Source organism: Ranitomeya variabilis, chromosome 1 (genome assembly GCF_051348905.1).
Source record: "Ranitomeya variabilis isolate aRanVar5 chromosome 1, aRanVar5.hap1, whole genome shotgun sequence".
Lineage (NCBI taxonomy): Eukaryota > Metazoa > Chordata > Amphibia > Anura > Dendrobatidae > Ranitomeya > Ranitomeya variabilis.
This window is the reverse complement of record NC_135232.1, coordinates 589734957-589807045: the sequence shown is the minus strand read 5'-3', so window position 1 is coordinate 589807045 and position 72089 is coordinate 589734957. Positions and strand designations below refer to the sequence as shown.

At 46.3% G+C, this 72089-nt stretch overlaps 2 protein-coding genes across 3 annotated transcripts; both read left to right on the top strand.

The window, feature by feature from the left end:
* The first annotated feature begins 40734 nt into the window (after positions 1–40734).
* LOC143769567 (dnaJ homolog subfamily A member 1-like) lies at positions 40735–69018 on the top strand. Of its 2 annotated transcripts, none has more exons than XM_077258249.1 (8): positions 40735–40906; positions 43950–44082; positions 44230–44410; positions 44528–44632; positions 45105–45332; positions 66292–66522; positions 67572–67672; positions 68097–69018. In XM_077258249.1, the coding sequence occupies exons 2-8, from the start codon at positions 43951–43953 to the stop codon at positions 68319–68321; spliced, it is 1203 nt and encodes a 400-aa protein (XP_077114364.1). In that variant the 5' UTR covers positions 40735–40906; position 43950; the 3' UTR covers positions 68322–69018. The 2 variants fall into 2 exon arrangements, with proteins under 2 accessions (XP_077114364.1, XP_077114372.1); XM_077258257.1 differs by lacking the exon at positions 40735–40906 and adding an exon at positions 42719–42804.
* Positions 48151–51830, top strand: LOC143769559 (uncharacterized). The gene is made up of 2 exons (XM_077258237.1): positions 48151–49880; positions 50328–51830. Exons 1-2 carry the CDS (start codon positions 49425–49427, stop codon positions 50964–50966), a joined length of 1095 nt encoding a protein of 364 aa, XP_077114352.1. The 5' UTR covers positions 48151–49424; the 3' UTR covers positions 50967–51830.
* Positions 69019–72089: the final 3071 nt, after the last annotated feature.

The following is a 72089-nucleotide window of genomic DNA, read 5'->3' as shown; positions in this document are numbered from 1 at the left end:
ATCCTTTGCAAGGCCACAGGAGACAAGAAGTCTGACGCACAGCCAACGCCTAGAGAGGATGGTACAAGAGTATCTCCAAGTTAACATCGATACCATGACTGTGGAACTGGACCCTTGCTCATTTTGGGCTTCCAATCTTGAAAAATGGCCTGAGCTCGCCACTCACGCCTTGGAGATCTTGTCGTGCCCCGCAGCCAGCGTTCTCTCTGAACGTGTGTTCAGCACTGCTGGTGGTGTGCTGACAGATAAGCGCACGCGGCTGTCCAGTGACAATGTAGACAGACTAACGTTCATCAAGATGTACAAATCCTGGATCCGCAAGGACTTTTCTACCCCTGTGTCATCTTGGGGAGACTAAAAGCTTGATGATTTTTGAAAATCACCTCACCAACCGTTTTAAAAAACTCTGGCGAAATTGATGCCACTTTAGTGGTGTCTGTGGCCGAATTTTTTGAAAAAATGGAGACTCTTTTATTTAGTCCCCTTGCTGAGTTTTACATGACGTTGCCATCGTCAATTCCAGGTGGGTGGGGTCGTCTGCAGAGTTGTTTACTCATACTATGGCCTGGGATTCAGAGGTCTGCTCCAAAGCTTCAGTGTCTGCTAGTCAGCAGAGTAGCCCAGCCACCCACCGCCTGTTTACCTAAGTACTATTTTTAACGGCTTCTGGCCCAGGAAATCCTTTTGGGCCTAGTAGAATTTGGTGCTACTCAGCAGCGTACCCCACCCATGAAGCAAGCTACACCGCCTGTTTACCTAACTACTATTTTGTAACGTCATCTTGCCCAGGAAATCCTTTTGGGCCTAGTAGAATTTAGTGCTACTCAGCAGCGTACCCCACCCATGAAGCAAGCTACACCGCCTGTTTACCTAACTGCTATTTTGTAACGGCATCTGGCCCAAGAAATCCTTTTGGGCCTAGTAGCAATTTCTGCTACTCAGCAGAGTACCCCACCCATGAAGCAAGCTACACCGCCTTCTTTCTTTCTCAATCTAACCCCTCGGCTCTGGGTTGTCCACTCTCCCTCCAGCTCTCTCCTTCTCACAGGTGGACTACCGCGTGTTTTCACACTTTGGCGAATCTTTTGGGCCCAGGCATAAGAAGTCGTCGAGGTAATGGATAATATGTGCCGCCTTACAAACGTCCATGACGACACATTCGAGGAAGCAACTAAACGCCTCAAATAGTGAGCAGGATATGGAGCACCCCATGGGCAAACAGCGATCTATGTAGTATGCTCCTTCACAGAAGCAGCCCAATGGGAGGACACTATTCGGAGGCACAGGTAGTGACCGGAACGCCCCCTCAATGTCTGTTTTGGCCATTAGGGTGCCCCTTACCAACTTCTTGACCCGCCTGATTGCCTCGTCAAAGGAGGTACAGTACATAGTACTGTACTTGGTTTCGCGTCAATGTTGTCGTTTACTGACCTGCCCCTTGGATATGACAAATGGTGGATTAGTCTGAATGTATTGGGTTCATTTTTTGGCACAACTTCCAACAGGGGGTACCACTACGTCTTCTAAGGAAAGTGTTCGGAATGGACCCGCCGCCATTCTACCTAAAGATATTTCTTTTTTTACTTTTTTGTCAAGACGTCTGGGTGTTGGTAGAGTGAGTTTAGATTTTTACTCCAGCCGTTCTTGATTTTAGAAGGGCATGACATGCCTATATCTGTGTCTCCTCCTCCTTTTACTCCTCCACCTCTTTTCTTTTCGCATGACTATATGTAGTTGTGACTTTTCCATGTGTTTGTTGTGTCTTCTGAGCAGTTTGTCAGCTTTTGGACACCTTTTAAGGTGTTTTCTATGTGTTTTCCATGTGTTTGTATGTGTTTGTGTTTGCCTTCCATTGGTTTCAATGGGGTTCGACGGTGTTCGACGAACTGTTCGTCGAACACGTCCCTGTTTGAGCAACCGAACCGAACCCGAACACTAGGGAGGTGGCTCATCTCTAGTGCAGAGTGCTCCTCTCTTCCTGGACTCTCTGAAACAGGTCGTTTTAGGACCTTGTGTCAACCACGATACCGTGCTACAATTGTTGGCAATAACACAGGGTTTGTCCATGGTCAGCCAGTTCGCCGTCCAATTCCGGACTCTGGCCTCTGAGCTGGAGTGGCCGGATAAAGTCCTTATTCCGGTGTTCTGGAAAGGACTGGCAGACCATGTGAAGGACACCTTGGCCACCAGGGAGATTTCCACCACACTGGAGGAGCTCATTTCAATATCTACCCGCATCGACCTCCATTTTAACGAGCGGAGGTTAGAGAGGACCCAGTGTAGGTAGAGGTTTCGGCTGGCTCCTACCTTCTCCGGCCCTCTAGAATCTCCTGTTCAGGCGTCTGACTCCCATGAGGCCATGGAGGCTTCTCGAGCGGGACCTAAGTCTCGGACCGCTCGAGTACCCGTGGTTTGTAATAATTGCCAACAGCCAGGATATTATGCCAATAAATGTCCACGGCGGTCGGGATATGATCGCGTCTAGTAACCATTGGAGGAGGTTCACTAGACACAGCGGCATTTTCCTCCAAGCTGTCCTTTAAAGGGACAATCACGTTAGGCTCATCCACTCTAACAGTCGAGTTTTGTGTGGACTCTGGAGCAGAGGGGAATTTCATGTCCTCTGCTTTTGCTCTGCGCCATGCAATACCTCTGGTGATGCTCGCCAAACCGGTGACTGTTAGAGTAGTGAATGGGTCGACACTTCTCTCACAAATCACACACCAGACTGTCCCTTTCACATTATCCATGTTCCCTTCCCACCAGGAGGTTATTTCCCTTCTTGTCCTTCCTGAGGGAATGGACGAGATTCTGCTGGGAATACCCTGGCTCTGTTTCCACTCCCCACATATTGAGTGGACCTCTGGGAGGATATTGGGTTGGAGTGAATCATGTAAGGGCAGATGTGTGAGGGACTGCGTTCAGGTTTCCACTACTGAGATACCCGCAGATCTTTCTTCCCTTCCCAACTGCTATTGGTCCTATGTAGACGTCTTCTCCAAAAAGGCTGCGGAGACCTTCTGCCTCACTGCCGCCATTACTGTCCTATTGATCTCATGCTTGGAGCAGAACCTCCTCGGGGACGGGTCTATCCCCTCTCTCTTCCAGAAACTGAGGCTATGTTCCAATACATCCAGGAGAATTTGGCAAGAGGGTTCATTAGGAAGTCAGTGTCACCTGCAGGGGCGGGGTTCTTCTTCGTGCAGAAGAAGAACAGAGAATTACGTCCATGCATAGATTACAGGGGTCTTAATGCCATCACCGTTAAAAATAAGTACCCATTGCCCCTGATTTCTGAGCTCTTTGATAGGCTACGGGGAGCAAGGTTATTTACCAAATTAGATCTGCGGGGTGCTTATAACCTGATTCGCATCCGTGAGGGGGACGAATGGAAAATGGCTTTTAATACCAGGGATGGGCACTATGAGTATCTGGTGATGCCCTTCGGCTCTGTAATGCCCCAGCCGTTTTCCAAGACTTTGTTAACGATATCTTCCGGGATATGCGCTCCACCTCAATCGTAGTCTATCTGGATGATATTCTCATCTTCTCTCCAGATATTGACTCCCACCGGAGAGATGTTGGCAGTGTTTTCTACCTCTTACGGCCAAATTCCCTCTATGCAAAGTTGGAGAAGTGTATGTGTGAGCAGGAGTCTTTACCTTTCCTGGGGTATATCATCTCCGCCCAGGGATCGGCTATGGATCCTGCCAAACTACAGGCTATGATGGACTGGCAAGAACCCCATTCTCTAAAAGCGGTGCAGCACTTTATGGGGTTCATTAATTACCATCGCCAGTTCATTCCCCACTTCTCAACTTTGGTAGCTCCCTTGGTAGCCCTCACCAAGAAGGGAGCAAATCCCAAATTGTGGTCTGAAGAGGTCTCCAAGGCTTTCTCTTCTATTAAGTCTTATTTTGCTAGCGCTCCCATCCTACATCGTCCCGATGTTGATAAGCCGTTTATAATGGAGGTGGATGCCTCATCCGTTGGTGCTGGAGCAGTCCTCTTCCAAAAGGATGCTCAAGGTCGGAAGCATCCTTGCTTCTTCTTCTCCAAAACCTTCACACCAGCAGAGAAGAATTATTCCATCGGGGACAGGGAGTTGCTAGCAATTAAGTTGGCCTTCTCGGAGTGGAGACATCTTTTGGAGGGGGATTGCTTTCCCTTCCAAGTCTTCACGGACCACAAAAATTTGGTATATTTGCAAACAGCCCAGCGGCTAAATTCTCGTCAGGCCAGATGGTCCTTGTTCTTCTCCCGATTCCACTTCACCCTCCATTATCTCGCTGGGGAGAAGAACATTCATGCTGGCGCCCTCTCTCGCTCCGTTCTGTCTTCTGAGGAGGAGGAAGGGGAGCCTTGGCTTATTGTCCCTTCTGAGAGCCTGAGAACCGTAGCTCCGGTTTCGCTAGAGTCAGTGCCTCCGGGCAAGACTTTTGTACCTATTAATTTGCGACCGGAGGTTCTCTCTTGGGCTCATTCGTCCAGGGTGGGTGGACATTTTGGCACAAAGAGGACATCTGAGCTGCTGGCGAGGACGTACTGGTGGCCGCATATAGTCCGTGCCGTCGGAGATTATATTCAGGCGTGTGTCTCCTGCGCAAAAAATAAGTCTCCTCGACAACGGCCAGCTGGGTTACTTTATCCCTTGCCGGTGGCAGACAGGCCCTGGGAGATGGTCGGGATGGACTTTGTGGTGGGCTTGCCCAAGTCTCATGGCTGTACCATCATTTGGGTTATCACCGATCATTTTTCTAAAATGGTGCACTTGGTGCCGCTTCCACGGCTACCTTTTGCACGAGCCTTGGCAGCGTTGTTTATAAAACACATCTTCCGCCTACACGGTATGCCGGGCAAAATTGTCAGTGACCGGGGTCCCCAGTTTGTGCGGCGCCCCAGTGTCCTGGTCGTCGCAGTGATGTCATTATCCTTTCAGGGGAGAAGTGATGTCACGTCTGAAGGCAATGAAAGACAACCACATTCAGGTATCACACACATGCAACATGTTCACACTCCAGACCAGAAGGGGGAGCTCTAAGCCTGTTTAGGGTGAACTTCCCTATTTAACATCCTGGCTGGAGGAAGCAAGGGTTCAGGTCCTGTCAGGCAGACAGAAGAAGTGGAGCTCTGCTGGCCTGAAGTGCTGCAACTCCTGGAAAAAGACACAAAAAGGTGAACATACTGCAGAGAGTGTGCAGGAAAGCAGAGCACAGGAGAGGAATATCAGAGGGAGATCAGCCAGGAACAAGCTGGTCCTTTCTGAGGCGCAGAAGCCGGTAGCCAGAAACACCGAGGGAGTAATTGACTCTACGCATTATTTCAGAGACCAGCAGGACAGTCAATTCCAAGTTGGCTGCCCGACCTTAATACCTAAGAAGACACGGTGGCAAATTGTGGGGGGTCGGGGCATCTCTAGGGTCCCTACAAACAAGCCCCAGGCTATCCCAGTCATACGGGTTGTCCTATCCATACCATCTGGGGGACAGAGAGGAAGAAATAACAACATCTAGAACATCTACAAGAGTTGTGAGGACCTTACCGAGAGGCTCAGCAGGGAGGTACTACAATACACAGGTGCTAGTAGGAAGGCTACTGATTTCCACCTGGATAAGGGACTCTGGAATTGCCTTCAGACCAACCGGACTCTGCCTGCCCTGTCATCTGGCGCTCCGGGCTGAGGATACCATCTGAAGTCTTCAGTAAACAAGGTAAAAGACTGCAACCCTGTCTCCTCGTTCTTTATTGCACCTTGCCCATATATAAACTCTTTTACTGGACACCCCTGAGGGCCACGGACCGGGTCAGCCACTGTGACATCCCCAGAACTGCAGGACCCGGTACCGAGTACCCCATTGCCCTACTTAGGGGGCGCTCCATTTTGGCGTCACGAACAGGATGTACTTAAGCCTGAAAAATCGGGTCATGTGCGCCTAAGAACTGTATGTGAACTGCGACTTGCTTAAAGACTGTGTGTTGCAAATTGCCACCAAAATCTGCCATTGCCGCGCCGTGTGGAGCGCGAGGGGAGGAGTCATAACTTCGTGAGCGGAGCCAGCCAAAAAGAGCGCGAAGCAAGAAGATGGGTGCCGTGCTCCTGCCTGGAAAGCCGGAAGTGGAGACGCCGTGCAGCAGAGCCGCCAGAAGAGATGCTGCAAAGCGCCGAGTCCGGAGAGGAACCCCGACTTCCACCAGGTTAGCAGAGGGAAGGAGCGGCCATGTCCGATCCGGGAGGGGAAGTAGCGGCGGTCGCAGCAGCAGACTTAGAAACGCCCCCAGGCCCCGAAATAGGCGCAGCCGCAGGCCTCATACCGCCGCCGGGTCCCGCAGAGCTTGTCGCCCCCCATCAGCCAGCCGACACCGCCACGGCTACCACGGCCATAATGCCCTTCTCCATGCCATACATACCTGGAGCAGCCTGGCTCCCACGATACTCTGGAGAATCGCATACATTAACTTACTTTAAGGAAGGGATCTGCAGCCTGCTTGAGTTTTATCCCTTGACAGAGCCTCAGAAAGTTCACATGGTAATGGGCCAACTGTTTGGAGCGGCTCTGAGAGAAGTGAAGTCCTGGCCCGCTGCGAATAAGAGAACTGCGCAGCAGGTCTTTGCAAAGCTTAAAACCACCTTTGACACCCGCACCGCTACAGAAATTAAATTGACTTTCTATGGGTGCAAGCAGAGGCCGCAGGATAGCTTATGGGACTATGCCCTTAATCTCCAGGAGGCACTGCGGGCAATCAAGCAGGATGATCCAAACAGCATGCAAGATGAGGATAAACTCTTAAAAGAGCGGTTCATCGAGGGGCTCCTGTGCAGTCACCAAAGGGCCCAACTGCACCTCCTGGCCATGCAGAATCCTGACCTGACCTTTGCGCAATTTAGAGACAAGGCTATCCAAGTGCACAGGAGCGACAGCCCAGCCGTGCAGTACTTCCCAGGCGTCAAGCCCTCACGTACCACCAGGAGGTGGCGCCAGATGCTCAAGTTTCTGCCGAGGCCGATGCTCAGATCCTGGAAGACGATTCCCCTGCAGGACTACGCCTCCAGATGCAGGAGCTGACCAAGAGCGTTGCTGCCTTAGGGTACTGTCACACTATACGATTTACCAACGATCACGACCAGCGATACGACCTGGCCGTGATTGTTGGTAAGTGGTTGTGTGGTCGCTGGGGAGCTGTCACACAGTCAGCTCTCCAGCGACCAACGATGCCGAAGGCCCCGGGTAACCAGGGTAAACATCGGGTTACTAAGCGCAGGGCCGCGCTTAGTAACCCGATGTTTACCGTGGTTACCAGCGTAAAAGTAAAAAAAACCAAACAGTGCATACTTACATTCCGGTGTCTGTCCCCCGGCGTTCTACTTCTCTCCACTGTGTCTGCGCCAGCCGGAAAGCTCGCTTTCCGGCCGGCGCTCACAGTGCAGAGAAGCAGAACGCCGGGGGACAGACACCGGAATGTGAGTATGTACTGTTTGTTTTTTTTTACTTTTACGCTGGTAACCACGGTAAACATCGGGTTACTAAGCGCGGCCCTGCGCTTAGTAACCCGATGTTTACCCTGGTTACAAGCGAACGCATCGCTGGATCGCTGTCACACACAACGATCCAGCGATGACAGCGGGAGATCCAGCGACGAAAGAAAGTTCCAAACGATCTGCTACGACGTACGATTCTCAGCAGGGTCCCTGATCGCTGCTGCGTGTCAGACACTGCGATATCGTATGGATATCGCTGGAACGTCACGGATCGTACCGTCGTAGCGACAAAAGTGCCACTGTGAGACAGTACCCTTAGCTCGGACCGTGCAGGCCCTACAGGAGGCCCCCAAGGAGATCAAGCTGGCTTCCGGACCGGAGGGTGTTCCCTGGCGACGACAGAGGAGGATCCCGCCGACCAGAGACAGAGATGACGATCGCTTTCATCAGGACGGACGACCCATCTGCCGCCGCTGCAACCAGGTGGGCCACATTGCAAGGTACTGTCATTTAAAACGAGCAACCCTTGGGGCAGAGGGCCAACCCCCAGGAGTAGGACGACCAGGCCCGCAAAACTGGAGAGCCAAGTACATTGGAGGACGACCTGTTCTCCCCATTGTGATCGACGGTATTCCCATGAACGCTCTGTTGGACACCGGTTCTCAGGTGACAACTATGCCTTACATCCTTTATAAACGTTATTGGGAGGACACCGACATTACTCGTGGCCCTGATGATGATTTCACCATAATAGCCAGTAACGGTCAGCCATTGCCACAAGTGGGGTACAAAGAGGTCACCATTAAAGTGGTGAGGGTAGAATTGAAGGCCCAAGGAATTGTAATTGTTGATATTGACCGTCGTGAATGTAACCCCATGATGACCATTGGTACTAATGTCATAGAAAATTGTCTTGCAGAGGTTATTGTCTTGTTACAGCAAGTGGCAGAAACAGCTGGTCACAGTGAACAACAAGCCCTGCAGAAAGAAATCAGAGCTCTGATGCAGAGACAGCAGGTAGAACTGACTGGTAGAGAAATTGGCCGTGTCACAGTGAGTGATTCAATCCCCATTGCAATACCTCCCAGGAGTGAAATGTTAATATGGTGTCGGGCAGCAATAGGCCTCAGAGGTAAAGACTATCAAGCCCTGGTAGCGTATTCAGATAGTAGGCCCACCCTCCTGACAGCCAGAGGGGTGGTTGAAGTCCGCAAGGGGAGGGTACCAGTACGTGTCCTTAACTGTGGAGAAGAAGAGGTCCACCTAACCAAATATGCCACACTTGCCAAATTGTTTGCTGTTGAAAATAATGTGATACAGGCAACAGAACCCTTGGTCCCGTCTAACCAGGCGGAGGACAATGGCTCTGCAGGGCAAATGGAAGATTGGTGTCAGAAATTGCACGTGGGCACTGACTCTACCCCATCGCACCAAAAACAAGGAGCTTACAGGGTGGTTCATGAGTATGAGCGGGTATTTAGCAAGCACCCCCTAGATTTTGGGCAGGTAAAAGGGATTCAACATCATATCCGAATGGAAGATCATCCACCCATTAAAGAGAGATACCGTCCTGTACCCCCAGCTCATTATCAGTGTGCCAAAGACATGTTGCGAACTTGCGAGAGATGAAGGAGGCTGGGGTAGTGAGAGACAGTTGTAGCCCCTGGGCAGCTCCATTAGTCCTCGTCAGGAAGAAGGATGGCGTGATGAGGATGTGTGTTGATTATAGGCAGATAAATCGCTTTACACATAAAGATGCATACCCACTGTCCAGAATAGAAGAGTCCTTAGCTGCTTTAAAATCTGCTAACTACTTCTCTACCTTAAATCTCACCAGTGGGTACTGGCAGGTTCCCGTAGCAGAGGCGGACAAGGAAAAGACGGCCTTCACCACACCGATGGGTCTCTGTGAATTCAACTACATGCCATTCGGACTGTGCAACGCCCCAGGAACGTTCCAGAGGATGATGGAGTGCTGTCTTGGACACAAGAACTTTGAAACTGTATTGCTATATCTGGACGATGTCATTGTTTTCTCCAAGACTTATGAGGACCACCTGAAGTACCTGGCCGAGGTGTTCGAAGCCCTGTCCAACTTTGGCCTAAAGGTAAAACCGTCCAAATGCCATCTGTTGAAGCCCAAAGTGCAGTACCTGGGCCATGTAGTGAGTGCCGAAGGGGTGGCCCCAGACCCTGACAAGGTCACTGTGATCAGAGACTGGCCGAAGCCCAGCAACCTCCATGAAGTCCGGCAGTTCCTCGGGTTAGTAGGCTACTACAGGAGGTTTATCAAGGACTTCACCAAGAAAGCCGCGCCATTGCAAGACCTGTTGGTGGACCAATCCAAGAAAACCAAGGGTAAGAATACCCCATTTGACTGGAACGACGGACTGGAGGGATCCTTCACTTGTTTGAAGTTGGCGTTGATGGGAGAAGAGGTACTGGCCTACCCTGAATATGACCAACCGTTTGTGCTGTATACGGATGCCAGCAACGTGGGACTGGGAGCCGTGTTGTCCCAGGTCCAGAAAGGCAAAGAGAGGGTAATTGCTTACGCCAGCAGGAAACTTCGTCCCACTGAAAGGAACCCTGACAACTACAGTTCCTTTAAGCTGGAGTTCCTCGCCATCATTTGGGCAGTGACGGAGAGGTTCAAGCACTACCTGGCCTCAGCAAAATTCACCATCTTCACGGACAACAATCCACTGACACAGTTGGACACAGCAAAACTTGGTGCCTTAGAGCAGCGGTGGATGGCCCGGTTATCCAATTACGATTTCACCATCAAGTACCGGGCCGGGCACAAGAATGTGAATGCCGATGCATTGTCCAGGATGCCCAACTTGCCAGAAACGGGAGAAGACTCAGAAGCACTCGAAGAAATAGAGTTGCCAGCTTTCCATCGCCCCAAGGCCACTCAGTATTCCCATCATGTGGGGAACAGGCGCAAGAACAAGCAGGACGCCACGCTGAATCCCCTGCCCCACCACAGATGGGCAGAGACCCAGGACAGTGACCCCGCGGTCCGTCGGGTGAAAGAGCTCCTGACGCAGGCAGATTCACACCCTGGCCCGGATGACCCACAAGAGATGCAACAACTGTGAAAGGGGAGAGGCAAACTGTTTATTTACGATGGTAAGCTGTGCCGAAGAAGCATCGACCCACGCACTCATGAGTTGGTATGGCAGATAGTAGTCTGTTATGATCCTAGTGGCTTAGGATCACAAATCTAACCAGCTAAGTCAGAGATAATAGGACGAGCTCTGGGGATGTGGTAACTGGACTGACTGCAAAACCTGATCCTAACAGCACACACTAAAGGTAGCCGTGGAACGTTTCCTGAAATCCTAGACGTCTCTTCACGGCCTGAGAAACTGACTACCCCTAAAGAGAAAGTAAAGACCTCACTTGCCTCAGAGAAATAACCCCAGAGATATAGAAGCCCCCCACAAATAATAACGGTGAGTTAAGAGGAAAAGACAAACGCAGAGATGAAACAGGTTAAGCAAATGAGGCCTGCTAACGCTAGATAGCAGAAAATAGCAAGGGATCTGTGCGGTCAGTAAAAAACCCTATGCAAAAATATCCACGCAGAGAATGCGAGAACCCCCACACCAACTAACGATGTAGGGGGAGCAACTCAGCACCCCAGAGCACCAGCAAGCAGGGAAATCACATATTAGCAAGCTGGACAAAACCCATCATATACTAGGAAACATCTTGAACACAGATGAGCAAAAATAAGCAAACAAAACTTAGCTTCTCTTGGAGAGACTGATAACAGATGTAGACAGGAGCAATCAGAATAGCACTGAATACAACGACAACAGGCAAGGAATGAAGGACCAGGTGGATTAAATAGGAAACCTAACTAGCAGATGACGAGACAGCTGATCCCAGCCAGAACCTGCAAAATAACAAAAAGAGCCACCAGGGGGAGCCCAAAGAGAGAACTCACACAGTACCACTCACGACCACAGGAGGGAGCCCGGAAACAGAGTTCACAACAGTACCCCCCCCTTGAGGAGGGGTCACCGAACCCTCACCAGAACCCCCAGGGCGATCAGGGTGAGCCAAATGGAAGGCACGAACCAAATCGGCCGCATGAACATCAGAGGCGACAACCCAGGAATTATCCTCCTGACCATAGCCCTTCCACTTAACCAAATACTGAAGCCTCCGTCTTGAAATACGAGAATCCAAGATCTTCTCCACCACGTATTCCAATTCTCCCTCAACCAGCACCGGAGCAGGAGGCTCAACAGAAGGAACCACAGGCACCACATACCTCCGCAACAAAGACCTATGGAACACATTATGGATGGTAAGCGATGCCGGGAGGTCCAAACGAAATGACACAGGGTTGAGGATTTCCAAAATTTTATAAGGACCGATAAAACGAGGTTTAAACTTAGGAGAAGAAACCCTCATAGGAACATAACGAGAAAACAACCACACCAAATCCCCCACACGAAGTCGGGGACCCACACAGCGACGACGGTTAGCAAAGCGCTGAGCCTTCTCTTGTGACAACGTCAAATTGTCCACCACATTGTTCCAAATCCGCTGCAACCTATCCACCACAGAATCCACCCCAGGACAGTCAGAAGACTCAACCTGACCCGAGGAAAAACGAGGATGAAAACCAGAATTACAAAAAAAAGGCGAAACCAAAGTAGCCGAACTAGCCCGATTATTAAGGGCAAACTCGGCCAATGGCAAAAAAGTCACCCAATCATCCTGGTCAGCAGAAACAAAACATCTCAAATAAGTTTCCAAGGTCTGGTTAGTTCGCTCGGTTTGGCCATTCGTCTGAGGATGGAAGGCCGACGAAAAAGACAAATCAATGCCCATCTTAGCACAAAAGGACCGCCAAAATCTGGACACAAACTGGGATCCTCTGTCAGACACAATGTTTTCAGGGATGCCGTGCAGACGAACCACATTCTCAAAAAATAACGGAACCAAATCGGAGGAAGAAGGCAACTTAGGCAAGGGCACCAAATGGACCATTTTAGAAAAACGATCACAAACCACCCAGATGACAGACATTCTCTGAGAGACCGGAAGATCCGAAATAAAATCCATGGAAATATGCGTCCAAGGCCTCTTAGGAACCGGCAAAGGCAAAAGCAAACCACTGGCACGAGAACAGCAAGGCTTAGCCCGAGCACAAATCCCACAGGACTGCACAAAGGAACGCACATCCCGCGACAAGGAAGGCCACCAGAAGGATCTAGCCACCAAATCTCTGGTACCAAAAATCCCAGGATGACCCGCCAACACTGAAGAATGGACCTCGGAAATAACTCTGCTGGTCCATCTATCTGGGACAAACAGTCTCTCTGATGGACAACGGTCAGGTCTATCCGCCTGAAATTCCTGTAACACAAGTCGCAAATCTGGGGAAATGGCAGACAAAATTACCCCCTCTTTGAGGATACCAACCGGCTCAGAAACTCCAGGGGAGTCAGGCACAAAACTCCTAGAAAGAGCATCAGCCTTCACGTTCTTTGAACCAGGAAGGTACGAGACCACGAAATCGAAACGTGAGAAAAACAACGACCAACGAGCCTGTCTAGGATTCAACCGCTTGGCCGACTCAAGATAAATCAATCAGTCAAGACCACCACACGATGCTTAGCTCCCTCTAGTCAGTGTCGCCACTCCTCAAATGCCCACTTCATTGCCAACAACTCCCGATTACCAACATCATAATTTCGCTCAGCCGGCGGAAATTTTCTTGAAAAGAAGGCACATGGCTTCATCACAGAGCAATCAGAGCTTCTCTGTGACAACACAGCCCCTGCTCCAATTTCAGAAGCATCAACCTCGACCTGGAAGGGAAGAGAGACATCTGGCTGACATAAAACTGGAGCCGAAGAAAACTGGCGCTTCAGCTCCTGAAAGGCCTCAACGGCCGCAGGAGACCAGTTAGTCACATCAGAACCCTTCTTGGTCAAATCCGTCAAAGGTTTAACCACACCAGAAAAATTAGCAATGAAGCGACGGTAAAAATTAGCAAAACCCAAGAACTTCTGAAGACTCTTAACCGATGTAGGTTGAGTCCAATCATGAATAGCCTGGACCTTGACTGGGTCCATCTCAATAGAAGAAGGAGAAAAAATAAAGCCCAAAAAGGAAACTTTCTGGACTCCGAAGAGACATTTGGAACCCTTCACAAATAAGGCATTGGCACGCAGGACCTGAAATACCATCCTGACCTGCTTCACATGGGATTCCCAATCATCTGAAAAGACCAAAATATCATCCAGATACACAATCATAAATTTATCCAGATATTCTCGGAAGATATCGTGCATGAAGGACTGAAACACAGAAGGGGCATTAGAAAGTCCAAACTGCATCACCAAGTACTCAAAATGGCCTTCGGGCGTATTAAATGCTGTTTTCCATTCATCGCCCTGTCTTATACGCACAAGATTATACGCACCGTGAAGATCTATCTTGGTGAACCAACTAGACCCCCTAATCTGAGCAAACAGATCAGACAACAATGGTAAGGGATACTGGAATTTGACCGTGATTTTATTTAGAAGGCGATAATCTATACAGGGTCTCAATGAACCATCCTTCTTGGCCACAAAAAAGAATCCCGCACCAAGAGGGGACGAGGAGGGGCGAATATGTCCCTTCTCCAAAGACTCTTTTACATAGCTCCGCATAGCGGCATGCTCTGGTACAGACAAATTAAACAGTCGTCCCTTAGGGAACTTACTACCAGGAATCAAATTTATAGCACAATCACAATCCCTATGAGGAGGTAGGGGGTCTGGATTTGGGCTCATCAAATACATCCTGGTAGTCCGACAAAAACTCAGGGACTTCAGAAGGAGTAGAGGAAGCAATTGATACCAAGGGAGCATCGCCATGAATTCCCTGGCAACCCCAACTCAACACAGACATTGCTTTCCAGTCCAGGACTGGATTATGAGCCTGCAACCATGGCAGACCCAACACGACAACGTCATGCAAATTATATAACACAAGAAAGCGAATCACCTCCTGATGTGCAGGAGTCATACACATGGTCACTTGAGTCCAGTATTGAGGTTTATTCTTGGCCAATGGTCTAGCATCAATTCCCTTCAATGGAATAGGGAACTGTAATGGCTCAAGGATAAAACCACAGCGCTTGGCAAATGACAAATCCATCAGATTCAGGGCGGCACCTGAATCTACAAAAGCCATAACTGAGTAGGATGACAGAGAGCAAATCAAAGTAACAGACAAAATGAATTTAGGCTGTACAGTACCAATGGTGGCAGATCTAGTGAAGTTTTTTGTGTGCTTAGAGCATGCTGAGATAACATGAGCAGAATCACCACAGTAAAAGCACAACCCATTCTGATGTCTATGATTTTGCCGTTCAATTCTGGTCAGAATCCTATCACATTGCATAGACTCAGGTTTCTGTTCAGAAAACACCGCCAGATGGTGCGCAGGTTTGCGCTCCCGCAAACGCCGATCAATCTGAATGGCCAAAGCCATTGACTCATTCAGACTCGCAGGCGTGGGGAACCCCACCATAAGATTCTTAATGGCTTCAGAAAGACCTTCTCTGAAATTTGCAGCCAGAGCACACTCATTCCATTGAGTAAGCACCGACCATTTCCGAAATTTTTGACAATACACCTCAGCTTCATCCTGACCCTGAGAGAGAGCCAGCAAGGCCTTTTCTGCCTGGTTCTCAAGATTAGGTTCCTCATAAAGCAATCCAAGAGCCAGAAAAAACGCATCCACATTCAGCAATGCAGGATCTCCTGGCGCCAGGGAGAAAGCCCAATCTTGCGGGTCGCCACGTAACAGGGAGATAACAATTCTAACTTGCTGAGCGGAATCACCAGAGGAACGAGGTCTCAAAGAAAGAAATAATTTACAATTATTCTTAAAATTCAGAAACCTAGATCTATCTCCAGAAAAAACTCAGGAATAGGTACTTTTGGCTCAGACATAGGACTGTGAACAACAAAATCCTGAATGCTTTGCACCCTTGCAGCAAGATGATCCACACTAGAAGTCAGACTCTGAATATCCATGTCTGCAGCTGAACTCAAAGCCACCCAGAGATTAAGGGGAGGAGAGAAGCAGGACACACTGCAGAGCAGCTAAGTAAAGAAAAACGAATGGCCATCATTACTTTAAAGGGAACCTGTCACTCCCAAAAAGGAAGATGAGCTAAGCCCACCGGCATCAGGGGCTTATCTACAGCATTCAGGAATGCTGTAGATAAGCCCCCCGATGTATCCTGAAAGTTAAAAAAAAGAGGTTAGATTATACTCACTTGGGGGCAGTCCGGTCCGATGGGTATCACAGTCCGGTCCAGGGCCTCCCATCTTCATAGGATGACGTCCTCTTCTTGTCTTCACACTGTGGCTCCGGCATACTTTGTCTGCCCTGTTGAGGGCAGAGCAAAGTACTGCAGTGCGCAGGGCCTCTCTGACCTTTCCCGGCGCCTGCGCACTGCAGTACTTTGCTCTGCCCTCAACAGGGCAGACAAAGTACGCCTGCACCGGAGCTGCGGCGTGAAGACAAGAAGAAGACGTCATCGTAAGAAGATAGGAGGCCCCAGACTGGACCGCGACGCCCATTGGACCAGAATCGCAGCGGGACCGCCCCTGTGTGAGTATAATCTAACCTCTTTTTCTCATCTTTCAGGATACATCGGGGGCTTATCTACAGCATTCCAGAATGCTGTAGATAAGCCCCTGATGCCAGTGGGCTTAGCTCATCTTTCATTTTGGGGGTGACAGGTTCCCTTTAAGAAATGAAGGTCAGTCAGTCCAAAAAATTGGGAAAACTTTGAAAGTGTCCCCAAGTGCAGTGGCAAAAACCATCAAGCACTACAAAGAAACTGGCTCACATGAGGACCGCCCCAGGAAAGGAAGACCAAGAGTCATTTCAGCTTCTGAGGATAAATTTATCCGAGTCACCAGCCTCAGAAATTGCAGGTTAACAGCAGCTCAGATTAGACCAGGTCAATGCCACATAGAGTTCTAGCAGCAGACATATCTCTACAACAACTGTTAAGAGGAGACTTTGTGCAGCAGGCCTTCATGGTAAAATAGCTGCTAGGAAACCACTGCTAAGGACAGGCAACAAGCAGAAGAGACTTGTTTGGGCTAAAGAACACAAGGAATGGACATTAGACCAGTGGAAATCTGTGCTTTGGTCTGATGAGTCCAAATTTGAGATCTTTGGTTCCAACCACAGTGTCTTTGTGCGACGCAGAAAAGGTGAACGGATGGACTCTACATGCCTGGTTCCCACCGTGAAGCATGGAGGAGGAGGAGGAGTTGTGATGGTGTGGGGGTGCTTTGATGGTGATACTGTTGGGGATTTATTCAAAATTAAAGGCATACTGAACCAGCATGGCTACCACAGCATCATGCTATTCCATCCAGTTTGCGTTTAGTTGGACCATCATTTATTTTTCAACAGGACAATGACCCCAAACACACCTTCAGGCTGTGCAAGGGCTATTTGACCAAGAAGGAGAGTGATGGGGTGCTACGCCAGATGACCTGGCCTCCACAGTCACCAGACCTGAACCCAATTGAGATGGTTTAGGGTGAGCTGGACCGCAGAGTGAAGGCAAAAGGGCCAACAAGTGCGAAGCATCTCTGGGAACTCCTTCAAGATTGTTGGAAGGCCATTCCCGGTGACTACCTCTTGAAGCTCATCAAGAGAATGCCAAAAGTGTGCAAAGCAGTCATCAAAGCAAAAGGTTGCTTTTTTTTAGAACCTAGAATATAAGACATAATTTCAGTTGTTTCACACTTTTTTGTTAAGTATATAATTCCACATGTGTTAATTCATAGTTTTGATGCCTTCAGTTTGAATGCACAATTTTCATAGTCATGAAAATACAGAAAAATCTTTAAATGAGAAGGTGTGTCCAAACGTTTGGTCTGTACTGTATGTGAAGGGAGACCAGGGCGTGCAAGATCCGTTATTCTCACCCACAACTATGGCTCTGGCGCTCCCTCATGCAACCACGTCAACAGGTTCAGCATCCTTCAAACATTTGTCCCATGCTTCACCCAAACCAGACCACTTGGTTGCCAAAATATCATAGGGAGCCTGTTCCCAACCTGGAATGTCAATAGACCCACTCACAGCCACCTTTTTCTTAAGGAGAGGCATGTTTTTCGCAATATCACGCTATCACACAGAGGCCTGTTAATAAAAAAACTTCTGAGCCTTCTGCGTATCCTGACGTCTAGGCCAAGTTATGTATTGTCAAGTTTTTAACACTAAGGTTCAGATACGGCTTTAAAGAAGGCTACTACTTGCGATATAACGCAATTTTATTTTAATGTGCAAAATTAAAGGAATAGTATGATTGAATAGTATGATTGCGTACACTTTTGTATATTTAAACATACAAAGGTTAAGTACATATAAAGATTAAATGCATATTATGAATAAGTACATATACCCACATCATCCATCACGAAGAAAGAGGCTTTTAAACATAATTCGTCTGGCACATCAGAGAAGCAACATCAAGACAGAGAACACCCTGTGAAATTCACAACACCGCATGAGCGTCCCCACTTAGGGCCCCTTCACACTGTGCAATCAAAGTCTGAACGAGCGTTCGATTTGTGACGTTTATCCGTCCTCGTTCCGAGGTTGCAAAGTGTGACATGGCGTTACGATCTGCGACGCAGCCCAGCATCGTACGATGTGAAAGAAAGAGCAGAACTTTCTTTCGTCGTAAATGTCTCGCTGTGGCGGTCGAAATCGTAGTATGTGACGGCGGTCATACGAGCTCGTAATGCGACTACGTGGGTTGGGCTTCCGCATACCTGTCTCCTGATTGGGCGTGACGTTTTAGCACGCCCATGCTGGTAATACGTCACGCTCGGAGTCGTAGGACTATGGCGGTGTGAAGGGTAGCGTACGATTGCGACGCGTGACGTTCACATCGCAACTACGTCAGAAAAAGCGTTAACATCGTAGAGTGTGACCGCTGGCTACGAGCTCGTACTGCGATGTCGAATATGACGCAAATGCGTCGTAATCGTAGCAGAATCGACCAGTGTGAAGGGGCCCTTATGCAGGTATCACAACACGGAACACGTGTACAGGTACCCAAGTGTTTGCTCCTGTCTTGTCATGTTTCTCTGGCCTTATATAATGATTTACATTGTGTAACTCTAGTTTCACCTTGCCTGTCCAGTGGTCAGCTTTCAAGATAAGGTGAAACCAAGATACCAGGCGAACATCAAATGATGAGAAAAACCCACATGGATTAGATAAAACCACCACAGACATAGGTTAAATAAACCTTTATGTACTACAATAACAAACATAGAGAAACTTAGAACTGTTTGTGAGGTAAAGGCATTCAGACAATGTGTAAACAGTTTTCAAGATTGTCTCACTATGAGCATTGTCTGTCTGTAAATGTATGACCAGTGATGCTGCTTTGTAATGGTGTGAATGCATTCTGTATATTTCAATATGGATTCAAAATAGCCATTTTTATACTCACACTACATACAGACTGAGGGCGGATTCAGGAGCTAAAGCAAGGTACATGGCCCCAGTGTCTTCACTATCAGAAGTAATCCGGGGAACAGGGTGAGGTAGGGCACCCCTAGCGTTAGGGACAATGAAGGAGCCCCTGGTCCCTGGACACCTGACAGAGTTGTGAAATTAGTTATGGCTCAGGAAGGCAGGCCATGAAGGACTATATTCCGGAAAGTTTAGCAAAGAGTCATATTGGGCCATCATCATCCCTCATTACTGCAGGGTTTTTCTTTCTAAAGAAGAAAGACGGGGGTTACGCTCCTGCCTAGATTTCTGCAAACTCAATTAGATCACGGTCAGGGATCCGCATCCATTCCCTCTCATCTCAGACCTCTTTAATCAGATTGTAGGAGCAAAATGGTTTTCTAAATTGGATCTCAGGGTGTATAATCTTATTTTCTATTAAAGAAGGGGATGAGTGGAAAAAAGCTTTCAATGAGGGACATTATAGGAACCTTGTGATACCATTTGGGTTGACTAATGCTCGCGCCATCTTTCAGCATTTGTCAATTACATATTTATTCACCTGGTATTTGTTGTAATCTATCTTGATGACATATTAATTTGTTCACCTGACCTTGAGTCACATCAGGTACATATCAGGCTGGTCTTACATATACTCAGATACAATAAATTATTTGTCAAACTAGAGAAATGTATGTTCTCAGCTTCGGAGATCCCTTTTCTAGGATATGTTTTATTGTCCACTGGTTTTCACATGGATTCGGCGAAAGTCCAGGCGGTACTGGATTGGGATTGTCCTTAGGATTTGAAGGTGTTTCAAAGGTTTTTGGATTTTGCCAACTACTATTTCATCAAAGTTCATCAAAAACTTTTTGGTATTGGTCAAACCTCTGTTGGATATGACCAGGAAAGGGACAGACATTAACAAATGGTCCAGTCAGGCCAGGGAGGCATTTCATACCTTGAAGAAGTGTTTTGCATCTGCGCCGATTCTCATACAGCCTGACGTCGCTCAGTCATTTATTGTAGACGTTGATGCATCTGAAGTGGGGGTGGGGCTGTATTGTCACAGGGTGCGTCTCCTGGTAAATGGCTTCCATCTGCGTACTCTCCTAAAAAACTTTCATCTGTGGAGAAAAATTATGACATTTGTAACAGGGAACTCTTGGAAATCAAGTGTGTCTTTGAAGAGTGGCATCATTTTATGGAGGGGGCGGTTCATCCAGTTATGGTAATCGTGGATAATAAGAATCTGGTATATCTCGAGTCTCTGAAGCGTCTAATGCCTAGACAGGCAAGATCGGCAATGTTCTTCACCAGGTTTAACCTTTTTGTTACATGTAGGCCAGGGAACAAAAACATTAAGGCGGATGCCTTATCTCGTTGTTTTCCTGGTGGTGGAGATTATTGATAACCGGTTCCTAAAAAAAAGGGATGGTTATTGCATCTAAATGCTCCAATCTTGAGAAAAAGGTCATTGAGGCTCAGGGTGACGCTAGCCCCTGCTGGCTGTCTGTTATGTAAACTGTGTATCCCTGTGAATCTCCGTCTGAGAGTTCTTAGTGAACATCATTATTCAGTCTTGGCCAGGCTTTCCGGTAATAAAGCCACCACAGATCTTCTTCCTCAGCTTTTTTGGAGGACAGGGGTACAGGTACATCAGGATGTTCAGGAGTATGTCACCATCTGCGGTGCCTGTGTACATTCTCAAACGTCTCATACTCGTCCGTCTGGGTCTCTCCAACTATTGGTGATTCCAAGTATACCTTGGACTCATTTATCGCTCAATTTTATCACTGATCTATCCGTGTCGGCAGGTAATACTGTAATTTTGGTGGTGGTGGTGGACAGATGTCACATTTTATTGCGCTACCCGCTTTACCTAACGCCAAGACCTTGGCACAAATTTTCATCAGATTGTAAAATTACAAGGGTTCCCTACCGATATTGTTTGTGATTGGGAGGTGCAGTTTATTTCCAAATTTTGGAGGGCGTTTTTTACACTCGTTTGTGAATCCAGTTGTCATTCTCTTCAGCATTTCACCTACAGTCTAATGGGCAAACTGAACCAGAATCTTGAGACTTATCTTAGGTGTTTTGTGTCTGAGAATCAGGAGGATTGAGTTACCTACTTACCTCTAGCTGAATTTGCAGTAAATGCAGTGAGTCTACTGGTAAGTCCCTGTTTTTTGGGGCATACGGGTTTCATCCTCAGTTCAGCTCATTTAATAGGAATCATTCTTCTGAAATACCTAAAGAAGAACAGTTTTCATCATCAATTAAGTCTGTGTGGCAAGGGTTTCTCGATCATTTGAAGATGAGGTACAAATATAAGAGTGTGACTGATAGGAAATGTTTGGTGGGTATGGACCTGTGTGTTGGTGACTTGGTGTGTTTGTCCTCAAGGAACATAAAGTTGAAGGTTCCCTTTTGGAAACTGGGTCTCAGGTTCATTGGTCCTTATTCATAATGTGCTTCATTGATCTCTACTCAAAAAAATTGTTGCATACTCTGTACCATCACCACTACCACCGTCTCCAGTCATTGTGGATGGTAATTTGGAATTTCTGATAGCTAAGATAATTAATTCTGGCTTAGTTCATCGGTCGCTTCAGTACCTGGTACACTGGAAGGGATAAGGTCCTGAAGAGAGGATGTGGGTACCAGCATCTGACATCCATGCAGCCAGGTTGATCCGGTCTTTTCACGTTCACACCAAGATACATCAGGATCTGAGGTTCCAGAGGTCCCTCATAAAAGGGCTACTGTCACAGGTTTACTGCAACAGAGAGGAGCCAGCCTCTGATTTCTCCTACTCCTGCACTGTTTAAAAGCACTTCACCTTCATATTAAACAGTGCTGGTTTATTTTAGCAGTGCAGAGGTTAATCTGCTCAGTTGAGAGCTCTTTGAAACTTTCCTGCATTAAGGCTCTCAGCTATTCACTGTTAGCTATTTTCATCTCCTATATAATCTGGGCCCTGGCTAGCACTCATTGCCAGAGTAACTTATGCTACATGGTTAGGAGATTAAGGTTTGTGGTTGTTGTTTGAGAAGGTTTTTGCTGGATTTAACTGAGACTGTTGCTAGGTTTTGGGTGTGTGCTAATTCCTCTTCTCCTACTTTAGTTTTACCCCATCCTTCACTCCTCGGTGTATATCTCTGTTGTTTATGTGAGCATATGTGAGCATATTTGTATGATTGTTATTTTCCTTTATCCCGGTTTGTATTACCTTGTTAGTCTGGTTGGTGTATTATGGTACACTACTTCTAGCCTCTTCCATGGGTGTTGGAACAGTACAGACTGAAGGTGAATTCAGGAGCTAAGGCAAGGTTCAGGGTCCCGGCACCTTCACCATCAGAAGTAATACGGGGAACAGGGCGAGCTAGGGTGCCACTAGCATTAGGGACAGGGAAAGAGCCCTTAGTCATGGGACAACTGACAACAGTGTCGTGACAGGCTACTTGTGCCAAGTGGGTCTGTGGCTGCGCTTTTGCTGGTTTGTGCCATTATTGCTGGGCCTCTGCGACTGCGCAAAACAGGAAGATGATTATAGGGCCTTTTGTTGTTTTTACAATGGTAAGCTGTTTGGAGAATCTCTTTCATTCTGGACAACTTTCCTTATTCATGTTTTTTCTTAACTTGGTGCCTTCAATGTGAGTATATGAGCTTAAATCTTAACTTTTGTTATATCTGGCTTCATCATAATTCTTAGTGGGTGTCCTATTTCATATATGGCCAATCTTGAATACAAATTAGTCAACAATTCTGTGACCCAGATACCATTGTGAGAGTTTACTATAGAGAGATCTCAAGAAAAAAAAAATCTTCTTTTCGTAAGGGACCTTTCTCAAGATAAACACTTTATTTAACAATAAGGAGAGGATGTACCAAAGTACCACTGATCCTAAATGTGCTATGATGCTTCTAGATAGTCTTCTTAAATCATATTTTCTCACTTTCTCATAATGGTGGCTTTATGGTCCTTGACTGATGGCTACGTCTTCTTTCTTTACACCGCTGTACTGTGGGAAAAGATGGAATCAATAAAGTAAAAACAGCTATTAAAGAGGATCTCCATCTTTTTTAAATTCCTTTATTAACCATAAAGTGAAAATATACAATATACATATTTGTGTTCATTAGTATTACAGTCAATATGGAACATGTACATTGTATGTATGACTGAAAATCACAATTTATGCTCAACTTATCCTTTACTCCATTCAAACCATACAAACCTAACATGGAGTCATGAAAATTTGCAGTCATTAAACCAGAACTACCACTATATCCTACTAACTACCTTTCTGCCACTTAACAATAAGCTCGGATCCTCCTTTGCGTAACATCTAGAAAAAATTTGACACTTTGCACTAACGCAATTAACTATAAGTTTATAAAGTGAGGTGAGAGGAGTTCCATCCGCTCCAAATTTTCTCAAATTTACCTGGACATCCTGTTTTGATATAGCATACGTTCATATGGAATGACTGAGTTTACCAACTCAACCCAGGCTCTGAGGGAGGGGCATGAACCCCCCATCCACCGCATTGCCACCACCTTCCTTGCCATAAAGAGTGACTCCCGTAAAAAAATCCCAACATGACCCCAAGTCTCCTCGTCCCACACCCCAAATAAACAAATTAATGGTTCAAGAGGAACAGGAGATAAGACTATGGATGAAAGCAGTGATGTCACCTCTTTCCAATATTGAAGGATAATAGGGCAACTCCACATCATGTGGATAAAATCTGCATCTGGTGAATGACAACGCAGACATTCCGAGGAGTGAAGTCGACCCATCTTAAAAAGCCGTGTGGGAGTCAAATACGATTGATATATTATATATAGTTGTGTCATTCTATTATTGACCGACTGGGATACTGTAAGTGGGGACTCTAAAATTTCCTCCCATTCTTCTTCCTGTACATCAGGGATAAGTCTCTCCCACTTCCCTTTGATGAGTCTTATAGTTGATCCTGTCCCCACTGACAACATATAGGTATATAAAGAAGAAATAAGGCCCTGGGGTCCCTGGGATTTGAGGATTCCTATCAGATGTAAAGACGAAATTGTGCGGCCTGTGTCCACCCCCCTCATATATGACTGGAAAGTTGATCTTAATTGTAAGAAACGAAAAAATTAGGATCTTGGAATATCGTACTTAGACTGCAATTGTTCAAAGGACATAAAGGTCCCCTGGTCATGTAAATCCCCTACCGATGTAACACCATGCATCACCCAAAAATCAGTGGACGGGTGGTTTAGCAGCCCCGGAAAGTAGTTATTTTTCCACAGGGGCATTTCAGCAATAATATCTGTAAATCCAACAACTTTTTTAATTTGTCTCCAGACTAATCGTGCCAATCGAAGCATGGGCAGTGGATGAGGGGTACTCATTTTTTCTGATTCTAAAAAGCTCAATGGACACTCCACCCGAGCAGAATGAAGCAGATGATGTTCAGAGTTAGGGAGATAACCACCAGGCATCCACGTGTCCAATGCTTTAGCCTGTCCGGCCAGGTAATATAGAAAAAAATCCGGCAATGCCGCTCCACCCCCCCGTTTAGGCCTCTGCAAAACAGACAGTCTAAGTTTGGGCCTAGATTTCCCCCATATAAAGGAAGTGATTTGGGAGTTTAAATTTGTAAAGAGGGACTTAGGTACTGGTACTGCACTATGTTGAAGGCAATAACTAAGTTTCGGGAGCAAAATCATTTTTATTAGGTTAATACGGCCTGCAACAGATAGTGGGAGTTTGCTCCAAGATGCAAATTTGGATTTGACTAATTCTAATAATGGATAGACATTAAGTTGTAGATCAGAATTACTGCTTTGGGACATATAGATACCCAAGTATTTGAAATTGGATACGACAGGTAGCAAGGACAGAGTTTCAAGATTTGGCATTGGGGCACAAGAGAGAGGCAATAGAGCAGATTTGTCCCAGTTTATATACAGGCCGGAGTATTTACTAAAGACATCTATAGTAGCCATCACTTTTGGTAGTGTTTCCTCTGCCTTATCCATAAATATCACCATATCGTTGGCATATAAGCCAATGGTGTCCACCCGACCCGCTATATCTATGCCCTTGATATCAGGGGAGGATTTCATACATATTGCCAGTGCCTCTATCGCAAGAGCAAAAAGAGCTGGTGAGAGGGGGCACCCCTGACGAGTTCCCCTAGATAATGAGAGGGACTTAGAGATGGAACTATTTATAATTATACGCGCCTTAGGTTTCATATATAATACATTGATCCACCTTAGAAACTTATCTCCAAAGCCATACTTCTGTAAGCATGCTGACAGAAAGGGCCATTCAAGAGAATCAAAGGCCTTAGTCGCATCCAAGGATGCTAATGCCCAATTGTTATCCGACACCAAAGAACTATATTGAATTATTGATTGAACTCGCCTGATGTTAATAGAGGTATTTTTTCCCGGCATAAAGCCAGTCTGATCTGGGTGAATAAGGTCCAGTATGATGGAATTCAGTCTAATGGCCAGGATTTTAGTGAAGATTTTATAATCTACATTAACTAATGATATGGGTCGATAGGAGCCACATTCCAGAGCGTCCTTCCCCTCTTTTTTGAGTATGACAATATGTGCTTCATAGAAAGTTTCAGGCATACATCCTCCCTCCCATATACCCTGGAATACTTTCAATAGGAGTGGCGCTAGTATATCCCGATATCTCTTATATAACTCAACGGGAAACCCGTCCGGCCCAGGAGCTTTCCCAGAGGACATGTCCATTATTGCATATTCTACATCCTCCAATGTGAATTTAGCATCCATAAAATCTCGCTGAGTGGGATTCAATGTGGGAAATATTACATCTGACAAATAATCCAGACATTGCGAAATGCCGAGGCCACTTTTGGAGTTATACAATGACTCATAGTAGTCATAAAAACAGTGAAGTATTTTTTCTGTCGTGGACATCAATAGACCGTCTGGCGCGTGAATCTGCAGTATTGTATTAGATGTATTATGTTGATGCACCAGATAGGCTAGAAATTTACCACTTTGATTTCCCAACTCCAAATATGACTGATGTGCGAAAAATAGCTTACGCTTAGACTTGGTGTCCATGTGCTGAGTATACAGTCTCTGTGAGGTCAACCACTCAATTCTATTACCATTAGTTTGGCTAGATATATGTGCGGCCTCTGCATCTTTCAGTCTCTGTTCCACCCCATCATCCTCTCTCGAAGTCACTCTTTTTATATATGAAATTGTGGAAGACAAACATCCTCTCAAGTATGCCTTGAGGGTGTCCCAAAATAAATTGACATTCTGGGGCTCTGGGTGAGACGAAATGAAACAATTCAACTGATCCACTGTTCTATCGTTATGATCCATTAGTTTCAGCCAAAAAGGGTTCAGCTTCCAGACCACACCACTCCTTGGTTGCCCAAATTTGAGTTTAAGTATGATCGGGCTATGTTCTGATATCCCCCTATTACCGTGTTCCACACTATCCACCCACGTCGCCAAGCCGCTGGAACTAAATATGTAATCTATGTAAGACAGAGACCGTTTATTAGATGAGTGGCAGGTATACCCCTTCACTCCAGGGTGGCGCATCCGCCACAGATCCAACTATCCACTACCCTCTATAAATGATGCCAGCTGGGTCGGGACCAAAGAGGGGGGCTCCCCAGATCTCTCATCATCTAATCTCAATCTATCAAGGCTATTATCCATAACTAAATTAAAGTCTCCCATACAAATGACTTGTGCGTCTGGATAGTTTAGACCAAAGCTCATTGCCATCCGGAGGATTGACATATTAGCCGGGAGAGGGTTGTAGATACATAAAATTACATATTCACTAGAATTAATTAGCGCATGCACAAAAACAAACCGGCCTTCAGAATCCCTTCGGGCCCCCCTAGCTTCCCATCTGACATCTCTATGTATTAATAACGAAACTCCTCTCGAGTAGCTGGTATGGAAAGCATGTATATACCATTGCACCCACGGTTTCTGCACACACCGAACTGTATCTCTGGTCAGGTGTGTCTCTACCAAGGCTACTATATGGGGGTGATGGCGTCTGATCTGCGAAAAAACCTTAATTTTCTTTCAGGGGGACTTAATACCTTGTACATTCCATGTCATACATACTATTTCAGATCCCATGCTTACTTATCCAAATATGGTATGCGTTATTACTCAGGCAAAGGTCAAAGGTAGTGCATAGAAAACAAGAACATCGTCGGCGGCAGTTTCTACTTAAATAACAAAGAAAACCAATAGGAAAGGAAAAGTTAAACAAGAACCAAACAGTATAGGAGCAACGTCCTGTGCTCCCATTATAAAAAAGTAAGGGGATACCCTCGCTGGATTCAGCGTCCGGTATTGTTGGTAATCTGGACATTTCCTGAGAGAGCTTCACATTTAGTAATCAGAAGAATTTTACTTTACTAGATGCATTTAGGATTCCTTTGCACAAGACGCCCCATGAGATCGTAGCCATTCAGCTACCTCCGCTGGATCCGTGAAGAACACAAGAAGAACCTTTATGAACAACTCGGAGTCGGGCCGGGTAGATCATTGAGTAGATGATGTTTCTGTCTCTGAGTTGCTTCTTAATCTCCATAAATCTGGCCCTTTGCTTCTGAAGTTCCATGGAAAAAACCGGAAAGATCGAGACCACAGCATTATTAAATTTAATGGGCCTTATTTGCCGTGCCAGTCGCAAAATCGTATCTCTGTCCTTGCAATTGAGGATCCTTGCCAGAAAAGGTCTAGGTGGGGACCCGGGTGGGAGAGGCTTTGTGGGTACTCGATGGGCTCTTTTCACAGCAAACGTTGAAGAAAAACAACAAAGAAATAAAAACACACCGGTGCTCCCAGAAGGATAAAACTAGAAAGCTGCAGGTGCCTAGACAGCTACTGTGCTGACTCTGTCAAGTGACCAAAGACAATAATTAATAAATAAGGACACCGCGCTAATTAGATAAAGTAGTACAAAGGAATAAAAAGTGAACGTCTAACTAGACAAGAAATGCACCACAATAGGAGTATAGGCAATATAGGCAATATAGGCAATCAATAACCAATACAAGAAAGAGCAGAGCAAGTGCCTATTAAAGCCGAGATTTCACATCAAAGTGCGTGGCAAGTAAAAGTAAAAGAAGCACACTTACTGAATAATAGTAAAACTGCTTGTGAAGGTGCTAACGTGCTCCCAGTGAAGGCTGTAGCCGTCCAGATGGGTATGGGAAGGGAAACACCAGCGGCCCAAGTAGATAGTATTACGATGTCCAAAGTAGAAGCGTGGGGCGGTACAAACACCTGGTGGTATGGGGAGCGTCCTCCCTGGTGAGTGTATGCCCGCCGCGCACGACAGGAGCGCTGCTGACCGGCACACGTGGACCGGAAAAAAGCCGCTGCACAGAGCGGTGAAAGGAGGGGGCGTGATTTGGGTGACGTCACCAAAAACAAAAAGCAAAGGACGGATGCCGCACAGGACCACAATCGCCTACGCGTTTCGAAGGTCTCCGGACCTTCTTCGTCAGGGCTAGAGGTGCTGGCGGTATCTTGCTCCTTATAAAGCCCCATATACTCACACGATGTGCCGGTATTTGGAACAAAGCAGCACTAATGGGCCACTAGCTAAATGAAAAGGGGGTAATGATTAAGAACTTAGATATGCGATGTGCAAAATAAAAACAGGATTTATCCTGACTAAAGTAACCCTTATTAAATATATAAAAAACAAATAACCTTTATTTAATTGTCCATAGACACACAAAACACTGCATAAAAAGCAATATAAGCCAATAAAAGCACGGGCAAAAAACCCTCTATATGACAGGAGGATAAAACATTAAATAATGTAAAATGTGAAATATCCTTATTTATTAATTAAACGTTGAAGAAAATTCATCTACCAGAGAAGATTTGAGCCATCCCTCAAAAAATACCTCAGGCTGTTGACCCTCTGTACGTTCTGGCAGACCAATAATTCGAATATTATTCCGGCGCAGTCTGTTCTCTAGGTCATCCGCCTTTTGTTTCCAGGCATTTATAGAGCCAGCTACTTTTGTCAACTTGGCTTCCATGGGTGCAATGGTATCTTCTACACGGGATACCCTCGTCTCCACCTCTGTAATACGTCCCTTCATAGTTTGCATATCTTGGCGGAGGCGTCCCACCTCAGTATGTACATCCTCTATTTTTTCGGTGAGGGATGTTCTGGTTAGGGAAATAGCTTGCATTAATTGGTCAGACGCTTGTTTAAGCGTCAATTCTTCCTGTTCGCCTCCCTCAGCACCATCAGAGAGACGATTTTTACGTTGCACCTGAGAGGGGTTATTTCTAAGGGTTCATGTGTTATCAGAGGGATCAACTCTGGCAAATTCTTTTAATTTATCAGATACTCCCGAGCCCTTGGTATGTTGCATGATTAACAAGGTCAGAGTCGCAAGTCTTATAGACACAGCAGGGCTATGGCAGAGTGGTATCTGCAGTGAACTGAGAGGTTATAGATATGATAGTCTCAGGGTTCCACTAGGGTGCTGCGCACCAGGGAGCACTCACTGTGCCTGCAGTGGTATCAGCCAGGAGGGGGGATCCAGGGGCCCTCCAAAGTAATGGCAGAGTGTCTTATTGAAGATATGAGGGGCGCTGGGCTCAATTTTTCAGAGCACACTCCACGCGTCCCCTCAGTGTGTCCAAGATATGTGTTTGCTCACCCACCCATACAGCGCTGCAGAGATGAAAAGATGGTGCCGCGTCTCCACCTGCTGGAGCGCGCGCTCTGAAGATGGCAGCCACTCCACACAGGCACCGCCTCTACACGGGTCTCCCTCGCTCCCGTCGCACCACAGGCTCACAGCACCTACCGCAGGCATCGGCAACCACCCGGAGATCAGGGTAAGGTCCGGTCTCCAACAGGGAGCAGCACCGCTCTTCTTCCCAGCAGAGCGCGCTCGGCTGAAAATGGCCGCCTCCTCGCTATGGGTCTTTTCCGAAGTCCTCGGTCCCCGGAGCCTCCCGGTCACAGCGGTTTCCTCACAGGGTCCAGAAGAGCCGCCGGGAATCAGGGGGGTCCAGCCGTAGCAAATATATCGCTGTGTTTAGGGGTCTTGAGTGCAGGATGATAGGAGGATTCAGGAGCTCTCTCATTATGCGTCCTCTCTCCTTCACTACATAGCCACGCCCCCCAGGATCTCCATCCTTGCACTCTTTAGAAAGGTTCCTTGACAATAAGCTGATCAGATAGTGTCCCCCAGTCGGCACCCACAGTGATCAGCTGTAAACTGTAGGGAGATCTTAATACAGGTATCCAATTTCCTTGCAAGGTAACCAAAGAAAAATTTAAAAACTACACAGTGCCTATTGGTAATGTAGGACATGTCAGGTCCTCCAAACTGAGAAATGCCCTTTATAACCACTATCCACTCTGGCAAAGTGATAAAAATCACCTCTCTAAAATTTGTAATAGGGATTACCAATTTCATTACATAGGATGGACAGCTGCCCCTTCCCTATTAGGAATATTTATAGGAGATGTAGTTAAGCCCTCAAATGCTGCAGAGAAGTGGCAGCTGGGCAACAGATGTCTGTTTTGACTATCAATACCTATGGAAGTTGAAGAAGATGCTAACCTGGGCCCCCGCTGCCTAAGGCTGTGTGCACACGATGCAGATTGAGTGCGGATCCGCAGCGTTTTTTTCCGCGCAGAAACGCTGCAGAACCGCACTGTGATTTACAGTACAATGTAAATCAATGTAAAAAAAAATAGAATTAGTCTTACCGGTAATACGGTTTCTGGGAACCTTCAACGACAGCAGTATCGGAGGTTGTCTCCCCGCCCTAATAGGGGACAGGAAACAAAAAAGAGGTTAAATACCCCTCCCCTTCCTGCAACCACCAGTGTTTTTTCTGGACACAGTAGCATGAATAGTTACCACTTAAGTGCAGGAAACGTCTAATAAATACATCAGATAGGGAGGGAAATTAGTGCTGTCGTGGAAGGTTCCTAGAAACCGAATTACCGGTAAGACTAATTCTATTTTCTCTAGTCACCTTCCACGACAGCAGTATCGGAGTAATACTAACCGCTAATTTCTTTAGGGAGGGACAACTGCTTGGAGAACGCATCTGCCAAACGATAGGTCCCTATTGAAGTTGAGCCTGTAGTGTCTGGTGAATGTATGGACTGATGACCAGGTGGTGGCTCTGCATATCTGCTCCGATGATGCGTTTCCCCTCTCTGCCCAGGAAGTTGAGACTGAACGGGTAGAGTGAGCTTTTAGAGAAGCTGGAGGTGTAAGCTTCTGGGATGAGTATGCAAGACTAATGGCATTTTTTATCCAATTAGCGATTGTACTTTTGGCTGCTTTCTTGCCCTTATTTCGTCCTGACCATTGGACGAACAGGTTTTGGTCCAACCTTCAACTTTCTGTCTGTTGGAGGTAGAATAGGACCACTCTACGGACATCCAGGGTGTGAAAGGCTTCTTCTTGGATTAGAAGGATTTGGACAGAATGAGGGTAATATGATGTCTTGATTTCTGTGGAAGTCCGAAAGTACTTTAGGCATAAAGGAAGGGTCAATGGTTAGGAATGGCTCCTGGACTGATAAGGCCTGTAGTTCCCCTATACGCCTGGCGGTAGCGATAGCTACCAGAAAGACAGTCTTAAGGGTCAGGACTTTCAAGCTGGAGGCTGAAAGGGGTTCAAAGGGGTCACCGGTCAGACCTTTTAAGACAAGATTTAAGTCCCATGGAGGGGTGTGGACGTGAAATCTCGGACAGATTCTAGTAGCCGATGTTATGAATCGCTTGATCCATTGGTGGTTTGCTAGATCTTGGTCGAAGAAAGACCCCAGAGCTGACACCTGAACCTTTAAGGTACTAGGTGAAAGCCCCAGTTCCAAGCCCTTCTGGAGGAATTGAAGAATCTGCGCAATATTTGGGTTGAATGGATCCGGCCTATTCGGCAAACACCATGACAAATTTTTTTTCAAGATCTTGCCATAAATGGCGTTAGTTATTGGCTTCCTACTCTTTTGTAGGGTTTCAATTACTTCCTGTGAGAGACCTCTGGCTTTCAGGATCTCGGCCTCAGTAGCCAGGCTGCTAATTTTAGCTTGCGTAGGTTCGGATGGACTAGGGGACCTTGTTGAAGGTCGCGTCTTTGGGGAAGCAGAATCGGGCCCTCTAGACACATGCTTGTTAGTGCGCTGAACCAGCTTCTCCCTGGCCACCAAGGGGCTACCAGAATCGCTATAACTTGATCTATTCGGATCTTCTGTAATATTCGGGGTAGCAATGGGATTGGCGGGAAGGCATATGCCAGCGCAAACTCCCAAGGGTGGGAGAAAGCGTCCAGTCCCTGTGCCTCGTTTGAGGAGGTCAGGGAGAAGGTGTTTTACTTTGTATTCCGGTTGTTGGCAAACAGGTCCACATCGGGAGTGCCCCACCTCTGGACTAAGGATAGGAATACATCCTGGTTTAGAGACCACTCTCCTGGATGGAAATCACTCCTGCTGAGGTAATCCGCCTGGGAGTTGTCCAATCCCTTTATATGGACTGCGGAGATGGACAGAAGGTGATTCTCTTCCCAGGAAAAAATCCCTCCAGCCGTTATCTTTAGGCTCGAGTGTCCTGTGCCCCCCTGGTGCCGAAGATAGGCCACAGTGGTCATATTGTCGGACATCACCCGTACATGGTGACCTTAAATGAGGGCAGATGCGGCTCTTAGTGCCTCCTCCACTGCTCTTAATTCTCTCAGATTTGAGGAGCCGTCTCTTATATCTGGGGCCCACAGCCCCTGAAAGTGGGAGCCTTCGATCACAGCGCCCCAACCTCTCTGGCTTGCGTCTGTCGTGAGTATTCTGAGAGGAGTTTGATCCCAGTTGACTCCCCGATGTAGGTTTTGGGAGTTCAGCCACCATAAGAGGGAAGATCTCACCCGAGAGGGAAGGGGAATCTTCCTGGTTAGAGCCATCCGGTGTCCTCTTGAATATGTCAGGATGTGAGACTGCAGAATTCTCGTATGGGCTTGGGCCCAGGAGACTGCCTGGATGCATGATGTTAATGAACCCAGGATTGACATAGAGTCTCTTAGAGTCGGGGTTTTTTGGCTTCTGAACCTGGAGATCCTGTGCATAAGATCGATCCGACGGTCCTTGGGTAGAAAGGACATCCTTTTCTCCGAGTCCAGAAGAACTCCTAGGAATTTCTTCTGTGGAGATGGCCGGAGATCTGATTTTTCCAAATTTGGGATCCACCCGAGTGACCTTAGGAAATCGAGGACCTTCGTCACATCCTGATTGAGACGCGAAGCGGATGGGGTGATGATGAGAAAGTCGTCCAAGTATGGAATTACACAGATCCCCTGTTGTCGGATAAAGATTACCGCTTCTGACATGATCTTGGTGAATACTCGGGGAGCCGAAGAGACTCCGAAAGGAAGGACATTGAATTGGTAATGGCTGACTCGCTTGTTTTGGAAAATCGCGAACCTGAGGAACCTCCTGTGGACTGGATGTATTGGCACATGGTAGTATGCATCCCTCAGGTCCAGCGTCGCCATTACCCAGTCCTGACCAATCAGCGGGATTGCTGATCTGATTGATTCCATTTTAAATCTTCGGTATTTTATCACCTGATTTAGAGGTTTCAGGTTATTATGATACGGTGTTTCCCAGAGGGTTTTTTCACCAGAAAAAGGTGGGAATGGTGACCTTCTCCTATTTCCTGATGTGGTACCTGGGAAATTACCTCTGCTTGAAGCAGGTTTAGAATATCCATCATTAGAGATTCTCAAAGTCCTGGAGACTGTAGGGAAGTGATGGTTAGATGGTGAGGGGGAGGACTCTCGAATTCCAATTTTAGGCCCTCCCGAATGGTACGCAGGACCCACTGATTCGTGGTGATCGTCTGCCACTGGAAGAGGAATCGCGAGAGTCGACCCCCGACCGGAGAGCAGTCATTGCTTCTCAGAGGTCTGCTGGGGTTGGGGGACCAGGATATTTCTGGTTTTCCCTCCTTTGGGGTAGCTCCACCGTCCCGATTTGCCTTTGCCCCTGTAATTTTGTTGGGGAGCTTGGCACGGGGGGAACGAAAAAAACGCTTTCTAGGGTTCTTTTGTTCCGGAAGGATTTTCTTCTTATCCGAAGCCTTGTCCAAGATTTCATCCAGGACAGGCCCAAATACATAATGACCCTGGAAGGGTATACCACAAATCTTGGATTTTGAGGTAATATTCCCTCCCCAGGATTTAAGCCACAAGGCCCTTCTAGCCGAATTAGTGAGGACAGCTGATCTAGCGGCTACTCGGACTGATTCTGCGGAAGCGTCCGCGAGGAACTCAGTCATCTCCTGAAGCAAAGGGAGAGAATTAAGAATCTCTTCCCTAGGAGTACCTTGTACCGGGTGATTTTCCAAGGTACGCAGCCAGAGAAACAAGGTTCTGGCTACACATGTTGAGGCCAAGTTGGTTGAAGTGTCCCAAGATTTCCTCAATAAGCTCTCAGTTTTCCGATCCATAGGATCTTTCAGCTGAGAGGAATCTTCAAAGGGTAGAGCCGTTTTTTTTGGTTACCCTTGACACTTGCACATCCACTTTGGGCATTTCTAATAGAGAACAGTCTCCTTCAAGGGGGAAACGATTCTTAAACTCCAATGGGACGTTTAACCCCTTTTCTGGTAGGCCCCACTCATGGAGGATAAGACTTTCAATATTTTCATGAATGGGGAATCCCTTCACTGATTTAGGTCTCAGGCCCCCAAACATGTCATCCTGTACTGAATGGCCCTCAACCTCATCTTCTACTCCCATGGTGCCCCTCACCATGGACACTAACTCTTCCATATCGTCAGAGGAGAAGAGATATTTTTTATTATCAGATTTGGGAGCGGAAGTAGAACCTTCATTCTCCCAACTGTCGTCTGAACCCGAGTTATGTATCTCGCCCGAGTCAGAGTCGGAAACTACCGGGGCCATCTTCCTTTTCTTAGGAGGGGGAGGCTGCGGTGTTGGGGTTTGAGAAAAGGCCACCATGGAGGACTGAACCTCTTGTCTGATGAGGGTTCTGATGCTGTCCATGAGTGAGGTCTGTTCACTACGCAGAACCTCGTCTGTGCATGGTTGGCATAGCTTCTTTTTATGTGTAGAGGGAAGCTTGGATGCACATGCGGCACACTTGCGGCTGGGCATTTTAGCCTTCCTATGGGCAGGGACCTTGTCTCCCTAAAACGAGAGAGAAAGGTGGACTAAGTAACTTAAATAAAAAATGGACAGCAAGGGACATCATCCCACTACTTACAGTAAGGGGGTGTATGTACGCTGGGCTCCGCAGAAGCAGAGAGTAGGGGTTTGTCACCGTCCATATGGTCAGTGGTCCAGTCAGAGGGTCACAGACAGAAGGTCTTACCTGTAGGCTTCCCCAGCCAGGAATAAATACTTATCGAGGCTCCCAGCGAATTTGGTGCTACTCCTCCTTGTTAGCGTCCGTGGGGGGGTCAGAGACGCCCGTCATGGCTGCCGCTCGATGTTCTGGGTGCAGGGGATGCCGGCCGGCGCACGCGGGAGCTTCAGCGTATGGAGCCGAAGAAACCGGAAGTTCGGGTGCACGTCACTTCCGGTGCGCGCGCCACCACCAGCAGCAGTGTGGAGGAAGGAGGAAGCCGGGGAGCTACAGGAGGACCCCGGCGCACCGCACCGCCCTGCTTTGCCTCCCTAAAAAGGCGCGGGTAGGGCGGGTGGAGGTCCCAAGTCACGCGGTGTGAAGGAACAGATGATTGGCCTCGGGGAGACCAAAACATCCAACACCGCGGAGACACCATCACGTGTTTCTCAACGCAGTGATCCAGAACACTGCCCCCATCCCTTATGGGAAATATGCAAATGCATGTAGGATAGCTGCGGAGACACCATCACGTGTTTCTCAACGCAAGCAGTGAATAGCCAGACCTTTCCCCGGGAAGGAACAACCACGGGAAGGGCAGCATCCAATAAAGGAAAACATCCAATACAGGAAAACCACCTATGCCAAGCATGGTATCCATCCACAGACAGCTGTTTCGGGGTGTTTGCCCCTCATCAGTGTGGAGTAGGAATCTGGCTATTAGGAGCAGTGCCTAGTAAAAGGCTGTGAAGGAACAGATGATTGGCCTCGGGGAGACCAAAACATCCAACACCGCGGAGACACCATCACGTGTTTCTCAACGCAGTGATCCAGAACACTGCCCCCATCCCTTATGGGAAATATGCAAATGCATGTAGGATAGCTGCGGAGACACCATCACGTGTTTCTCAACGCAAGCAGTGAATAGCCAGACCTTTCCCCGGGAAGGAACAACCACGGGAAGGGCAGCATCCAATAAAGGAAAACATCCAATACAGGAAAAAAACCTATGCCAAGCATGGTATCCATCCACAGACAGCTGTTTCGGGGTGTTTGCCCCTCATCAGTGTGGAGTAGGAATCTGGCTATTAGGAGCAGTGCCTAGTAAAAGGCTGTGAAGGAACAGATGATTGGCCTCGGGGAGACCAAAACATCCAACACCGCGGAGACACCATCACGTGTTTCTCAACGCAGTGATCCAGAACACTGCCCCCATCCCTTATGGGAAATATGCAAATGTATGTAGGATAGCTGCGGAGACACCATCACGTGTTTCTCAACGCAAGCAGTGATGAGGGGCAAACACCCCGAAACAGCTGTCTGTGGATGGATACCATGCTTGGCATAGGTGGTTTTCCTGTATTGGATGTTTTCCTTTATTGGATGCTGCCCTTCCCGTGGTTGTTCCTTCCCGGGGAAAGGTCTGGCTATTCACTGCTTGCGTTGAGAAACACTTGATGGTGTCTCCGCAGCTATCCTACATCCAAGTCACGCGGTGGACGCGGAGATGGGAGCAGTTCAAAGGAGGAGAGTGGCGCTCACGACCTCAACTGCCCAGCTTCAAAGTAACAGCGCTCCCGATCGCCGGCCACGGCAGCACTATCGGAGAACCTCTTCATGCCCCATAGGGGACAGGAAAAACACTGGTGGTTGCAGGAAGGGGAGGGGTATTTAACCTCTTGTTTCCTGTCCCCTATTAGGGCGGGGAGACAACCTCCGATACTGCTGTCGTGGAAGGTGACTGGAGAAAAAAGCTGTGCACATGGTGCGGAAAAATCATTTCGGAAACGCTGCAGATTTCAAAGAAGTGCATGTCACTTCTTTTGTGCTGATCTGCAGCGTTTTTGCACCCCTACATGATAGAAAATCCGCACAAAAACCGCACTAAGTCCGCATAAAAACCGTGGCAAATCCGCAGCTGCGGATTCTGCCAGGAGATGCGGATTTTGTGCAGTCTATTTGCCAGGTAAATAATCTATCAGAGATATAGCATAGAAGCATCAAGCTACACCTGATATCTGGGAAAATACTTCTTTTTCTTCCACGATTAGGCTATTTATCCTTTTGCATTATATTAACCAAACTTTGACATTTCCAAAATATTGAAAACAGAGAGAAAAAAACTTGCTGCGATGGCCAGGAATCGAACCCAGGTCAACTGCTTGGAAGGCAGCTATGCTCACCACTATACCACCATCGCTTACATAAAGCTTGTATTTTTTACTGGGCACCTCAAGGAATCCCACCCATATGTCCTCCCCCGTGTAACCTGATATGGAGACTACAATGTGGACACGTATCCTGCATATTAACATTCTCCCTCCAGTCTGATAAATGGAAGATGAGGCATCAGGAAAGACGGACCCCCGGAGGACCATTCCTATGTCATCTATGTCTGTATACCATAATCAGAATGCAGCTACATGAGCGAGCAGATCCTTCCTTCTTCTCTTTTTTACATGCCTTGCTTCACTCTGATATTCGGGATATCGTAGCATCGCATCTAAAAATCTCAGATTAATGCCCTCCTGCCATGGCTGCCTCCCCAGACAGTGGTTAGATGTGATTTCCACTCCTACTATCTTGTCACTCTTAAGGAATAGCTAGAACAGCTCCACGTATCTAAGCTTCCTGTGCCTAAAAGTTTGCGCACATGGATTGTAAAAAAGCAGAGAAGCCAGCGCTGCTTATGGTCAGAACGCAAAACATGAAGTGCACATGCACATATTGATTTCTAACAGTATTTAAAAAATGAGACATTTAGCAAACAATTGATCAATTCTTTGAGCCACCCCGCCACGTCACGGCATTCTCATAATGGGGCAGTCCTACTCTACGTTTTTTTATATTCGCTGTGCCATTACAGCCTCCTAAATGTATTAAAAGCAAGACCACATTAAATGCAAGCTGTACCTGAAGCATTTCGGAATCACTCCCATAGCACCAGAAAGAGCAAGCAGAGATAAAGGTTGACCAGGTCTGGACATAGACATTTCAGGTACAACCTCCACACTGCCTAACCAGCATCACAGATGAAGGGTGAGCCAGGCTTGGACACAGGTGCACAATCAAACAAAGCCTACGGCAAGGTAGGGCTGCTGTATGTATGTACAGCAGCCTAGGTCAATCACGACATGGATTGTGCCTAATTATGCAAGGATGGATCATCTGCTCAAATATTGCTGGACTAGTAAAGTTGGGGGACAACACTTAGGGTATGTGCACATGTTGCAGATTCGTGTGCTTTTTTTTTTCGCACAGAGTCTGAAAAATCCGCAGGTAAAGCGCCCTGTATTTTACCTGTGGATTAACAGTGGATTTACCGCATTTTTTTGTGCGGATTTCACATGCGTTTTCACACCTGCGGATTCCAATTATGGAACAGGTGTAAAACGCTGTGGTATTTTCTGCAGCATGTGCACTGCGGATTTTCATAGGTTTACATGGTACTGTACAACGCATGGAAAACTGCTGTGAATGCGCAGCGTCAAATCCGCAATGTGTGCATATACCCTTAACCTCTTAAGACTTGGCAATTTTCTGGGGGGCTTCTGAAAAACATAAGAAAAAACAATCAATAGAGCTGAAATGGTTAAAACCATCCCCACCCCTGTAATTTCATGCCGTTCATTATGTGGTTAAAATGACATAATACATGATTGTCCAGGTCAGTACAGTTACGGCAACGCCAAATACCATATATATTTGTTAATTAATGGTTAAAAAAGTCAGAACTTTGTAATGAAAAATGTTGCTTTGTCTTGCCATTTTCTGAGACATGGAGCATTTTTATTTTTCCATTGATACATTTACATTAAAGGGAACCTGTCACCCCCAAAATCGAAGGTGAGCTAAGCCCACCGGCATCAGGGGCTTATCTACAGCATCCTGTAACGCTGTAGATAAGCCCCCCAATGTATCCTGAAAGATGAGAAAAACAGGTTATATTATACTCACCCAGGGGTGGTCTGGTCCGATGGGCGTCGCGGTGCGGGGCCTCCCATCTTCTTACGATGACGTCCTCTTCTTGTCTTCACGCTGCCGCTCCGGTGCAGGCGTACTGATTTGCCCTGTTGAGGGCAGAGCAAAGTACTGTAGTGCGCAGGCGCCGGGCCTCTCTGACCTTTCCCTCAACAGGGCAAACAAAGTACACCTGCGCCGGAGCTGCGGAAGGAAGAGGACGTCATCCTATGAAGATGGGAGGCCCCGGACCGGACCGTGACGCCCATCAGACTGGAACGCCCCTGGGTGAGTATAATCTAACCCGTTTTTCATTACAAATGCTGTAGATAAGCCCCTGATGCCAGGGGCCTTAGCTTATAGGCTAAAAACGGGGTGACAGATTTCCTTTAATTCCGCTTTGAGATATGTGGAAAAACGTTTGGTGTAAATGCAATGACTAAAAATGACAAAATAAAAATGTAAATTTTATGTAAAAAAAATTTTTAATAACCCCCCTCTTTGCTTACAACACAAAAGTAAAGGAATTAAAAATATATATATTTGGTGTCTCTGCATCCGAAAAAAGTTAACCTGTATAAAAAATGCCATAAAAAAATTGAACTGCAAAAATTATTTTTGTCTTGGTTGCCACACCTCCCCAAAAAAATCTGGCAAAAAAAAAAAAACGAATATAGACAAAAATGGCAGGTCGGTGTGCCGCCACAGAGCGCCATCGCTGGAAAATTAAGCCTAGATTATGGGGAAACAATAGGAAAGTTTTTCAAAACTGTTCAGATTTTTATTTCCAAAGATACAACAAAAATGTAACAACGACCTAAAGAATTCTGTTTCCAGTAATGTTTTCAACGTTTTCAAGCAATGGTGAAAACGAGTTTTTTTTTTTTTTATTATTATTATTTCACCGCACTTCGAATGTCTTTCAGTACATTACGTGGCAAAATGAATGGTGTCGTACAAAACTAGGATTCGTCCAGCAAAAAATGGGCCCTCACATGGCGGAAAAATAAATAAGTCACGGATGTCGGAAGAACAAAAGCGTAAAAATGAAGACTCTGAGGTAAAGTGCGTGTCTGTGTGTCTCTCTGCGTCACCTCCGAGCGGAGTATGGTATTATGAGATCTTATAACTGCGCAAAAGCGGCGCGCATTTTATAGAGTGAGCGTAGTCACTACGGGGGGTGGGGGGTGAGAGGTGGGTGATTCCAGAGGGTTCCATAAGAAAGGCGGGAGATTAGAAAGACGATGACGTAGGGGATATGGGCGTGGTTTCATCCCTGTTTTCCTGTGATTGGCCGTTAGACATGGACCAAAGACATGGGGATGTGAAACCCAGTAGGGCGTGGTTCTAATCTCGTATTAATTCTTGGAGGCTGCAATGGAGGCGTGGTTTAGAACGTAGATAGTCAGCTAAAAGGCGTGACGGTGGGCTGGATATCGTCGTAAAGGGGGCGTGGTAGTGCTTCCAGAGAGTTCGGAGAGGAATTAAAGGTACAGGCGCAGGGTGTTGGTGAGCTGTGACGTGGTTAACTGGATTGGACTGGGGGTCGGGTTACAGGTAAGAAGGAACCCCCCAAAATCTGTTATAGTAGTATGATCTGTCTGTATGATCACAGGGAGTGAGCCCAAGAGCTAGCACTCTGTCGTCACGTGATCAGTGAGGCTGTGGATTGTGGCGGTCTGCTCTCTCTAGGTCGTGTGGACACTACAAAATCTATAGGGGTATCATAGGTGTGCAGGCCGTCCTGTGGACACACTGTAGAATCTATAGGGGTATCAGGTGTGCAGGCCGTCCTGTGGACACACTGTAGAATCTATAGGGGTATCAGGTGTGCAGGCCGTCCTGTGGACACACTGTAGAATCTATAGGGGTATCATAGGTGTGCAGGCCGTCCTGTGGACACACTGTAGAATCTATAGGGGTATCAGGTGTGCAGGCCGTCCTGTGGACACACTGTAGAATCTATAGAGGTATCATAGGTGTGCAGGCCATCCTGTGGACACACTGTAGAATCTATAGGGGTATCAGGTGTGCAGGCTGTACTGTGGACACACTGTAGAATCTATAGGGGTATCAGGTGTGCAGGCTGTACTGTGGGCACACTAGAATCTATAGGGGTATCATAGGTGCGCAGGCTGTCCTGTGGACACTATGGAATCTATAGGGGTATCAGGTGTGCAGGCTGTCCTGTGGGCACACTGTAGAATCTATAGGGGTATCATAGGTGTGCAGGCCGTCCTGTGGACACACTGTAGAATCTATAGGGGTATCAGGTGTGCAGGCCGTCCTGTGGACACACTGTAGAATCTATAGGGATATCATAGGTGTGCAGGCCGTCCTGTGGACACACTGTAGAATCTATAGGGGTATCAGGTGTGCAGGCTGTACTGTGGACACTGTAGAATCTATAGGGGTATCAGGTGTGCAGGCTGTACTGTGGGCACACTAGAATCTATAGGGGTATCATAGGTGTGCAGGCTGTCCTGTGGACACTAAGGAATCTATAGGGGTATCATAGATGTGCAGGCTGTCCTGTGGACACTATGGAATATATAGGGGTATCATAGGTGTGCAGGCTGTCCTGTGGACACTAAGGATTCTATAGGGGTATCAGGTGTGCAGGCTGTCCTGTGGACACTAAGGAATCTATAGGGGTATCATAGGTGTGCAGGCTGTCCTGTGGACAGTGTAGAATCTATAGGGGTATCATAGGTGTGCAGGCTGTCCTGTGAACACTAAGGAATCTATAGGGGTATCATAGGTGTGCAGGCTGTCCTGTGGACACTAAGGAATCTATAGGGGTATCATAGGTGTGCAGGCTGTCCTGTGGACACTAAGGAATCTATAGGGGTATCATAGGTGTGCAGGCTGTCCTGTGGACACTAAGGAATCTATAGGGGTATCATAGGTGTGCAGGCTGTCCTGTGGACACTAAGGAATCTATAGGGGTATCATAGGTGTGCAGGCTGTCATGTGGACAGTGTAGAATCTATAGGGGTATCATAGATGTGCAGGATGTCATGTGGACACGAATCTATAGGGGTATCATAGGTGTGCAGGCTGTCCTGTGGACACTGGAATCTATAGGGGTATCATAGATGTGCAGGATGTCATGTGGACACACTATAGGAGTTTTTAGCTGTGGACTGTCATGTAAACACTATAAACACTATAGGGGTATCTCAGGTGCAGGCTGTCCTTTGGACACTATAGAATCTAGGGGGTATCTTAGGTGTGTGCTATCATTTGGACACTCGTGTTTGTAGTCAGCTCATGGATGGGAACAACTTCTAGGAACTGCCTCCTCCTTATTATTGGGCGGGGAGGGGTGACGCTCATGGGAACTAACTTTCTGCTAGAACTGGTTCTGCGGCTTCCGTCTTCGTTTCCTGTTTTCTTTTCATATTGTAGGCCTAGAAGGATAGTTCTGCAACTTTCCAAGATCTCTGTTTGCCGTAAGTGAACAGAATGCGATCGTAACAGATTCTCTACTGTGAGAAGTTGGGGCAAAGGCTTTATTATTCATGATATGGTAATCGGAACCGACACATTGCCTTTCTTAGCATAGTGGCCATGGATGGTGCCGCAGCTCACTCCCATATAAGTGAATGAGATGCATCTGCAGTACCGTTCTCTGCCACAATATAATATATGGCACTGTGCCACCTCGATCTCCCACTGTGGAGCATGATTTATATAAACCCATTCATTTCTTTGGTAGGGAGACAGACTCATATAGTTTGAACCTGGTGTTGTCAGTGTAAGGCCATCAGGGGGGACTAGGAAGCATGATGGAAACTCCAGCTGCAGTTATGTTTCGCCTGATTGCACCCTCTGGTGCTCTATTAAATGTAAAGTCCTTTTAAATTCTTTACAGTAGATTGGGTGGTCTCATACGCCAGTGGGTAATTATACTTCTAGTCTGTTAGTGTGTAATACTCCTATATACAGTGTGCCTATAAATGATCACTGCTGTGTATATTAGCTCCTGATAAAGCTCCTGTTTCGCCTCAGTCGCCCACGTTTGGGCAGGATTTACTCATTCCATTTTGACCCATGTGTCCCGGGATATCTGGGGCTGTTGGGAATTATGTATTAGAGATGGTAAACTTCTTTTAATCCAGAATCCCTACCACAATATGCTGATAAGAGTTGTAGTCTTCACAGGTTTTGTACTGTAGTCTGACCCTAAAAACTCCATCTCCCATAATGCAGTATGTCACTTGTTGTATGTGGCAAATAGAACTGACCGGATCGGAGATTGCACAATTAAACCCCTTAGATGCCGCGCACAAGAGCGACCATAGCATCTAAGCGGTTAGATGCCTGTAGCAATGCAATGGCTGGGTGATAATGCACAGCTAGGGATTTAAAGGGGTTGTCCAGGACTGAGATATTAATGACCAATCCGTGTCAGATTGGTGGGGGTCCAACACCTAACACCCCCTATGATCAGTTGACTAAAGGAGCTTCGGTCAACAGAAGTACATAGTGTACGGAGGATCGGTGCCAGGTGCGAGACCCCCATTGATCTGACATTGATGACGCATTCTGAGGTTGTAGACCCCTACTTCTCTCACAGTTCAGTATATTTCTGCAGGATGGTGAAGGAAACTGCCTATTACGACATTCTGGGGGTCCCTCCAGCCGCCTCCTTCGAGCAGATAAAGAGGGCGTTCAGGCGCCTGGCGTTAAAGTATCACCCAGATAAGAACCCCAATGCTGGAGAAAAGGTAAGACTGTGTCGCAACTTCGATATAGAGCCATTATTCTACTTCGACACAGCTTTGGATGTGACTGGAGGATGAACCTTTATTTATTTTTTTTTAAAGGCTGGCGCAATAAAGTCACTCCATTTTTACTTACTATTTTTTTTATAGTTCAACCAGATCTCCAAAGCCTACGAGGTGCTGTCTGATTCCCACAAGAGAGACCTGTACGACCACAGCGGCGAGTCGGGGTTGAAAGACGGTCAAAGGAGCCATCATGGCTCGCCTATGGACATATTCAGCGTCTTCTTCGGTGGCGGCTCCAGAAGTCAATCCCAAGGTGACAGGAAAGGTAAAGGAGAGGGACTGGGCCGGAAAAATGAGGTGTTGATCAGTCCCATTCACTGACAGCAAGCAGAGATCTGGGAAACCATTAATTCAGGATTGCGTGTCTGTCAACTGTTCTCAGGTAAAACCGTCACCCATCATCTGGTGGTCTCCTTGGAGGATCTGTACAATGGCGCTACCCGGAGACTCTCCCTCCAGAAGAATGTCATCTGCCCAAAGTGTCAAGGTGAAGTGTTGTAGAATATGGAAGCAATGGGAGTACAAAGATGGCAATGAAAATGGTGTACAGTATTACAGGTTAACCCCTTAGATGCCACAGTCCCTACATCTGCCCCCCTTTTCACACAGCCACAGGGTGTCAATGTCTTGATATGGCAGGTGGGGGCACTAACCATGGCTGCCATCATATTACACCTATTAGGCCCTGCCAGGGGAAGGTACCAACAGGAGATACCCGTGTGACACTGCAGCTTAATACTCTGCAATACAGAAGTATTGCAGTGTATCATATGAGGTCCAGTCAATACAGGTTCCCTTGTGGGACTTTAACCATTAAAAAAAAAAAATAATAATCTGTGTGTTTTTTTTTTTTCTCCTGGAAAAAGAAAATGCTTCAATATGTAATCAATCTTAAAATCAATCTCCGTAATTATCTTTAATTTGCTTGTGTACTAACCCTTTAATTGCTAATTCTGTAGGGTTCGGGGCCCGGCATGGAGCAGGGGTCCAGTGTCCAAAGTGTCGTGGAAGTGGAATGGAAACACACCTCTTAGGGCAAATGCCAGGATTGATGCACACCCTGCAGACCACATGTTCCGAGTGCCGCGGAGAGGGCAAGTGTATCAGGTCACGAGATCGATGCCGTGACTGCAGCGGCCAGAAGGTGATCAGGGAGAAGAAGATCTTGACCGTGCACATAGACAAAGGTCAGTGCTCACCTGCTAAGGACTGCGGCGGAAGCAGTTAATTGTCGGTGACTTTTTAGTCGTCCTCTTTAGATCTGTTTGCTGTCAGGGAATGGAAACCTTTACAGTATGCTCAATGAGGGAAGGGGGTTAAGGACATCACTTATTTTAAAGGGACTCTGTCACCTCAAATTGGCGGGATATTTAAATGACTTTTTACCTGTCTGTTGGGCAGCGTTTCATCTTCATTTCTCCACCCCGTCCGTCTCTGTTGTCCTCAATATGTTAGTGAATTAGAGTACTTGTGCTCCATAGTTGGCTCGTGCGCAATGCAATCTTTGGTCGCGCAGTATGCTTTGCCGAACCGCGGGCAAAGCCGAAAAGCTTTACTGCGCATGCGCTCGCGCAACACAGCTAAATACTTCCGGGACATAGTGCGCGGACGCATGTGCAGTAATGCTTTTCGGCTTTGCCCGCAGTCATTTAAATATCCCGCCAATTTGAGGTGACAGAGTCCCTTTAAGCATTAACCATTAAGCATTTAACCATTTAAGACCCCCGTCCAAGCAAATAGGCTATCTAACGGAGTAAACAAAAATGTCTTTTCTTCCTTGATCCCTTCTCCCAGAAGTCTGTTTTCATCTTCCTGACCGGGCCAGTTTTTACAATTCTGAACTTTATGGGGTAATAACTCTAGAACGCTTCAATGGATCCCACTGATTCTGAGATTTTTTTTTTTTTGTGACATATTGTACTTTGCGTTAGTGGTAACATTTCTTTGATGTGACTTGCGTTTATTTGTAAAAAAAATGGAAAGTTGGCATCTTTCAAACTTAGATTTAAAGGCATAAAAATTAAGTCATATCGCAGAAAACATTTACCGTATATACTCGAGTATAAGTCAAGATTTTCAGCCCATTTTTGAGGGGGCTGAAAGTGCCCCTCTCTGCTTATACTCGAGTCATGGTCGGCGGGTGAGGGGGAGAGACGACGGTCAAATACTCAACTGCTCCTGGCGCGGTTCCTGCATGTTCCATGGTCTCCAGCGCCGGCAGCTTCTTCCCCTTTTCAGCTGTCACATGGTACCGCTCATTAAAGTAGTGAATATGGACTCCACTCCCATAGGGGTGGAGCCGCATATTCATTACTGTAATGAGCAGTACCAGTGAACAGAGGAAGAAGCTTCGGGCGCCGGAGACCATCTGTCCGGGATAAGCTGCCGGGGACCGCGTCGGGAGCAGGTGAGTATTTCATATTCACCTTTCCTCGTTCCACCGCCGCCCCGTCTTCCGCGTCCTCTGCAGTGACTGTTCAGGTCAGAGGGCGCGATGACGTATTAGTGTGCACGCCGCCATCTGCCTGAACAGTCACTGCGGAGAGACGTGTCGCTGAGGAGCAGCGGGCTGCGATGACAGGTGAGTATGTAATTTATTTTTTATTTTTTTATTTTTATTGCAGCAGCATTATAATGTGGCACATTGTTATATGGAGCATCTTATGGGGCCATAATGAACTGCATGGAGCATTATATGGGGCACATTGTCAAATGGAGCATCTTATGGGGCCATAATGAACTGCGGGGAGCATTATATGGGGCATAGTTGTATATGGAGCATCTTTTCAGTAGCTGCTGCAGTTCCCACCCTAGGCTTATACTCGAGTCATTAAGTTTTCCCAGTTTTTTTTCTGGCAAAATCAGGGGGGTCGGCTTATACTCGAGTATATACGGTAATAAATAACATTTTACTCTTCGCCACGACAGCACCCTACTGGAGAGAGGGATCCGCCCCGCAGGAACAGGAAACCTATTGAGAAATAAATGGGGGCGGTCCGCCTCTCCTCCTCAGTTTAGGTTTCCTGTTCCTGCGGGAACGACAGGACTCTTACTGAGAAGACATACCTGGGCTTGCATGCCGCCTGCGCAGTATCCGTGAGAACGGCAGGGGCTGCGGCTCAGAAGCAGCGTCGGGGGAGTTCCGTTAGACGGCTCCCCCCTCGTCTGATGGAGCGGGCAGACGGCCGGGTCCGGGAAAGGCCGACCGGCGTCCTTCCCAGCGTGCGGTACGGCAGCAGGAGCCGGGTAAGGTGACCTTCCAGCGGCCGGCGTGGAATCCCGGGCCGCGCGTGCGCCGACCGCCGCACATACAGGCTACCCCGGAAGTGGTTCTTGGACTTCCGGGGCGCCTAGGCCGGATCCAGGGCGGGGGAGCCGGCACTGATCTGCGCATGCGCGAGAAAAAAAAAAAAAAAAAAACGTTTTGGCGCTCTATTTAAAGCGCTCACTAACGCTGAATCGGCGATGCAGAGATGTCATCCCCAGGTGCCATGGACCCTACAACCGGAGTTCCAGTACCCCCCGCCAAAGATCACGCCAGAGGATCCTCGGACACCGCTCGTAAAAGCGACGGTTCCAGAACAGGATCTCGGCCTTCTGATCCGGTATTATTTGCTTCACTGGGTGAGTTGTGAACTCTACCTATTAAGCTAACGCTGTCTCCCTATCTCTCTCTTTTCCCTTTCTCTCTCTACTTACACGCTTAGAGCAAAAAACGACAAAAAACGAAGCACAGGGAATGTGCCTTGTGTAACCAGCCCCTCCCTGACTCATACCCCAAAAAACTTTGTGAGGACTGTTTAAAAGAAACACAGGGAGCAGCAGTGTCCATTACGGACCTACGGGCCATTATTAGAGAAGAACTAAAAAATATGACCCAGGAAAAATCGCGTAGTTCTAAATCTAAAACGCCAACACTTGTGTCAGACTCCGACAGTGACCAACTGATACTGTCAGATGCCTCCCTATCATCATGTCCAGCGTCATCATCCTCATCAGATTGAGGGACGCTCATGTTTCCCCTTGGACAGTGTGGACAACTTGGTAAAATCTATTCGAAATACCATGGGGTGTGAGGAGTCTAAGGGTGCGCAAACCGCGCAAGAAATAATGTTCGCGGGTTTGGCAGACAGAAAGAGGAGATGTTTTCCGGTTATTCCAGCAGTGAAAACATTGATTAAAAGAGAGTGGGAGAAGCAAGATCAGAGAGGCTTTCTACCCTCAGCCTCAAAACGCAAATATCCGTTTAGTGACGAGGAGCTTCTTACTTGGACCAAAGTCCCTAAGGTCGACGCAGCTGTAGCCTCTACCTCCAAACAATCCACTCTACCTGTGGAGGATGCGGGACTATTGGTCGATCCTTTGGATCGTAAGGCTGAATCATCCCTTAAACGTTCCTGGGAAGCGGCTACAGGGATATTCAAACCTGCAGTAGCCAGCACTTGCGCGGCCCGGTCAATGATCATCTGGATTGATCAGTTAGACCAGCAAATTGAAAAGAAAAGCTCGAGGGAAAAACTAAGAGCAGCCATCCCTTTAATACGAGGAGCAGCGGCCTTTCTGGCAGACGCCTCCGCCGACTCACTCCGTTTAGCAGCAAGATCTGCGGGCCTTGTAAATAACGCAAGAAGAGCCCTATGGATGAAGAGTTGGAAAGGGGACGCGCAATCTAAGTCTAAAATATGCGCAATCCCATGTGAGGGTGAGTACCTCTTTGGTAAAACCTTAGATGAGATACTCACTCAAAAAGGCAAAGGACAGGAAGAAAGCTTTTCCTGAAACCTCTATTCCGTTTTACAGGAGAGCCTTTAAAAGGAGGCCGTTTGGCAAAAGGAGGCAAACGGATAGGTCTACAACATGGACCCCTAAAGACGACAAGCAGAGAGGTACCATGTTTAGAAGACCCAACCCCCCAAAAGACAAATACTGAGGACATACCAGTTGGGGGCAGACTTAAATTTTTCACCACCCAATGGGAGAAGATAACATCTAGCTCGTGGGTTTTAAATATCGTCCGAGATGGAATTAAATTAAAATTCTCTCGTGTACCCCACGAGTCTTATATTATAACAACTCTCAGCTCGCCTATACAGCAACAGGCTTTAGAGCTTGAAATTCAAACCCTAATATCAAAACGGGTCCTAGTCCAAGTGCCAGTGGGACAGGAGGGTAGGGGATTCTATTCTCCCCTATTCTTAATCTCTAAGCCCGACGGTTCTTTCAGAACCATCATAAACCTTAAAAAACTCAATTCATTCATTGAAAATTATACATTTAAAATGGAGTCCATTAGGTCCACCATAAAACTCCTCTTCCCAAACTGTATGATGGGGGGCATTGATCTAAAGGATGCTTACTATCATCTCCCCATTCATAACAGATACCAAAAATTCCTCAGAGTGGCGGTAAAAATCAACAACGAGGTTCGTCACTTCCAGTATGCGGCCTTACCCTTCGGCCTCTCAACAGCGCCGAGGATCTTCACCAAGATAATGCTAGAGGTGATGGCATACCTACGCCAGAAGGAAACTTTGATTGTGCCCTATCTGGATGACTTTTTGGTAATAGGAAATTCAGTTACTCAATGTGCCGATCGTTTGGCTCACGCAATTTCCTCTCTACAGAACCTGGGCTGGATAATCAATACCGACAAATCCAGACTCACTCCGCTTTCCCGTCAGGCGTTTTTGGGGTTCCAGTTAGACTCCATATCTCAAAAGTGTCTCCTGCCGCAGGTAAAAATCCTACTGATCAGACACAAAGTCCTAGCCGCAATAACTAATCCTCGTATATCCCTAAGACAAGCTATGTCGTTACTAGGGTCTCTTATCTCTTGTATACCAGCAGTGAGATGGGCTCAACACCACACTCGAGTCCTACAACATCAAATTTTACAAGAGGATAGACGGTTATTTGGTCACCTAAATACAAAAATAACCTTATCTCAGGAGGTTTTAACTTCCTTAGAGTGGTGGCTAGACTCAAACCATTTGTTGAGTGGGGTTCCATGGGTAATAACGCCATCTCACACCATAACCACTGACGCCAGTCCTCATGGATGGGGCGCTCATATGGGGAACGATTATTGCCAGGGTTTATGGAGCAGGGAAGAAAATTGCAGCTCCTCTAACTTTAAAGAACTGAATGTTGTAAAATACGCCTTATACCATTTCCTCCCACAGATTCGGGGGAAAGACGTCAGAGTCCTGTCCGACAACACCACCACGGTGGCGTATCTAAATCGGCAAGGAGGTACGCGATCAGAGACTCTGATGTCTTCTGCTACGGAAATCTTAAATCTAGCAGAAAGTCACCTAACATCCCTTACTGCATTGCACATAAGGGGAGCAAGCAATCAGCAGGCGGACTTCTTAAGCAGACACACCCTGAGGCAAGGAGAGTGGTGTCTAAACCAGCAGATATTTCTGGACATAATATCTCTTTGGGGCCGTCCTCAGATAGATCTCTTCGCCACAAGGAAAAACAGAAAAGTCCGGAGATTTGCTTCTCTATCTCCAGCGGATCATCCGGACATTCTGGACGCTCTCCAAGCCCCTTGGCAGTTCAGTCTGGCGTACGCGTTTCCTCCGATCATATTGCTTCCTCAAGTTATACGCAAAATCAGGGAAGAAGGGGCGAGAGTTGTACTGATAGCTCCATTCTGGCCCAAGAGACCATGGTTCTCATGGTTACAGACCATGTCGGTCTCAGATCCTTGGGTCCTCCCCTCAACGCCCAACCTTCTCTTCCAGGGTCCGTTTTTCCACCCTCAGGTGGACAATCTACACCTGACGGCCTGGAACTTGAGAGGCAGATGTTAAGATCGAGAGGATTCTCGGGGGGTTTAATTGATACGCTTCTCCATAGTAGAAAACCCTCCACCACAAAAATCTATACAAGAGTATGGAGAAAATTTTTTCAATTCCATACATCTACCGACACATCAGAAATTCCGATACATTCTATCCTGGAGTTTCTTCAAAAAGGGAGAGAACTAGGTCTAACTGTAAACACCTTAAAGGTTCATGTTTCAGCGCTAGGAGCCCTCTATGGCCATAACATCGCGGGGGATAGATGGGTATCCAGATTTATTACGGCCTGCGAAAGAATGAATCCAGTTAACATACCTAGGATTCCACCCTGGGATTTAAATTTAGTCTTACAAGCCCTAACAGACTCTCCATTCGAGCCAATAGACTCAATACCAATTAAATGTCTATCACTAAAAACGGCCCTCTTGGTAGCACTGACTTCAGCTAGGAGAATCAGTGACATCCAAGCACTCTCTATAGATCCACCTTTTTTGTTAACCTTTCAGGATAAGCTAATTCTTAAACCAGACCCTTCCTACCTGCCCAAAGTAGCAAAAAAATTCCACAGGTCACAAGAAATAATCTTGCCCACTTTCTTCAGTAATCCATCCACTCCTGAAGAACAAAAATATCACACTCTAGACGTTAAAAGAGTAGTGTTAAAATACATTGAAAAGACCAGCAGCTGGCGACAGAGTAGGGCTCTGTTTATTTCCTTCCAGGGCGTCAAGAAGGGTCATGGAGTAACAAAAAGCACCTTATCCCGGTGGATCAGAGAGGCTATCAGACTGGCTTACTCCGCGAGGAAAGAAAACCCTCCGGAAGGCATAACGGCACACTCTACCAGAGCGATGGCATCCTCCTGGGCAGAGAGGGGAGACATCCCGATTGAAACTATATGTAAGGCGGCAACGTGGTCAAACCCTTCTACATTTTATAACCACTATAGGCTAGACCTATCGTCAACTTCTGACCTAGACTTTGGCAGGACTGTCCTCAGCACGGTGGTCCCCTCCCTAGGTGATGGTCTCTGAAAGATCTCCAGTAGGGTGCTGTCGTGGCGAAGAGTAAAAAGCCGGATTACTCACCGGTAATGCTCTTTTAGTGAGTCCACGACAGCACCCTCTTACATCCCTCCCTAGATTAATATAATACATATTATTTGAGTAAAATCCTTTTAATCATAAGCAAATAAGTTTAAACAATGAAATAAATGATATTTGCCTAATACTGGCGGTCCTCCGGGTACTCTGAAATCAAAACTGAGGAGGAGAGGCGGACCGCCCCCATTTATTTCTCAATAGGTTTCCTGTTCCTGCGGGGCGGATCCCTCTCTCCAGTAGGGTGCTGTCGTGGACTCACTAAAAGAGCATTACCGGTGAGTAATCCGGCTTTTCCCACATGTCTACTTTACGTGTGTGTGTGTGTGTGTGTGTGTATGTGTGTGTGTGTATATATATATATATATATATATATATATATATATATATATATATATATATATATATATATATATATATATATATATATATATATATATATATATATATATATATATATATATATATATATATATATATATATATACCCAAAAGTGACACCATTCTAAAACCGGCACACCTCAAGCTTCTCAAAACCACATTCAAGAAGTTTATTAACCCTTCAGGTGCTTCACAGGCATTTTTGGAATATGGAAGGAAAAAAATAAACATTTACTTTTCTTTCACAAAAATTTTCCGTAAGACTTTTTTTTTTTTTTTTTTTTTTTTACTTTGACAAGGGTAACATGAGAGTGCACCATACAATTTGTTGTGCCATTTCTCCTGAGCATGCCGATACCCCATATGTGGGGGAAATCTACTGTTTGAGTGCACAGCAGGGCTCGGAAGGCAAGGAGCGCCAGTTCAATTTTTGAATGTAAAATTTGCTGGCACAATTAGCAGCTGCCATGTCTTGTTTGGAGAGCCCCTGATGTGCCTAAATAGTGGAACCCCCCCCCCCCCACAAGTGATGCCATTTTGGAAACTAAACCTCTTAGGAAACTTCTCTAGATGTGTATTGAGCACCTTGAACCCACAAGTGCTTCACAGAAGTTTAAAACGTTAAGCCATAAAAATAAAAAATTTATTTATTTTTTTTCTCCCTCTCCCAAAAGTCGGCGACTTTTGAAAATGACCGATCCGTTTCGCTCAACCCTAGTCATCACAATAGAACCAGACCCCAATCAGAGGACAATAAAGCATTCCTTATCTATGAACTGGTCAATATTTATGGACATAACTGTTCATCACTCATGGTAATTCTGCTTCATGTCACCTGTCTTGTCCATGTTTTTTTTTTTTTCTGGTGTGGTTTCTTTTTTTTTTCTGTGATGTGTTCTGCACAATTATGTGATTCTCCATAATTTCTTTTAGTCTATGTCCGATGAAGAGGCCTGTGTAATCTCGAAACCTTGCAATTTGGACCCCATGTGTGGTTGAAAACTACTTTTGAGGCACAATGCAAAGCTCAGAAGGGAAGTAGGGTCATATTACAGGGCAGATTTTGCTGCGTAGGCTTGACGGTGCCATGTTACACTGACAGAGCTCCTGAGGTGCCCCAACAGCAGAACCCCCCCCCTAAGTGACCCCATTTTACTTCTCAATGAATTCATCTAGGGGTGCAGTGATTATATTGACACCACGGGTCTGTCACAAACTTATATACCATTGTGCAGTGAAGAAAAAATAACTTTCATTTTTACCACCAAGATTGTTTGTTGGCCCCAGGTATTACATTTTCAAACTGGGAAATGGGTAAAAATGGCACCAGAATTTGTCCCACAACTTCTGCTGAATATAGAAATACCTCATATGTGGCTGTACAGTACTGCTTTGCCATACGGACTGACTCAGAACGGAGCGTTATTTGCCTCCTGTAGCACAGATTTTCCTAGACTAGTTAGTTCCATATAAAGAGCCCCTAAGAGATAAGCAGAACCCCCCCCCCCCCTCCTTTAGTGAAATTATACCCCTTTGTGAATTTATCTACAGGTGTAGTGACTATTTTGACTTCATGGGTGTTTTCCAGAAACAGGCAGCAGTGGATGTTGCTGAGTGAAAATTGCAAATTGCCGTTGTAGTGCCCAGTACATTATGCCCAGCCCGTGCTTCTGGAGACATGCACCTGTAAATTAGGTGGGCTCTCATCACTACAGAAATGCCAAACATGTGGACGCTAAATGTGGTTTAGGCACACTGGGGCTCGGGGGAGGGGGCATTTGGATTTGGGAGCGGAGAATTTGCTGAATTTCTTTTGGCGGGTGAGGGGACATTTTTCTTTTCCAGAGCCTTTGTACTACCAGTAATGTGGAAGCCCCTATATATTTCTGTTAACAGGTGACGGACCTGAGTGGGGACTTGCTCTTTTGTGGACTGAGTTGAAGCTTTTATTGGGAACATTTTACATAACATTTGGGATCACAATTATCCGGCGCTCTACACTGACCACTTTCTTCGGGATTTCCATCTAAATCTGAGTGATGTGATTCAGATGAAACCAACCGAGGGATCCATTAACTATAATTAGGCAGCAGAGTTACTCAGGACTCCGTTTGGCATCTGTTCAGCGCTGTCCTTTTCAGAAGTGCGCAAAACTGTGGTTGAAAAATACGGACACCACCGGGTCAGTACGATTAGTGATACCTCATTTATATAGTGTTTTGTTTTTTGTTTTTTTTAATATATTTTTCTATTATATTGAAAAAATCTTTTTGCATAGCTTTTATTCTGAGTGCTATAATATTAATATATATATATATATATATATATATATATATATATATATATATATATATATATATATATATATATATATATATATATATATATATATATATATATATAATTTTTTTTTTTTTTTTTTTTTTTTTCTGATTGAGCTGTATGGTGGCTTGTTTTTGCAGGACAAGATGACGTTTTCAGCATTACCATTTTTATTTTATTTACATCCGTCTTTTGCGTTTTATTGGACTTTTTGTTCGGCGGTATGTTAAAGCATTGTCTTTTGCCTCGTGTGTGGGTTTTTGTTTTTTTTTTACTGCGTTCACTGAAGGGGTTAACTATTGGTACAATTCTATAGAGTGGATCGTTACATTCGCGGTGATACCAAATTTGTGTACTTTTATTGTTTGTTTTCTTATTTACATGTATTTATGAAAATATATTTTTCCAAAAAAGTTGAGGCAGCACACCAAATCCAAAGTTACAAGGTGCTTTTTAAATAGCCCATGTGGCGGCATTTCGGTCCTGGGTACAGACCTTTCTCAAGCGTTTTTGGAAAAGTATTTACTAGGACTGGTATGTACCTGTGAGGCGTCTGCACCCTACCTGTTAACTGAGCTGTTTTTGTTTTCTATTTTATTGGAAAAAATATACCGTATATAATTTTTTTTCGTTAGTTTAAAAAAAAAATATATATTTCTACACTTTTTTTTTTTTTTTTTTTTTTTCTTCATTATTGTCCTAGGATAGGACATCACTGTATGGTGTCAGATAGCTGATCTGACACTCTGCACTGCAGAATATCCCATCAGGATCTGACAGGCAGGGAAGGAGGTATGCCAGCTCCTGCTCCCAGCAGGCCCTCACCTTCCCTGAAGGACCCAGTGGCCATATTAAGGCTGGGGGTCTCCATGGAGACCATCAGGACAACTTGATCGCATTGCGTTGTCCTGATAGAAGCAGGGAGGACACTGAATCCCTGCGCGATGCTCCTCTATGCCGCTGTCACTACTGAGAACGGCATCAGAGGGGTTAAATGCCTGGGATCGGTTCTAGCACCGATCGAGGGCGTTGCTGCAGGGTGTCGGCTCTCACACAGCTGACACCTGCACTCGATTGGCGCGGCACTCCGTGTGAGGCCGCACGATCGCAGCGCCATACATATACTGCTGTTTTCAGGAACGCAGCTTCTGCAAAGCAGTATATGTATGGCGCATGTCAGGAATGGGTTAAAGAGGTCCAGTCGCCAAGTGAAAAGTCTTTTATCATGTTATTCCTGCCTATTCCCTAAGTATCCTGTTTATTTCGTTAAAATCCGTGTCATGAACCGGTGGTGTTGGGTTGCCTGGTTCTTTCCTGAAGCGGATTTATTTATATCCCACTTCCCAGTTCTGGTTTGGAACTTGCAGCTCTCTGGCACCCCCCTTACCCTCAGGTCAGACAGGGAACTGCACCAAGGATAATCAGTCGCCAGAAAGGCTGCCTTGCTATGTACTGGCTATTGGGCACGCTGCAGCGAGGGCGATATAACTACTCCCACACAGGCGGGAGCAATAATTATCAACGCCGTCCATCGCTGCCAGTTTTCCCAAAGGCTCAGGACACTTCTGCTGCCACCAGCTCTTATTTCTTAATTAAAGGGGTTGTCCACTACATTCAATTAACCCCCCAATGTATCCCCCGGGGCCCCTAATGAATTTTGTAAATACCTTCTGTTGCAGTTTTTGCTTGTGAGCGGCGCTATGCCAGCGGCTGAGTCCGGGTCACGTGACCCCCCCCCATCCCCCCCCCCCAGGCTGCAGCCGCCGCTAATTTCAGCCGACGTCACGTCAATTTCCAGACTCTGGAAATTGACGTGATGTCAGCAGCAGGCGTGACCAAGCCTCCACAGACAGCGGTCACTCAAGAGTGACTGGGCCGTGAGCGGCGCTGGGGGCTGCAGGGCTGTGCTGGGGGCGGGGCGGGGCAGGGATGTGCACACTGTGCTGGGATGGGCGGGGCTGTGCTGGGATGTGCGGGCACAGTGTGTGGGGGGGGTCTGCGTGGCTGCACCGGGATGTGCGGGCGGTGTTGGGGTCTGCGGGTGTGTGCGGTGGGTCTGCTTCGGGCGGGGGGGGGTCATTGGTGTGTGTGTCTCTGTGTTCAGGCATCGTCCAATGGGACTACAAGTCCCATCGGGCTATGCCTGCTACAGTGACAGTGAGTGACACATTAGCCAATGATGACTGTAGTAGTCCCATCATCCGGCTGATGTGTTGAATGTAAAAAAAAAAAAAAAAAGAAAGAAAACATACACATATACAGTACATACAACAAACATACACTATTCGACATGCAGCATGCGACGTGCAACATACGACGTGCTACATGCGACATGCAACATGCCACATACAGTACATGCATACAACATACATATATAGCATCGTGATTACTCGCTAATCCCGCCCCCTGCACAGTAGCTCCGCCCCCACATCACCACACACAATCCCGCGCCCCCACCACATTACCGCACACAATCCCGCCCCCCCACCACATTACCACACAATCTCGCCCCCCCACCACATTATCACACAAAATCCCGCCCCCCACCACATCTTATTGACGCCTCTCCATTATTAACCCTTACAATAGCAAGGTGACATTAACCCCTTATTACCCCATATCCCACCACTACTCGGGAGTGGGAAAAGAGCGGCTAAGTGCCATTTCTGGGGCGGCTGTGGGCTGGTATTTGTAGCCGGGGGGGGGGGGGACAATATCCATGGCCCCTCTCTAAGCTATGAATACCAGCCCGCAGCTGTCTGCGTAGCCTTTCTGGCAATAAAATAGTCATTTTTGGGGGGGGGTCCCGATAGTTTACTAGCCAGTAAAGGCTACGCAGACAGCTTGTGGCTGATATTCATAGCCTAGAGAGGGGCCATGGGTATTAACCCCTTCCCAGGCTACAAATATTAGCTGGCAGTATCCCCCGCTTTGAGGTGGGCTCCGGCGGTGAGCCCACTTCAAAGCCGCAATATGTCAGCTGTTCAATTTATAAAAAATGAATAAATAAAAAAAAAATAAAAGGATTAACCTGATCGCTAAACGGCGTAGCGAGGAAAAAAAATCAAAAGCAAAAATTACGTTTTTTTTTGTCGCCACGACATTGTATTAAAATGCAATAACAGGCGATCAAAAGAACATATCTGCACAAAAGTGGTGTCATTAAAAGTCAGCTCGGCGTGCAAAAAATTAGCCCTCACCCAACCCGATATCTCAGAAAGTATAGACGCTACGGGGTCAGAAAATGGCGCAATTATTTTATTTTTTTAGCAAAGTTTGGAATTTTTTTTTTCACCACTTAGGCTACTTTCACACTAGCGTTAACTGCATTCCGTCACAATGCGTCGTTTTGCCGAAAAAACACATCCTGCAAAAGTGTTTGCAGGATGCGTTTTTTCACCATTGATTAACATGAAGCGACGCATTGTGACGGATTGCCACACGTCACACCCGTCGTGCGACGGATGCGTCGTGCAGTGGCGGACCGTCGGGAGCAAAAAACGCTACATGTAACGTTTTTTGCTCACGACGGTCCGCTTTTTCCGACCGCGCATGCGCAGCCGGAACTCCGCCCCCACTTCCCCGCACCTCACAATGGGGCAGCGGATGCGCTGGAAAAATGCATCCGCTGCCCCCGTTGTGCGGCGGAGACAACGCTAGCGTCGGGAACGTCGGCCCGATGCACAGCGACGGGCCGAGCCCGACGCTAGTGTGAAAGTAGCCTTAGATAAAAAATAACCTAGACATGTTTGGTGTCTATGAACTCGTAATCACCTGGAGAATCATAATGGCAGGTCAGTTCTAGGCTGTGTGCACACGTTGCAGATTTGGGTGCTGAATCTTCTGCACAAAATTTGCATCTCCTGGCAGAAAATGCAGCTGCATTTTTGAAGCATTTTTGCGCTTTTTTTGCATGGTTTTGATGAGTATTTTGATGCGTTTTTTGGTGCAGTTTTGATGCGTTTTTGCACGGTTTAGATTCTTTTTTTGGTGCAGTTTTTGCGCGTTTTTGATTCAGCTTTTGGTGCAGTTTTGATGCTTTTTTTTATGCAGTTTTTTTGGCGGTTTTGGTACGGTTTTTGGTGCAGTTTTTGTGCATTTTTTTTTATTCATTTCTTGGTGCAGTTTTGGTGCGGGTTTTTGTGCGTTTTTTAATGCTTTTTTGTATGTGGTTTTGAAAGCTAAATAAAGATGTATTATTGAACAAAAAAAAAAATTATTTGTGATGTCATTATTGTCCAACATCCTCTTTTACATTTGTCCAACCCACACTCCATTACACACACAGATAGATAGAAAGATAGATCTACATATAGGTAGATCTATAGATGCATGCAACTATCTATTCATATATCTATCTATAGGTATATCTGGATAGATATATCCAGGGCCGGACTGGCCATCAGGCACTTATGGCAAATGCTAGAAGGGCCGGTGCCAGTAGTGGGCCGGTCGATCCGCCTCCCCACGCCGCCGACAACTCACCCCGCCCCGCCGTCGCATTCAACTATACCGGCGTCGTTGAATGCCATGATGGAGGAGAGAGCATCTACAGACGCTCCCTCTCACATCATTCCCCGCTCTGCCTCTGACACTGCGAGTGCGCAATGACGTCATTTCATCGCGCACCTGCTGTGCCCCGGGCAGACTGCATCCGCTGAGACAGGAGCAGGAAGCAACGCGGGGCAGGAGGAGAGGTGAGGAGTGTGTGTGTGTGTGTGTGTGTGTGTGTGTTTTTTTTTTTTTTTTTTTTTTCTGGACTGTGGGGTCATTCTCGATGAGGGAGGAGGAGAAGAGATGCGGGCTGTGCTGTATATACCACTGTGTGGGCTGTGCTGTATATACTACTGTGGGCTGTGCTGTATACTGCTGTGTGGGCTGTGCTGTATACTGCTGTGTGGGCTGTGGTATCTAATACGCGGGCTGTACTATATTATTCAGGCTGTGCTATATACTATGGGTTGTGCTATATACTATGCAGGCTTTGCTATATACTATGGGGAGTATATTATATTCTATGGGGGAGGCCATGTTATCTACTATGTGGCTGTGTTATATACTATTGTGGGGGTATATTGTATTCTATGGTGGAGGCTGTGTTATATACTATGGGGGGCTGCATTACATTCTATGGGGGCTACATTATATATTATGGGGAGGTGGGCTGTATTATATTCTATGAGGGGTTACATTATGTTCTGGGGTGGCTGCATTATACTCTGTAGGGTGGTGGCTGCATTATACTATATGTGGGCTGCATTATACTGTATCGAGGACTATGGGGAATACGTTATACTATATGAAGAACTATGGGGTGCATTATACTATGGGAAGTGAATTGTACTACATGGATTACTATGGCGGTGCATTATACTATATGGAGCACTGAGGAGTGTATTATGCTATATGGAGGACTATGAGGAGTGTATTATACTATGTGGAGGACTGAGCAGTGTATTTTAATATATGGAGGACTATAGGGAGTGTATTATACTATATGGAGGACTGTGGAGCACATTATAATATATGGAGGACTAAAATGTAATTTGCTAAACAAGTAAAATGCTGCATATTCAGATTGTTTTTGCCGGAACAAAAATCATTGTTCTCAGCAGCACCTCGCCGGCGTAAACTGTAGATAAGCTGCTGATAACATGATACTGTATGGTGATCTGTTAGTGATCTATTAGTGATCGTTTTGTCCCATCATTATTCCTCAGCTGGTGAAAAGAGGCCGGGAAACAAGCGTTGAACAACTTCAGTATTGTCAATCAAACTCATTTAGCGGCCTGAGATCAGCGCATGTAAATACAACCGAAATGCTTTTGTGTGTTGTGCAATATGTTAGCATTTGGGACCCCAGTTTAAACTTTGCCTAGGCGTAGGGCCCCACTTTGCCTAAAACCGGCCCTGCCTACAAGTGTACAAAGATATTATACAGTCACCATGTAACAAGTGGGCCTGTGTAACTTCAAATGCCAGGGCTGAATTTTAGTCCCAGTCCGGCCCTGGATATATCTATGGATAGATATATCTATTGATAGATGTATGGATAGTATAGGGTGCACGTCCACTGTCCGGATTACATCCTGATTAGCTGCAGATTGGATGCTGCGTACTTGTAGTCCCGTCGGATGATGCCTGCACAGATCCGCACACACCCGAACAGTCCCGCACACACATACACAGTCACCGCCCACACACTTCCCTCCTCCCGAACTGCAGCGTTTCTCGGACCCACATCCGCAGCAAAACTGCAGATCTTTTTTACATCTGCGGTTTTGCTGCGGATGTGCCTAACTCATTGCAAGTCTATGGGTGCAGAAACCCTGCAGTTCCGCACAAAAGAAGTGACATGCTGCGAGAAAAAAAGCTGCGTTTTGGTGCGGCCTTTTCCGCAGCATGTGCACAACAAGTCTGCGGCTCCCATAGACTTACATTGGTTGTGCACTACACTGCGGATTTGATGCAATTCCGTGCGGCAAAAAAAACTGCGGATCTGCAATCATAGCCTTAGCATTTAGTGAACCTAGCAAAAAACAAGTGTAGGATTGCACTTTTTTTGCAAATTCATCCCCCTTTGAATTTTTTTCACATTTTCTGTTACACGACATGGTAAAACCAATGTTGTTGTTCAAAAGTAGAACTTGTCCCGCAAAAGACAAGCCGTCACATGGCCATATTGACAGAAAAATTATGGCTCTGGAAAGAAGAGGAGCGATAAACGAAAATGAAAAAAGCTCCAGGGGTGAAGGGGTTTAGAAACATGGATATGGACATATCTATGGAAATAGATATATAGATATGGGATGGATAGATACATACAGAGATATCTATCCATCCATCTATCTGTAACGGAGTGTGATTTGGACAAATGTAAAGGAGGAGGTTGGACAGAAATGACAACACAAATCTTTTTGAAGCTAGAGGGAGAGGTTTGGGTGTGTTTTGGAGAGGGTGTGGTAGGTTCGGGCTTAGAGGCCAGTGCAAAGGATCATGGAACTTGTAGTATTAGAGCACAATAAGTCAGGAGAAAGGAAGTTGTCGATTAACCCCATGAGAGCTGGATCCAGCACTAAAGATGTGCTGCTACAGCATGATAAAAGGTAATATTGGTAAAATAAACACAGTGGATGTTTTCAGTGGCACACAATAGCAAGATTTATGGGGAAAAAAGTTATAGTAGTGGACAACTTCTTTAATAATGGGTCAGTAGCCAACCCCATTAGTAACGTAATTTACTTCATAGGACGCGAAAGTACGTTATATGGAGCAAGGAGAAACTAAGCTAGTAATCTAATATATAAAGCTGAATGTGTGTGTGTGTGTATGTATGTATGTATGTATGTATTCCGGGATTGGCATCTGAACCGTAGCAGCTACAGCCACAAAATTTTGCACAGTCACACGTCTGGACCCCGAGAGCGTCATAGGCTATGTTGTGAGGTGAAATTTTAACCCCGCGCTTTCCAATTCACCAAACAATTTTGCCCCTATCTACATAATGGGGAAAAAGTGAAAGGAAAAGTGTTGGAGGCGTCGCAGCTACAGGCACAAAATTTTGCACAGTCACACGTCTGGACCCTGAGAGCGTCAAAGCTATATTGTGAGGTGAAATTTTAACCCCGCGCTTTCCAAGTCACCAAACAATTTTGCCCCTATCTACATAATGGGGAAAAAATGAAAGGAAAAGTGTTGGAGGCAAATTAACAGCTGCCAGATGTGAACAAGGGGGACTTAAAGAATGACAGCGATGGCACCAAAGAGTATATACTGTACAGTTGCTAAGGTGGGGCCCCAACATGGGATAATCACACCACCACGGGGATATGAACACACACACAAAATGCGCCACACTACCACGTGCTCGAACACATATACCACCCTCAGTGCACATTTCACCACACATACACCAACCTCGCCACATAAAAGTAGAAACACAAAAGTCGCCGCTCAAAACTCGCCACGCGCAAAACTCTCCACATGCAAAACTCGCCACACGTGCAAAACTCGCCACACGCAAAACTTGCACACGCAGAAAAATTGCCACACGCAGAAAAATTGCCACATGCACAAAAGTTGCAACACATGCAAAAGTTGCCTCACACAAAACTTGCACATACTCAAAAGGCACCACACATAAAACTCGCCACGCGCAAAACTCGCCATGCGCAAAACTTGCTGCACACAACTTGCTACACTAACCTGTCACATGCAACTCGACACACAAAAAGTTGCTACACGCATGTCGCCACACAACTCATCTCACAAAAGTCCCTACATGCATGTCGCCACACGCAACTCAACACACACAACTTGACACACGAAACTCGCCCTAAAACACACACAAGTCTGGTATCCTTCAAAAATAAAAATCTGATTAATAAGCAGACAAACTACAAGAGCAACAAATGTACCATATAGGAATCCGGCAGCTGTCAGTCACATGACCAGTCTATTATGTGTATGTGTGAGCTAATATATACTGCCAGGGGGTGGGCTTACTGTTGGCTGGGGATTTATCAGGCTGCCATTTTAGCTTACAAATACTGAGGTAAAAATACTGACCAAATAACGTGTGAACGAGGGCTAATACAGGAGGAGATGGCATACAGCTATATACTATATACAGGAGATGACACACAGGTATATACTATTTACAGGGGAGATGACACACAGGTATATACTATATACAGGAGGAGATGACACACAGATATATACTATATACAGGAGAGATGACACACAGGTATATACTATATAGAGGAGGAGATGACATACAGGTACATACTACATACAGGAGGAGATGACATACAGGTATATACTATATACAGGAGCAGATTACCTACAGGTATATAGTATATACAGGAGGAGATGACACAGGTATATGCTATGTATAGGAGGAGATGACATACAGGTATATACTATATACAGGAGATGACACACAGATATATACTATATATAGGTGAGATGACACACAGGTATATACTATATACAGGAGATTACATACAGGTATATCTAATATATAAAGCTGAATGTGTGTATGTATGTATGTGTGTATGTCCGGGATTGGCATCTGTACCGTCGCAGCTACAGCCACAAAATTTTGCACAGTCACACGTCTGGACCCCGAGAGCGTCATAGGCTATGTTGTGAGGTGAAATTTTAACCCCGCGCGTTCCAATTCACCAAACAATTTTGCTCCTATCTACATAATGGGGAAAAAGTGAAGGGAAAAGTGTTGGAGGAAAATTGACAGCTGCCAGATGTGAACAATGAGGACTTAAAGAATGAGAGCGATGGCGACAAAGAGTATATACCGTACAGTTGCTAAGGTGGGGCCCCGACATGGGATACTCACCACACACGGGGATATGAACACAAACACAAAATGCGCCACACACTACCACGTGCTTGAACACATATACCACCCTCAGCACACATTTCACCACACACACACACCAACCTCGCCACATAAAAGTCGAAACACAAAAGTCACCACTCAAAACTCGCTACATGCAAAACTCGCCATATGCAAAACTAGGCTCACGCAAAACTCGCCACACGTGCAAAACTCACCTCATGGAAAACTCACCTCATGCAAAACTTGCACACACAGAAAAATTGCCACATGTACAAAAGTTGCACCACATGCAAAAGTTGCCTCACACAAAACTTGCACATACTCAAAATGCACCACACATAAAACTCGCCACGCGCAAAACTCGCCATGCACAAATCTTGCTGCACACAACTTGCTACACTAACCTGTCACATGCAACTCAACACACAAAATGTTGCTACACGCATGTCGCCACACAAAACTCATCTCACAAAAGTCGCTACATGCATGTCGCCACACGCAACTCAACACACACAACTTGACACATAAAACTCGCCCTAAAACACACACAAGTCTGGTATTGTCCTTCAAAAATAAAAATCTGATTAATAAGCAAACTACAAGAGCAACAAATGTACCATATAGGAAATACGGCAGCTGTCAGTCACATGACCTGTCTATTATGTGTATGTGTGAGCTAATATATACTGCCAGGGGGGAGGGCTTCCTGTTGGCTGGGGATTTATCAGGCTGCCAATAGCAACCAATCACAGCTCAGCTTCTATTTTGCTACAGTTAATTAACCTGAGCTCTGATTGGTTAATATAGGCAACAAAGACATTCTCAGTATAACAAAGCTAATATATGTTGTGAAATGCTTCTATTTGCTTAGTTTTTGCCTTTTAATAATTACATTTCTATCTATTTGTTTTGTGGTTTTTGTGTGCAGAATAAATTTTTGTTAACACATTCTATTTTGCTAACAGCAGTCATTAACCCGGGCGAAGCCGGGTAGTACAGCTAGTTTTATATATTTTACTCCAAAAGTAGGCAGTGTTTACAAAAGTATAAAAAAAAAATTATAAAAGGAGACCATTATCGTATCTACAGACAATTACAAAATAAAAGGGATCAAAAGAAAAGAAACTTGCAGTTCCCTCATCATGGCTGACCATGTGTCTGGAGGGGAGGGGTGACATCAAAATACATCACAAAGCTTCTCTCAGCTAGCTTCCTGGACAGAGACTAGTGCAAAATGAGGTCTCCCTGTCTTATACCTGTGCCCAAAACCAAGGCACTCCTCCTGTGCTGACCTCACTAGGAGCCTGAGTACTCCCGTTTCTGAAAGATATGAAAAACCATCTCTAAACCTATCTCGGTTTATGAACCGCATAGAAGGACAACACCATTATCATTATGCTCAGCGTGACATGGGGGGTTCGTTTAAGTATAAACACGAAGTGGATACTTGACCTGCTTATAGAGAAATATATTCCTTGAATTTCGTTGGGTTTTGATCCTAGAGATTTCAGTGGGATATAGATCTATCGGTGGACATCCGGAATATGTAACTTTTATGTCTCTCACTAATCGGTGCCATTATATGTAACTTTTCACGAACAAAAGTCCCCATGCAGATTGAAAGCTGCTCTACCAGTTTTAGCTGGTATCAGGCGAGAGGGGGGATGAAGGGTTTAGAATTACAGAGCTGACAGCCAGAGTGAGAAGAAGGATTTTCTAGTCAGAGTGAAGGGGGGAGGGTTAAAAAGCCCACAGCTCGTGTCTGGGCCACATGTCACTCACAAAGCAGGAAGATGCAGCAGCTCTGAATGTGTATATTCATGACAGTCCGCCATACTCTTCCAGAGATAGTGGCATTTTTATATGCACATAGGATCCTCTGGGGTGTATCTTCAGGCTCTGTGAGTACCACCCTCTTGGTAAAAGCCATAAAAATTAGTACTAAATAAAAAAAAAAAAAGCCCATATCTCTGGAAGGGTATTGCTGATTTTGAAAAAACAAAAAACGATAACACGGGGGAGCATTGGGAATGAAACAAGAGGAAATACTGGCCACTTTTTTGACTTGGTAACAGATTCTCTTTAAAGGTACAGTACCTTTTTTTTTTTTTTTTTTTTTTTTTTTTTTAAGGCAAATTTTACAAAAAATGTTGACTTTGAATCTCCTCAGGGATGAAGAGCAGACAAAAGCTCATCTTTCACGAGGAGGGAGACCAGTCACCAGGCCTACACCCCGGGGATATCATCATCATCTTAGAGCAGAAGAAGCACCCTGTTTTTCAAAGGAAGGACAATGATCTGGTCATGAGCATGGAAATCGGCCTGGCAGATGCCCTCTGTGCCTGCAGACAGAAGGTTGAGACACTAGATGGAAGAACGATCCTCGTCACTTCACGGCGTGGTATAGTATATACTAGGGAGGTGGGGAATGACTTCTCTCAAAGGAGAACCACACTTGAATGTTTTGTTTTTTTTTCTTCAAAAATGGATACTGTCAACTAGTGCTTGCAAATACGAGCACTTTTGCAATTTTACTGCCGGTTACAAGTTTTGTACATTTTTGAGATATTAACACTTTTGTTTTTAGCTCATTGCATTGGAGACCGACCACCTCTGTTGGGGATCTTTCACACGTCGGTGTTTCCCATATGTGTGGTGAGTTTTCACACGTACTGGAGATACTTGCACAGGTAGAGCCATTCAAGTGAATGGGTCTGTGCACACGTCAGCGTGCTTCCCTGGAACGTGTGTCCGTGGGCAAAACACGCTGACATGTCCATTATTTATTTTTTTTAAAGAGAAGCACTGTCTGGAAAACATCCCGCACAGACACACACCTGGAAATCAGTGATACTGTTTGGCCTGTACCCCGGCGAGAGGTGCTGAGCCCCTGCTAGAGCTGATCGCAGCGCGGTGCAGGGGAGAATGAGATCAGTCTTCACCTGTAGCCGGGAACAGCGCTAACAGTAGCGCTGCTTCCCAGGCACCGGTACCTGTCACACTGATGCAACACATAGACAGCACACAGATGCCACAAGTATGACACCAAAATATCAGGACGTGTGAAAGAGCCCTTAGACAGCAGAACATGTGCAGGGCTTACAACCTCTTTTCTATTTAGCTTGGAAGCACGGTTTTGAAGTTGGCCAGAACCCTTTGAGCACGTTGTTACCTCCTAATCCTGACCAACTTCAGTGCTGAGCTTACCAAGCTAGACCACAGTCGGTGTCCTAGATAACAAGTTGTGTAAAACAGAAAATTGTTAATATCTGAAGAATGCCTGCAAATTTTAACAAACAGTAAATTGGAAACGTGTTTAGATTTACAAGCAGTATCCATATATTAAGATGGGAAGAAAACCCTTTACAGTTCACACTTTTTCAAAAAATTAACTGATAATGTTACTTGCAGGTGTATATCCCTTTAAATAATGTCCTTCTTTTGATTTAGGTAAAGTGATCCGTCCTGGGGATATCAAGTGCATCCCAAATGAAGGAATGCCCGTATATCGAGATCCATTCGTGAAAGGGAATCTCCTCATTAATTTCCAGGTATATGAGCCGCTATAACATAAGCTATGGAAATTCTACACAGTAGCGGGGAATTGCTTAAACTTCTTACATTTTGATTAGTGATGAGCGAGTGTACTCGTTGCTCGGGTTTTCCCGAGCACGCTCGTTTGACCTCCGAGTATTTGTTAGTGTTCGGAGATTAAGTTTTCATCACCTCAGCTGAATGATTTACAGCTACTAGCCAGCCTGAGTACATGTGGGGGTTGCCTGGTTGCTAGGGAATCCTCACATGTAATCAAGCTGGCTAATGGCTATAAATCATTCAGCTGCCGGGATGAAAACTAAATCTCCGAACACTAACAAATACTCTGAGGTCACCCGAGCGTGCTCGTGAAAACCCGAGCAACGAGTATACTCGCTCATCACTAGTTTTGATATCTAACATTTCCATTGTTGGTTTCAGGTAAAATTTCCTGATCCTGGTTGGCTTCCAACAGAAAACCTGAAACAGCTACAAGACTTATTCCCATCCCGACCCAAACCAACCCTTCCAGGAGTCATTGAGGAGGTCACCTTGTCCAATTACGACCCTTGTGAAGACTACACTCGTGGAGGCAGAAGAGAAGCTTACGAGGAAGACCGGGTCGACGAGTCTTACCACCATCCGATGCAGTGTCAAACTTCCTAGTCCACTGCCAGGGATCTTTTTGGTGGATCAAAAACTCTTCGTGAAGATAGTCCTAAGGTGACGGTGGCAGGGCATCTCCATTCTTAGTTTTCTCACGGACCTCATCCACCGTCTTCTAGAGACCAAAGGCTTCTTGACTCTACAAAGAGACAAACGTTCTGATGGTGCTATGTCCTCAAAGACCATATCACGAAGTGGTGAGAAGACGTCTTAAGATCTGTTTACCAGTCGCCAATTTGATCTTCGAGTTGGACTGGTTAACCCTTCATAGCACATTAGTATGATTTTGAAGAGCGATTGGTAACCAGGTGCCCTCTTTCCTACTGTTTCTGTCATCCTTCTGATTTTCCAGCGCGACCTCGTTATTTATCTGTAGATGATGCATTCCACTGGATGAGAGCATCTCCCGGACTTCAGCCATAGAGCCCGAGAAGAAGAAAGGAAACTATACACAAGTAGTCTCTTCCGATGAGAATGGCCACCAGCAGGAGATGACCGCCGTAGACCTTTTTAGGTGCATACAAGTCACATGGACCATACGGTCCTGCCGTTTACTGCCCACAAGTGCAATACTGCTGATTCAGCAGCGACCAAGCAAGCTCCATGTCCAGAGGCGTTTACTGATCTGATGCAAACATGTCTTACCAGGGAACGCCGTGTTCTCACAATGTGAATAAATCTGAGTTTTATTAATTCATCTGTGCTGATTTGCTGGTCTTGATTGATATCTGTGTGAACCCACCAGCAGAACAGTTGAGTGCAGCTCTGGAGTATAATACAGGATATAACTCAGGATCAGTAATGTAATGTACATACACAGTGACTGCACCAGCAGAACAGTGAGTGCAGCTCTGTGGTATAATACAGGATGTAACTCAGGATCAGTAATGTAATGTATGTATACAGTGACTGCACCAGCAGAATAGTGAGTGCAGCTCTGTGGTATAATACAGGATGTAACTCAGGATCAGTACAGGATCAGTAATGTGTGTACACAGTGACTGCACCAGCAGAATAGTGAGTGCAGCTCTGGGGTATAATACAGGATGTAACTCAGGATCAGTACAGGATCAGTAGTGTAATGTATGTACACAGTGACTGCACCAGCAGAATAGTGAGTGCAGCTCTGGGGTATAATACTGGATGTAACTCAGGATCAGTACAGGATCAGTAGTGTAATGTATGTACACAGTGACTGCACCAGCCTCCTTTTAAAGTGTCCAGTGATGTCATTCTTACTTAATCATGACTGATCGCCAGCCCTGTCCTCATCAACACCCACACCTGTGTTAATGGATCAATCACTAAAACGATGTTAGCTGCTCCTTTTAAGGCAGGACTGCAATGATGTTGAAATGCGTTTTGGGGGTTAAAGTTCATTTTCTGGGCAAATATTGACTTTGCAAGTACAGTAATTGCTGTTAAGCTGATCACTCTGACATTCAGGAGTATATGCAAATTTCCATTAGAAAAAATGAAGCAGTAGACTTTGGAAAAATTAATATTTGTCTCATTCTCAATTTTTGGCCATGACTGTATGTACACAGTGACTGCACCAGCAGAATAGTGAGTGCAGCTCTGGAGTATAATACAGAATGTAACTCAGGATCAGTAATGTATGTACACAGTGACTGAACCAGCAGAATAGTGAGTGCAGCTCTGGGGTATAATACAGGATGTAACTCAGGATCAGTAATGTATGTACACAGTGACTGAACCAGCAGAATAGTGAGTGCAGCTCTGGGGTATAATACAGGATGTAACTCAGGATCAGTAATGTATGTACACAGTGACTGAACCAGCAGAATAGTGAGTGCAGCTCTGGAGTATAATACAGGATGTAACTCAGGATCAGTAATGTAATGTATGTACACAGTGACTGCACCAGCAGAATAGTGAGTGCAGCTCTGGAGTATAATACATGACATTGTACGTCCGCATAATGTGTAATTTAAAATGTGTGCTTATAGGCAGTTCTGAAAATGATCACCAGGGGGCAGTATGTTACAACTTATGTATATTACATAAATGCATTGCTATAAATATCAGGTCCTTAGTGGAATCTCCTAGTAGTGTGTCCTTCCTCATAAGCAGAAGACTAGGCATGCTTGGACATGTAATCTTATTGCTGTGCTGTAATAACTGCTTGGACTTTGGGGTGGGTGACTGATAGGACCTGCTCAGTAGCGTAGCTACTGGAGGGCAGAGGGGGCCATTGCCCCGGGCCCCGTCACCAAAAGGGGCCCACCGGGAGATCCACTGAGGTGTCCAGGAGAGAGCAGCACAATGCCGGCTTCCCTGTCTGATAGACTCTGCACAGTGGCAGGCTGCAGAGCCTCTGTCCCTGCAGTGTGCGATGTGGTCTCACCCGAGGAGTCTCTTCCTGGCAGGCAGCAGCTGCAGTTACGGTACTTTCTGGCTGTACACGCTTGGATTGGCTGAGGCACGCTGGGTCCTAATTCCCTCCTTGCATCTATCTGAACTAGTGATGAGCGAGTGTATTCTTTGCTTGGGTTTTCCTGAGCACGCTTGGGTGTCCTCCGAGTATTTATGACTGCTCGGAGATTTCGTTTTTATCCCAGCAGCTGAATGATTTACAGCTATCAGCCAGGCTGAGTACATGTGGGGGTTGCCTGGTTGCTAGGGAATCCCCCACCTGTAATCAAGCTGGCTAGTAGCTGTAAATCATTCAGCTGCTGGGATGAAAACTAAATCTGAGCATTCATCCCGGACGCCACACGGTGCCAAAACGCTATTAACCTGCAGATTAACCCCATATCTGCAGGTTAATAGCATTACTTTACATAACAGGTTCCCTTTAAAGGGAACCTGTCACGCCCCCCCCCCCCCCCCCAGTTGTTTCAAACTAAAAGAGCCACCTTGTGCAGCTGTAATGCTGCATTCTGACAAGGTGGCTCTTTTAGTTATTGGTGCTGTAACTAGAGAAATAATCAGTTTTAGAATTTGTCAGAAATACCTTTTCTTCAGTCAAGTAGGCCGGCGTTTCCCCCCTGCTGCATATGAGGACAGACGGCCAGCGCTCAGCACACAGCTGTCACTCACATCTTCTTGGCGCCACCTCTTCAGCGCTGTTTTGAAAATAGCCGGCGCCTGCGCTCTTTTCCCCTGCCTGGTGCAGGCGCAGTGAGCGCTGCCCGTCTGTCCTCATATGCAGTCTAGCTGACTGCGCCTGCGCTGCCGCCCTGCCTGTGAATCCCAGCCCCGCAATGTGAATAAATCATAAGTTACTGCGGGGCTGGGAATCACAGGCAGGGCGGCTCCGCAGGCGCAGTCAGCTGGGCTGCATATGAGGACAGATGGGCAGCGCTCACTGCGCCTGCACCAGGCAGGAGAAAAGAGCGCAGGCGCCGGCTATTTTGAAAACAGCGGTGAGGAGGAGGCGGCGCCCGGCGCCAAGAAGATGTGAGTGACAGCTGTGTGCTGTCTGAAGCAGGGGGGAAACGCCGGCCCACTTGACTGAGGAGCAGGTATTTCTGACAAATTATAAAACTGATTATTTCTCAAGTTACAGCGCCCAGAACTAAAAGAGCCACCTTGTCAGAATGCAGCATTGCTGCTGCACAAGGTGGCTCTTTTAGTTTGAAACGACTGGGGGGACAGGTTCCCTTTAAGCTCTGCAGTAGAGCAGGGTGACCCGATCTCCCTGCACTACTAGTACTCTCCGTTTTGTAGAGCACAGGTCAACTTAAGCCTGTCTACAGAACAGCAGGGTGATGTACTGGCTGAGTCACCAGCGCATGCACAGAA

Bases quoted from the DNA above. Each gene is read 5' to 3' on its own strand.
- LOC143769559 (XM_077258237.1), top strand. From the start codon at position 49,425: ATGGAGTCCATTAGGTCCACCATAAAACTCCTCTTCCCAAACTGTATG. The intron at 49,881-50,327 runs GTAAAAATCCTA...TTCCTCCCACAG, and splicing joins AAAAGTGTCTCCTGCCGCAG to ATTCGGGGGAAAGACGTCAG.
- LOC143769567 (XM_077258249.1), top strand. From the start codon at position 43,951: ATGGTGAAGGAAACTGCCTATTACGACATTCTGGGGGTCCCTCCAGCC. The intron at 44,411-44,527 runs GTAAAGGAGAGG...AACTGTTCTCAG, and splicing joins ATCCCAAGGTGACAGGAAAG to GTAAAACCGTCACCCATCAT. The intron at 45,333-66,291 runs GTCAGTGCTCAC...GAATCTCCTCAG, and splicing joins GACCGTGCACATAGACAAAG to GGATGAAGAGCAGACAAAAG.